The sequence below is a fragment of the Hordeum vulgare genome, chromosome 5H (genome assembly GCF_904849725.1).
Source record: "Hordeum vulgare subsp. vulgare chromosome 5H, MorexV3_pseudomolecules_assembly, whole genome shotgun sequence".
Taxonomy (NCBI): Eukaryota; Viridiplantae; Streptophyta; class Magnoliopsida; order Poales; family Poaceae; genus Hordeum; species Hordeum vulgare.
This window is the reverse complement of record NC_058522.1, coordinates 584787750-584859838: the sequence shown is the minus strand read 5'-3', so window position 1 is coordinate 584859838 and position 72089 is coordinate 584787750. Positions and strand designations below refer to the sequence as shown.

General features: G+C 44.8%; 4 protein-coding genes across 4 annotated transcripts in view; all 4 read left to right on the top strand.

Annotated features, from left to right (window-relative positions):
• The first annotated feature begins 32360 nt into the window (after nucleotides 1–32360).
• On the top strand, nucleotides 32361–35603 carry LOC123399671 (fatty acyl-CoA reductase 1-like). Its single transcript, XM_045094065.1, has 10 exons — nucleotides 32361–32503; nucleotides 32628–32731; nucleotides 33440–33639; nucleotides 33716–33816; nucleotides 33913–34105; nucleotides 34237–34398; nucleotides 34477–34558; nucleotides 34673–34945; nucleotides 35045–35172; nucleotides 35265–35603. Exons 1-10 carry the CDS (start codon nucleotides 32407–32409, stop codon nucleotides 35422–35424), a joined length of 1500 nt encoding a protein of 499 aa, XP_044950000.1. The 5' UTR covers nucleotides 32361–32406; the 3' UTR covers nucleotides 35425–35603.
• Nucleotides 35604–41734: 6131 nt separating this feature from the next.
• LOC123399669 lies at nucleotides 41735–42523 on the top strand. The gene has a single exon (XM_045094062.1). It carries the CDS (start codon nucleotides 41850–41852, stop codon nucleotides 42288–42290), a length of 441 nt encoding a protein of 146 aa, XP_044949997.1. The 5' UTR covers nucleotides 41735–41849; the 3' UTR covers nucleotides 42291–42523.
• An 11730-nt stretch (nucleotides 42524–54253) lies between these two features.
• LOC123399666 (G-type lectin S-receptor-like serine/threonine-protein kinase LECRK2) lies at nucleotides 54254–56935 on the top strand. The gene has a single exon (XM_045094059.1). The coding sequence runs from the start codon at nucleotides 54314–54316 to the stop codon at nucleotides 56741–56743; it is 2430 nt and encodes an 809-aa protein (XP_044949994.1). The 5' UTR covers nucleotides 54254–54313; the 3' UTR covers nucleotides 56744–56935.
• Nucleotides 56936–69787: 12852 nt separating this feature from the next.
• LOC123399665 (cysteine-rich receptor-like protein kinase 10) overlaps nucleotides 69788–72089 on the top strand; it is a 5535-nt gene continuing 3233 nt past the window's right edge. The window contains exon 1 of the mRNA XM_045094058.1: nucleotides 69788–70576. Within this exon, the coding sequence (XP_044949993.1) occupies nucleotides 69811–70576 (766 nt within the window). The 5' untranslated portion in view covers nucleotides 69788–69810. The remainder of the gene's footprint in view (nucleotides 70577–72089) is intronic.

The window sequence follows — 72089 nt, the reverse complement described above, 5'->3', positions numbered from 1 at the left end:
GCTCAACATCTTCCACCTCTGGCTCAGCTTCTTCATCAACATCATAGTCAATGTTGTCTTCATACAAATCATCATCTCCATCATGAATGTCAAAATCACTATCACTGATATCTGATTCTTCCAACAACACAACATCAGTCAGCAAGTTAGGCTGGGCAGCATCATTCAAAAAGTTTGACTCTGCACCATCAGTAAGCACATTTGAGTCTGCAGCAGCATCATTCTGCAAGTTTGAGTCTGCAGCACCATGATTCAGCAAATTTGGCTCTACACCATCAGTAAGCACATGTGTGTGTACAACATCAGTACAAATATTTGCAGCATCAGTAAGCAAATTGTCTGGTTCAGTGCTATCTTCTGCAACCTCTGAAGTTGGTTTCTCAACATTCAAGCAGATGATCTGGCATGAATTGCTTGCATCAACAGAACAGTTGGCCTCTCTAACAGGGCTTTGAAATGATGTCTCCTTCATTATCAAATCTCCCCTAAAATTACTCATGAAGTCTGAATGGTCAACCATTATTAGAAGCACTTTATGATTAACACTAGCTCTGATCACTTGCTGCAGATCCCCATCATCTTTAATTCTCAACAGGCCATCTAATATTGTCTTGTCAGACAAACACCAGTAGATGATGTGCTGATTCTTAGGATATCCCAACCAGTTAAGGTGCTGTTCTAATACTTCGTAACTAAATGTGGCAGGATCTAAATAGTCCAGCACCTCCACAGAAGAGTTGTAATACTCCAGCTCACTGGCTGCTCCTAGGAAAATGCCACCATGCTCAATTTCCAGTGTGAAAAAGGAGTGCACACACTTTTTCCCATTAATGAATCACACACTGCATCAAACAGTGCAAAATTCAGTTAAAACTACATGATTTGTTCAGTTACAACTAAGCACCAGATGCAAAATCTCTTCTTCTCACAAGATATAACAAGAAAATGTAACTTGCACACACACAAAAACACACTAAATAGAAAAACCTAAATCCATAGCTTAAGCATTTAAAACTACATCAACCGTAAATCATCACCAACTCTTCTTCTCTCTTCTTCTCACCAGAGCAAGAGCAAACCATTAAATCAGAAGCAGCAGCATATGTAATACTTAAATCAGAAGCAGCAACAACTCTTATTCTCACAACAGCAAATCATGGATAAGCAAACCAGAGAGGAGATCACGGGGGACAAGAGAGAGCAACGACAACTACCGTAGTCTGGTGGGTAAACAGAGTGCGGCCGGACGAGGTGTATCGACACAGGCGGTTCCCGGTCGCCGTAGAACTCCGGCGACGCCATCAGGAGAAGACAAGCTGACGCGCACGAGGGAGAAGAAGAAAAAAGAAAGAGGAAAAGCGGCGCACGAGGGAGAAGCAGAGAACCGAACAAAAGCTTTTGTCGTCGTGGAGTTTTTAGGGTTATTAAATGCAGCTGTTTTGTGTGCTGCCGACAGCACTCGGTTAATAAGTCCTAAACGCAAGGGCCTGGGCGCAAAATGACCAAACCTGACCCACCTGTCCACTTGGCACGCTGTGACTGGCTGTGGACTAAATCTGCACCACACATGCAAGTTCTAGGACCAAATAGGTGCACTTTGCAAGTTCTAGGACCAAACCATCACATGCCATGCAAGTTCTAGGACTTGGGGTGCTATTACCTCATTACAAAAGCATATATGACAAAAAGCACACCTTTTGATGGTCAGAAATGAAAACCCATCCTTCTCCTTGCTCATTGATATCCAGGTCTTTTATTAGAAGGCCAATGAACCACTTCCAGCTCTCAGTTGTCTCCTTCTCCACTACTGCCCAAGCAACATGATACATTTGGTTGTTGGCATCCCTTGCAATTGCAGCCAACAACTCTCCTTGGCATGCTCCTTTGAAAAAACATCCATCAAGCCCAATCACTTTTCTGCAGCCAGCTTTGAACCCTTGCTTCATTGCATTGAAACATACATAAAACTGTTGAAAAACATTATTTTCCATGTCAGTTGGATCCAAGCAAACAACAATTGTACTACCAGGGTTGCTCCTAAGCATCTCTAACTGATAGTCAAAATTTTAGTGTACTCACTCCTCATACCACACAACAACTTGTCTATTTGTGTCGCTGCCTACGCTCTCAGGGTTCAAAACAGACTTCACTCTTTAAGAATTGAAGGGGTTTGGAGGGGATTGAGAGGGATTAAATCCCCTACAAATCAAATTTCACTTCAATCCCCTCCAATCCTCTCCAATCCCCTTCTTGTTGGGATTAACCGAACAAGCCCTAAGGTGGCCCGGCCCGTAATGCTCACCACGAGTGATACGTTCTCGTAAGAAATCCGGAATTTCCTATTCGCCGCTCATTGCCTCAAACTACCGACGATTCGCACACGCGAGTGACCGTGCAGCAATGCAATGAGTCGGCCCTGTTTTGCCTAGCCATCCGGTTTTGGAAACCTTCTAGGAGGTTTCGTGAAACGGATTTTTGTTTCTTTTTTCTGTTTTCTCTTTCTGTTTCTTTTTCTTTTTTTTTCTTATTTCTCCTTTTTGTCAATGTTGTTGTTCGTGTTTGATTTTTTTCCAATTCAAAAATATTTTTGCTTCTAAAAAAATGTATTAAATTTTAAATAATTGTGGGTTTTCAAAAACTACACATAACTTCAAAAAAGTGTTCAGGATTTTCATAAGATATTCGAGATTTTCAAAAAGTGTTCTTTTTTTCATTTTTCATTTTTCGTTTTCCTATTTCTTTCATTTAACATTTTCAAATTTTTGTCCTGAATTTAAAAAAACGTTGTCATGTTCACAATTTTTACTTAAATTTTCTGGTTCGAAAAATAACCAGGAATTGCAAAAAATGTGTTAATATTTTAAAAAATTTAATAAATATTTGCTTAAAAGTTATGCTGAATGAGAGTTACGGATGTTCATTTAATAATGCGTCGAGACTCGAGACCATAGAGGACGTACTGTACTATGCTTGCAGTGAGCGGAAGTATGAGCTAAGCTAGTGTGCTACACCCTCACGTGACATGGTCCTGTTTAGCTTTCCCTCTCCACTGTGCACAAAGGTATCTATGTGCATGGCAGAGATGTGGGTACGAATGTGGGCTTTTGATGCGCGCTAGTACAACTGGGCGCACACTAGCAGACTCGAGCCAAAGGGTACGGTGGACATGCATATGAAAAAATATGATCCCCAATCCCCATGCTTTGCATGATTGGCGCGGCTGATTAAACCTACTAGTACACATTGGGACTTATAAATTGGGACTTACTTAAAAGGGCCTAAGAGCATCGTTAATAGTATAGCCAACTGCTGGCTATAAACAGTCTTATAGTTCATCTTATAGCTAGCTTGTACAATAGTTAGCTATAAAATAGTACTACTTTTATCATATATGGCCCACCTTTCATTCTCACAAAGCACCTAGGAGCACGTGCTAGAGCTGACTTTTCACGAAGAGCCCGCTTCCCTTCTCTTTCCTTTTCTCTCTCATCCAATTCAACAAAAATATACTATTTTAGTCCTTACAGCCTGCTGACTGTACCTTACTGTACTTGCTCCAAGCCAATACGGGTGGTACACATTTCTCTTCTTCTTGCTAAGCTAAGCTAAACGAAAAGCACTCCACCGCTAATCGAATCAGTCGTTGGCTAGCTAGCTGGATCGGACGGAGCTTCAGTGGCCGGTGACCGCGAACCAGACGGAGACGAGGTGCACGGAGGCGACCGGCACGGACGCCAACACCACCCACGGCCAGTAGGCGTCGACGCAGTAGAGCTCGAAGGCCAAGGCGACGATGGCGAGGACCGAGGACGCGGCGGAGAGGCCGACACCCAGGAGGTACAGCGCGCGCAGCTTCCTCCTGGTGACGCCCATGGGGTCGTCCACCTTGGTGACCAAGAAGAGGATCCCGGCGGCGAGGGGGGCGATGCGGACGAGGATGTAGCGGGCCACAACCACGCGGCCCCGCCCCCGTAGGCGGAGCTCCATCCCGACGAGGAACATGCACCATAGTAACTGCAGCGTCAGAGGCGCCAAGACCTTGACGATGGCCATGGTCCTCTTCTTCTCTACTACTATGCTCTACTCTCTCTGTGTCACTTGCTCTACAACCTCCTCCTTCCGTTCCTAAATATAAATATAAGACCTTTTAGAGATTACACTATAAACTACATACGGATGTATATAGACAAATTTTTGAATGTAAATTCACTCATTTTGCTTCGTATGTAGTCTTCTAGTGAAATCTCTAAAATGTCTTATATTTTGGAACAGAGGGAGTAGATGGCTGGCTTTGCTTTGAGAGTTGAGAAGAGTGTTGGGACGATGGGGGCTATTTATGTACGTACCCTGAGTCCAATCCACGTAGCACACTGGCTCTTCTCAGAGTACGTACTCCTGCATGGATCAGGCACGCTGGTAACCCTACAACTAGCTAGGACCTCACCTCTGTGGATGCCGTTGCATGGTGATCAATCAACGGCACAAACAAACAATGGACTGAACGCACGGCATGGACCGCTGGCAAAAGTTTTTTTTTCCTTTTGGACCAGCAGAAAACAGTGAGAAAGTCTCTCACTGTTCTGGCAAAAGGATGTGCGTTGGGTGCTCAGACTATGTCATTACCATGCGTTGGGTGCTACAGTATAGTCATGTAGTACATTATAGTTTCATAATATAAGTTTTTTTTAGAGATTCCACTAGAGGATTGCATACGGATGTATATGGACATACTTTAGTAAAATCGCTTAAAAGACTTATATTTAGAAACGGAGGGAGTACCAAAAGCAATACTATGTCATTACTATGTGTGAAAATTTTCATTACACGATATAGTGAGTTGTAGGCTACAGAAGAAAAAAGAGACACAAGTCTTGCCTCAAAACGACATGAGATATTTGACCAAGTGCTTCCTTTTCCTCAAAAAGACACAAATCCACAAGAATATATGCAGGAAGCAGGCTATAGGAGTAGATGCAAGCAAGCGTAGAGGAGTTTGACCAGAGGACGGGTTTGAATGAAATAGTAGTACGATGCATGCGTGCTACACACTCACGTGGCATGGTTGATGGTCCTGTTGAATGTTGATCTTCTCTCTCTACTGTGCTACAGCTACCGTATCTCCTTGGAGTGGAGGCACTAGCGTTTGGCTTTTCACGCATGCATGCTCCACCAGAAGCGATCGATGTCGGAAAATTGAATGTCACGAAACAGTGCAAAAGAGTGTGAAAGTTGAATGACAAACACAAATTAACTCTCTCGGTGCCCATCTACCAAGGGCATCTCCAAGGCCAATCTCAAACTTTTTATCTCATTCAACGTCCATGGATATCCCGCCCGGTGCTGGCCATCTAGCCATGTCCCTCGAACCAGGTGGAACTACAGTCCAAATTCAAACACTCAAAAGCCTCCGAATATTTGTTAGTTTTCACATCGGCATTCCTTATATACGAACCCATAAAATCATACAATTAAACACATACAACGCTACTAAAATTAATCAACATACAATTCATATGCATGTGACATTGCGTGCATGTAGCTTAGTGCTTAGTGCATGCTAGGTCAATTAGTTAGTGAATGCGTGCGTGGTTAGCGGCCAGATGCATGTGACGTCTCGGATGTGCGCCTGTGTGTTGGGCTATATAAGCCATTGTAATAGACTTTCTCGTTGAGCCAAGTAGGAATACAGGGAGAAGACAACTCCGTTCGTCGCCGGGGCGTTTGTCGCCCACCAAATCATGTATATGGTGTTCTTGTGAATGTTCGGCAATCCTTAGTTCCAACAAAAGAAGCATAGTTCATCAACAAATTCATACTACAAACTACTTGAATATACTCCCTCCGTTTCAAAATATAAGACATTTTAGGGATTTCATTAGAAGACTACATACGGAGCAAAATGAGTGAATCTATACTCTAAAATATGTCTATGTACATCCGTATGTAGTTTATAGTACAATCTTTAAAATGTCTTATATTTAGGAACGGAGGGAGTACACAAAACGAAAAAGGACAGAGGGAATTATCATTTCCTCATGGGCCCCTTCCCCTTATGATCATCGACGCGATTGTGCCCCTCCTCCATGTAGGCGACGCCGTGCGTCATCGTCGAAGCTAGATGTGGAGCCGTCCTTCGGATCGGAGCTGCACCTCATGTCCGACAGCCTGCGAAGCAGACGGTCTTGCTCCTTGCCATGGTGGGCAGCTTTCACTGCGGCCTCCTTGTTTGCCTCATGCTCGGACAACTCAATAACAAGTCGGAGCACCTTGCATTCTTCTGAGGGAGGAGGCGCTTCCGTCACAAGAATGCATGTATTGAGCTGAGTTACTGCTGGACACTCACGTGACACGGTCTTGTTTATGGCCCTGTTTGGATACTCTAACTTGGCTAGAGGTTAGAGTTAGTTTCTAACTTTAGTCTAACCATGAACTAACTCTAGCCTTTAGTGGTGTTTGGATGCAAAGGTTAGTTTGACAATAAATACACCTTTTTCAATCATGTGTCTCTTTTAACCAGGATTTGTTGTGGCAAGCTCTTGTGTAGGCCTGGTGCAGGTGTATGGAGGAGGATGTAGAGGATCTGATGCGGTTAAAATATTATTATTTTTACTTGTCCATCCTCAACTAGCTCCAATTAGCACCTCTTCTCAGGGCTAGTTTTTTTGATGGGTTAGTTTGCATCTAACCCAAACTAGCCCATGTGTTTGGAAATTTGGGAGCTAGTTCAGCTCAAACTAGCTCTAGCACTGGGATCCAAACAGGACCTATATTCTCTCTACTGTGCACAAAGGTGCTACTCATCCCCTATACTCCTAAAGCTAGCGTATCTGCATGGCATGCAGTGATGTGCGATTTCGACCCACATGGTCCAAGCAGAGGAAAAGAGCTTGGCTGGGGCACACCATGCATAGAATCCCCAACGTCAGGCTCCCCATGCATGCATGATTAGCTGATAATCTCATCGTTTTTGTTATGCCTTCATGGGCAACAAAATTGATCAATACAACAAATATTCCAATATGCATCATAATATATGACCAAAATGATGATACGATGCCGATGAGAAAAATATTGAGACTAGGGAAAAAAAAAGGTTAGCCTAACAGTACATGCCTTGGAGATTCTAAAGATAAAAATACTCAAGGATCCTTTTGAAAGAACAAAAATCAAGTTCTCTTGGATTTGTAAATCAAGTGCTATCCCTTTGATGCAAGTTTTACTAGTACAACAGTACCTGGTCCCAAGCACCCAGTGACTCATTTGCTAACATTCATTCATTAAGCCAAGGATCCAAGCATCGATCCAAGTAGAACGCAGTGAAGCAAGCCAAGGATCCAAGAAGGCAACACACAAGAGAGATAATTCTCATTAATTAAGCCAACGCCGGTGGTACAACAATTTCTCTTCTTCCTCCTAAAACAAACTAAGCGCACTACTCCCTAAGATTAAGAACGATAATACTAGAAAGTTGATTGATGTCTTTGTCCAGGCAACAGGCGCGCCAGACACATCATTTGGAGATCGAACAACACAACAACCCTAAAGAGACAACAATCCCACCGGCTCGTTGTTGGCTACCTAGCTAGGTAGCACGACGGAGCTTCAGTGCTCGGAGACGACCAAGGATTACCCAGCCGGCTACGAGATGCACGCCGACGAGCGCCGCCGCGATGCAGTAGTTGGCGACAGGCTCACAGGAGAGCTCCAAGACCAGGGCGGAGAGGGCGAGGAAGGTCGAGGTTAAGGAGAGGTTGACGCCGATGATGAACATGGCGCGCATCTCCCAGTCCCAGCCGCTGGCGCTCAGGCGGTCGGCCTTGCCGAGCCAGACGAGTATCCCGGCGCCCGCGGAGGCCGTGCCGACGAGCGTGCAGCGCACCTGGGCCGCGAGCTCCTGGAGCTCCATCCTCGTTGGCCTTCCGCAGCCGGGGAGGCCGCTCAGGTCCGCCATCCCGACGAGGAACATGACGCCCAGAAGGCAGAGCGCCACGGGAGCCATTTCCTTGACGACGCCCATGGCTACCCGCGTCTTGTTCTTTCTACTGCTACTATGCTCTGCTCTCTCTCCCTCTCGCTCTCGATGGAGATCTACTCGTAGATGGCTGGTTGGCTTCGCTGGAGAGGAGTGTTGGGAAGAAGAGAATGGGGTGGGTGTTTATGTAGGCAGAGTGCAGTCCGCGCAGCACATCACTGGCTCTTGTTGGGTGGGAGAGAAAATTGATTCATTGAAATCGTGTACTCCTGCAGCCATGCATGCTGCCGTGCCATATGATACAAAAGATATGTTGTGCTAATGCTGCAGTATTGTCATCATATGGTGACCACATGTTGTGCAACAACAGAGATTAATCAGCAGCAGCATATCTTGTGCAGCATGGGCCACAGAATTACAAACATGGTGGTAAACCATAGTCACTAGCTAGGACTCCGTGCCTCTGTGCTGTCCTGCATGGTCATCAATCAATGGCAAAATTGCCAGAACGCAGTGCATGGATCGCTGGCCAGAACGCAGTACTCAGCAGGAGCATAGGTCACAGAATTCCGAACATGCTAACACCTAGCCATTTGCTAGCTAGGACCTCATGGTTAGCTGTGCATGGTGATCAATCAGCAGCCAAATGGATTGGCAAAATGGCCTGTTTGGATTCATAGGCTAGAGTTAGTTTGAGCTAGTTGGGGCTCAAATAGCACTAAAGTATTCAAACATGAGGGTTAGATTGAAGCTATTTGCATCTAACCCACCAAAAAAAACTAGCCCACCCAAGAGGTGCTAATTGGAGCTAATTTTCATGGGGCCCACTAAAAAGTCACTTTTCTCTCTCTTTCCACCAGGTAATGAACCATTAAAAAATCACTTTCCTCTCTCCATCAAGTACAATTATTGTCAATCTAACCCTATCATCCAAACACCTCTTTTGCTAGAGTTAGTTTAAGGTTAGTCATGAGCTAGAAACTAACTCTAACTTCTAGCTAAGTTAGAATATCCAAACAGGGCCAATGAACAGATGAACACAGGTCATGAACCGTTGGGCAGAAGGATGTATAGTGTAGGGCTCTTGTTAAATACTGTATTAGTTCCAACGTGTTGGGTGCTACAGTAAAATTCTCTCAGAAGGTGTGCCAGAATCAACATCCACTTGTTCAAAATAAAACATTTATGACTTGATGTAGGAAAGCATTTCATTCAATAATACTCCTTGTGTATCAATGTTGTGCATATATATTATTGGAAAAGTCAAACCTCATAAACATTGACCGTAAGATGGATAAAAGCGTTTACATTTAGAAAGCCAAACATATATCATTAGATTCATCATTAGATGTTTCATATTTTATATGTTAGATGTTGTACATGTAAATAGTTTTCTTTAGAAATTTGGTCAAGGTTTGTAAAGTTACTAAAATAATTTGTTGGCACCAATAGAAAATGACACAATTCTTCCCCAAAACAACATAAAAGAAGCCAATTTTGAAGCATGCATTTCGCTTTGTATACACGATATATAAATACATATATGTTAGGCATAAACCACGACATGCCGTGGTGACCAGTGTGTGTCTAGGTCTAGGCGAGCTTGAGCACCGGTTTCGTGGTCGTGCCCGTGTCCGTGGTGTGCGTGTGTCCTGACGTGATTCTCGTTTAGAAGGCATATAAAATTGGAATGCTATTATGCCACTATTTAAGTACGTGGTGAATTAGAATGCTATTAAGTACAGAGGTTATATCGTCAGATATGATTCTTAAACGGATGTAGTTACTGAACATATAATTCCATATGGTCGCAGAATTCCAAACAAAATTCCGCATATAGCACGTAAAATTAGAATGCTATGATGCCACTAAAGATCGTAGCCTCGTTCTTTGTGCACAAGAACATGAAAAGGAGTACTCCAAAATTTGTAATGCTACCAAAATAAGAATGAAATATTTGGGTCAAAAAATATCATGCCATTGTAGAACCAAAATAATAATGAAATGTGAGATTTTTGTACATTTTATTTTACTCTTACAACCGATGCACAGAATTTTGTAATCCTGCCAATAGAAGAACCAGCAGTTTCTTAAAAAAACAAATGTTACACCTTTGTATAATATATCCATTAGTTATTAGTGAATAGGTTTCAGGCATGTTTGGTTCACGCGATACTTTTAGGGCGTTTGAGTAGTTCTGTGAGCTACAAACCACATTCTAAATTGATACAATTGAGATAGCCAAGCCACGTGGGTTATAAGAGCCTCCCATAGCTTGTCATTAAATATCTACAGTTTTTATAAAAAAACACAATATAATCTTAGTCATCAACATATTATTGTAAACAAGCCCCCACTAGTAGAAATAAGGGCTTTCGTCCCAGCTCGAAAAACACATTAGTTCCGGTTCCTTTACGAACCGGGACTAATGTTAGTATTAGTCCCGGTTCGAGCGGCAAAGGCGCCGGTCGGGCATTAGTCCCGGTTCAAATGAGACCTTTAGTCCCGGTTCATGTCTCGAACCGGGACTAAAGGGTTTGAAAGATTTAGTCCCGGTTCGTGTCTTGGACCTTTAGTCCCGGTTCGTGTCTCGAACCGGGACTAAAGGGTTTGGAGGATTTAGTCCCGGTTGGTGTCTTGAACCGGGACTAAAGGTGTTCATATTTTTTTTTTTCTGTTTTTAAATTCTTGTTTGTAGTTTCTGTTTTAAATTGCTTATATCTTTTAGGATATTTGATGTTTTTGATTGATGCTTTTTGCATTAGATTCAAAATTTTGTCTAGTTTCTGTTTGTGCCATTAGTTTTCAAATTTGAATGGTTTAAATTTAAATTTGTTTAAATTTGCTTCAAACCCAATTTTTGAATAACTTGAGTTTACAAATAGTTTCTAATTTAATTCTTTTTGCTCCCACTCATGTGTTAGATTGTTGTCATAGTGAGATTTATTTGGTTATTTTTAGAATATTTTAAATTAGGATTTTAGTTAAAGAAATATTGTTTTGCTTATATAGTTGTTTTAGTCAATTAATTGTTGTTTTTTATTATTTTTAGTTAGTTCTTTCTGTAGATTTTAACATGTTGTAGTATGGTGCATATTTAATGCACAAAAAAATCTACAGTTCAACTAATTTTAAAAAAATGCCTTTGTAGCAGATGGGTTTTCGTCTGAAACCTTGATACTTTGAGTTTTGTAGAAAATGAACAAAAATGATAAAATCTTCAAAAAATAAACAAAAATGATAAAATCTTCAAAAAATAAAATCCTTTGAGATGTTGTTAGGTTTTAGTGTCTAGTCGGTATAGAAATTTTGAGATATGAATTTTGACCGTTTTTTCAAAAAAAGGAAAAAAATAAACGGCCATAACTTTTGCATACAACCTAAAAAAATATTAATATATGAAAAAAAACTAGAAAAAATTGGTACTCGATTTCACCCGGGCTTGCCCGGTGAAGTTTTCTCACATGCTCAAAATTCCAAATGGAAAAAAAGTTATTTCAAAAAGAAGTTTTTTCCAAAAAAAAAGAAAAGTAATTTTATTTAAAAATATTAGGTTGTTTTCATTGAAATTCACTATTATTGTTACTTATTAAGTTTATTTTAATAATTGATTGTAATTCAAAAAATTAAATCATGTGACATGACATCAAGACCCAAGTTGTTTAGGATTGATAGCTTACTATTGTCAGGAAAACAACAAGTGCACACTTGGCAACTAGGGGTGATAGAACTAGAAAGTTAAGCGTGCTCGGGCTGAAGCAGTGAAAGGAGTGAGGATGGGTGATTAGAGATTAAATTGTCAAATAATTCAAAGATTAGAAAATTGGAATAAAAAATAAAAAATATTCAAAAATAAAATTTGTTTTTTTTTTAAAAAAAAAATCTACCTTTTTGGGTCAAAAAAACAGACGGATCCTTTAGTCCCGGTCCGTAAATAGAACCGGGACTAAAGGTACTCTCTCCGAGGCGGCCACGTGGAGCACCTTTGGTCCCGGCTTGGAACAGGGCCGGGACTAAAGGCCTAGCCTTTAGTCCCGGTTGGTGAACCGGGACTAAAGCCCCTTACGGGCCGGGACTAAAGGCCCTATCCCCACTAGTGCCCTGTGGCCACTGGTTTTAGGGTCTTGATTTTTTTAGGTGCTGTTCTAGGAAGAATCTAAAAGACCTATTTGATTTGCATGATTTTCAAAATTCCGGAATAGAAAAAACACAGGAATTTGGATGAATGGGTGTTTGGTGGAAAAAGGAAAGCAAAGTAATTCAAGCAAAAGATTTCAGTGGATGGAAAATAACCTCTAAAATGGAGTACACATGAATCTTATGTATTGTATTTTTTAATTCTGCGATATAACCAAAGTAGTGTATATATAGTACAGTGGCAGACAGCCAGCAGAGAGTAAAAAACATGCTTAGAAGAGGGAGCGGATTAGGAGCACTCGGATGCTCCCCCCCCCCCCTCCTATATTCAAAAATAATTTGGTAATTTTAAAAAGGGTAAAAATATCCCAGAACTTTTTTAGAATCCAATATGACTAGGTAAGGTACAAATATAAAAAGTTTGGCCAAGAAATTATTCTCGTTGACTTCAGGGCAAAAAGAAAAAGGACGACAATATAGCATGAATAGTACTATTTTTCTCTAGCATGTTTTGGGAACTCTTTGATCCCCGATTCAATGAAGGTCAATCCCTGTCCAATATTTTTATACGAGTGTAATTCTTGATGATGTCTATTCCATAAAATGTTTCAAGAACCTTTTTGTAGTTACTAAATTATTTTAAAATATAACGGGGCATAGCACCGGAGCGCTCCTATGCACTCTGGGCGGAGAAGAGATGTACTACTATTCTCAACGAAACGTCTTTCTCTCACATACATTTCCTTCGTCTCCATGCGTGTTTATTTTCTGCAATTTGCACAAATGAAATGTATATGAAGATCAAACACAGGAGTCCAAGGTTATTGTAAGACATTGCATCATTTGACGGTAGAAAATAACTTGTTGGAAAATAAGATTCTAGATTGAGTAGCTGGTCTCTCCGCACTGTAGCACAAGTATACCTCCCAACTACATATATATGCACCAATCACCAAATGTATAGAGCGAAAAGAAAATTAGAATGAATGCATGTATAGTGAAGTGTAAATGAAGGATCGAGCAGCCAACATACATAATTACACACACACACACACACACACACACACACACACCATAAGATGAATTATTCCAAAACACAGGATTAAACTAAGATAACAACCGGAACCGGTCCGGTGGTACAACCTGTGCTTTCTTAAACTAAAGGAAAATAAACGAAAGGCACTTTTTTCCCTAATAACAAGAATAAGTTGATTGATGTCTTCGTCCACTGCCATAGTCCACAACCCTAATCAATTGACGCAACCCAATCGACGACGGAGGTTCTGTGCCCGGAGACGACAACGGAGGTTCTGTGCCTGGAGACGACTACGGACTACCGAGGCGGCTACGAGATGCATGGAGGCGAGCCAGTAGTGGACGACGCAGTCGCAGGAGAACTCCAAGCATACGGCTCCAACGGCGAGGATCGACGAGGCGATGGTGAGGAAGAGCAGCTCGCGCAGCTTCCACCCGCTGGGCCTCAGTTCGTCGTCTGCCGTGCTGACGTAGAACAGTATGCCGGCGGCCACCGGGGCGATGCGGACGAGGAGGTAGCGCGCTCCGGTGTCCGCAGCAGGCGGCCGACGAGGAACGTGGAGAGGAGACTAGGAGGCAGAGAACCACAGGCGCCATTGCCTTGACGATGCCCATGGCTAGTTGCTCTACTACTACTGCTACTACTATCTATTCTATGCTTGTCTGGAGAGGGGAGCTGGGATTGGGAAGAAGAGAAGGGGTGTGACCGGGTGTTTATTATGTAATAGTCACGAGGAGGCAGAGCAGACAAGGGGCCGGGTGTGTTGACTTGAGCGTCTTGTCTTGTGTTTGTATGAGAGAGATGGAGTAGTACTGCCGCTGCATGCAACGGCTGCCGTGCCGCAGGATACAAAATATGTTCTGCGACAGTATATCACATGTTGTCCTCACGTGCTACAGTAAGGATGCTGCGGTATTATCTTGCACCACAAATGCTGCAGCATTTAATTTGCACGATTTAGATCAACACAAATGTCGTGCAACAATGTATGGCACTAGCCTCTGTGCCTCATAGGTCACAGAATTCCAAACCCTAGTAACCTGTCCAACAATCAATGCTAGCTAGTGCTAGGACCTGGCCTGGCAAAATTGACAAAAATGACCCCTGGGACGAAAAAACTCACGGATTGACCCCTCGGGGGAAATAATTCACCGGCCTGACCCTTTTGTGTGGCGCCCGACACCTAGACGCCACACTGTACTGTGTGACGCCTAGAGGTTAGGCGCCACACCCCCGACCACGTGGCAGGGAGGGCCCCACCCCCAGGCAGTGTGACGCCTAAGCCTCAGGCGTCACACATTGTAATGTGTGGCGCCTGACCCTTAGGCGCCACACACTGACTTACAGAGCCACGGGCCAACCCCCTCCCCACCCCCTCCCCACCCCCTCCCTCATTCAAACAGAAACTTCCATTGCGGCGGCTGGCTCTCATCCCCTCCCTAATCCCCTCCCCCATCTCCTTCAGATCTGAGGATTTCTTCCTTGGATTGATCCCCCAAGGTAATGTCCTCCCCCATCCCTTCCCTTTCCTATCCTTCTATCCAATTTTATTATGTTTTGGTTGAGTAGATTGATTTTAGTAGATTGATTTGAGTAGGTTCTTAGGATTTGACTAGTTAGGATTTGGTTGAGTATATGAGTAGTTAGTAGTTAGTAGTAGCAGTAGGTATAGGAATTGCATTAGGTTTTGGTTTTGGTTGAGTATATGAATAGTGAGTAGTAGTAGTAGTTAGTAGTAGTAGTAGTTAGTAGTAGAGGTAGGTATAGGAATTGTATTAGGTTTTGACTAGTTAGGATATGAGTTAGGATTTGACTAGTTAGTATATGAGTTAGGATTTGCATTAGGTTTTAACTAGTTAGGATATGAGTTAGGATTTGACTAGTTAGTATATGAGTTAGGATTTGCATTAGGTTTTAACTAGTTAGGATATGAGTTAGGTTTTGACTAGTTAGGATATGAGTTAGGATTGGCATTAGGTTTTAACTAGTTAGGATATGAGTTAGGTTTTGACTAGTTAGGATATGAGTTAGGATTTGACTAGTTAGTTGAGTATATGACTAGTTAGTAGTTAGTAGTAGTAGTAGTTAGTAGTAGTAGGTATAGGAATTGCATTAGGTTTTGGTTTGTAGTTAGTGGTAGTAGTTAGTATTAGTAGTAGTTCATATGAGTATATGAGTCTTATTTGAATATTAGTAAATGAGTAATTTTTTGTGATTTGTAGGATGGTGTGGCTTCTGAATGATCTTTATGACGCTGAACACCGGGCCTATTTCATGTCGGAGAAGAAGATGGTAAGTAGAAAATGATTAGTAGATTAGTAATATTTTGAAAATGTAATAAGCACTTGATATCTTCTTCTCCTATATGTTTGCAGGAGCTTACGCCCCTGAAGATCCGGTCTCATGGGGCATCCTCCGTAATGCATTACGATGAGCGGTACACCCCGTACATCGAGATGACGGGACTCCTTCCATTCGTGCAGCTTGTGAGTCGGTCAACTCCAAATCTGAACGCTGCGGCAGTCACATCACTCATTGATCGTTGGAGGCCGGAGACACATAGTTTTCACCTCCGGACCGGAGAGATGACGGTTACTCTTCAAGATGTTTCCATGATCACCGCTCTTCCCATCGAGGGGAAGCCACTATGTATGAGCACTGATTCTGAGGGATGGCGGCATCAAATGGAGGCTCTTATTGGTATGTCGCCGCAGGAGCGGGAGGTGGAAGATGGAGGGAAGAAAGATAGAGTCCCTGCCGGCGCCACTTTCACTTGGATTGCCGCCAACTTTGCTCATTGTCCTGAGGACGCAGATGACGAGGTCATCCAGAGGTATGCTCGCGTCTACATGTGGTACGTCATCTCTAGGACTATCTTTGCGGACGACACAGGCAAGAATGCTCCTTGGATGTGGCTGAAGGCGTTGACTGTTTTGGACAACAAGTTCAGCTGGGGCTCGGCCGCACTGGCTTACTTGTATCGGCAGGTAATAAATTGTTAATATTAAGTACTCTCTGTTATCTTTTTCTGCTAAACTGATGCATGTTTGTTGTTACTTGTAGTTTGACGATGCTTGTCGCAGGACGACAAAGGACGGTGGAGTTGGTGGTTGTATGCTCCTACTTTCAGTATGGAGCTGGGAACGCCTACCTGTTGGACGCCCTAAAAGCTCAAAGTGGAATACCTGGGATGACCACAACAACCCTGTACGGCAACCTACATGGGCTTACAAGTGGGACTTGGTATCGGAGGTGGCAAGCGAAGTGAACCTATTGTACAAGCAATACACCAACGAGATGGATTCGCTTACCCCCGAGCAGGTAAGATGGTTTCAGAGTTGACTTCCAGCTTCTATGTTGTGAGTGAAATGAATTGTGGTATTCATCTTGTGTTGTAGGTTGAATGGGAGCCATATGGTGTCGGGACAAACTTTGGTGATGCACACACGTTCGAGCTGAATGCACTATGCGTGCAGGAAAGACATCTTTGGCTAATGCGTTGTCCCCTAATATACAATTGGGCGGTTGAGTGGCATCTCCCGCATCGTGTGCTGCGTCAATTTGGTTACTTTCAGCCACACCCGCCGGAGTGGGTGGACACGGACACACAGCTTCACAGGTAACAAAAAATAATTAGTGATTAGTTTTGTTCTTAGTGTTGAGCGAGCTACTGATGTGTTTTGTTCAAAGAAGGTTGGATAGGAGGAGGCAGCGAAAAATCAAGGACTGGCAGAAGCATCATAAGAGCTACGTCCTTATGTTCGAGCAAAGTGTGCAGGCAACTTCGAGCATACAACGAACCCAGTACCGTCAGCATTGTGCTCTTGCGTTCAGCAACTACCTAAGATGGTTTCAGGAGAGTACTCGTGTCGAGATTTGTCCGCCGGCTTACGAGGAGGACATATTGGAAGAACCCACTGAGTACGATGAACTTGCCCAAGGCGGTTACAGCAAGTTGATTCGCGAAGGGTACCAAACTTCCTTCGCCCCTGTCCTGAACTTTGTGGTAAGTGTGCTCCCCTATGTAATTTATGAATTCTAGCGGACCTATTCACTTGCACTTATTTGTTGTCATTGTCTTGTGATCATAGCGCAAAGAGGTCAAGAAACAAGCTGACGAGTCCGAAGATATTCTAGATAACACACCTGGAGGAAAAAAGGGAGAATCTGCACTTCGTCTATTCATAAAGGTGGTGTGTCATTATTATTATTTTGCCCACGAATGCAACATTATAGGTTACCTAATATATGTCATTTATATTTGAATCTAACAGGAACAGGGCAAGAAGTTACGGCGCCTATCCAACATTTTAGGTTGCCGTGACCCTGAATATGTTTCACCTTCGAGATCCGGTTCATCCGAAAGAAATACTCTTGACGATTCATCTTCTTCGGGCGCTCGTATGGATGATGGTGACATTACCCAAAGAAATACTCAGGAGGATGATGTTGACACTCCTCAGGTATGACATAGCCATACAGTTTGCACTTTCATTAAACCTTCAGCCTTGAACCTTCAAATTTGAACTTTCAACCTTCATATGTATTAGGCTGCGGACGACATGACGTTGAAGGCTTTCCAACGCTCCGCTTACATGTTGAAGCCCAGGAAGGAATTTAAGCGCTACTCACCGGATGATTATGCGAAAGGGAAGAATCCGGTGGCCGGGAGCTCTCGTTTGTCAAGGATGAGAAGCAGGGAGGATGAGGTTGAGGATGACGATGACGATGAGTCCGATGACCTGGATCAATTTGTGGTTGCGAGAAGGAAGAAGCTAGTATCCAAGAGGGGACGAGGCCCCAAGTGATTTGGAGCTGGTGTTGCACTTGTCGAGCTGAACTATTTACTGTAGTCTTGAACTATTTCGAGTTGTGAACCATTTAGTTGTTGTTGCAGTTGTTGTGAACCATTTAGTGCTGTCAAAAGATCCTTATTGCTGGAAATATATTGCTTTATTGCTGTCAAAAGATCCTTATTGCTGTCAATATATTGATTTATTGCTGTTATAAGATCTTTATTGCTGTCAAAAATTGCTTTATTGCTGTCCAAATTCAGTTCCAGCAGGTTTTCACATGTGTGGCGCCTAAGGCTTAGGCGCCACACATGTGTAGTGTGACGCCTAAGCCTTAGGCGCCACACATGGGCTTATACAGCCTCAGCGCAGCCCCTCCCCACCCCCTCCCCCAGTATAAGTCCATGTGTGGCGCCTAAGCCTTAGGCGCCACACATGTGTAGTGTGGCGCCTAAGGCTTAGGCGCCACACATGGGCTTATACAGCCTCAGCGCAGCCCCTCCCCACCCCCCCTCCCCCAGTATAAGTCCATGTGTGGCGCCTAAGCCTTAGGCGCCACACTACACATGTGTGGCGCCTAAGTCTTAGGCGCCACACACTCTGTCATGCCTAGAACTGCATCTTAATGGAGGAGGAGTTCAAAAATAGTGGTGGAGGAGTTCAGATACATACGTTAAAACATACAACACAAAGCACATAGTAGTGGTGGTGGAGTTCAAACATACATATGGTTCTTGAAGTAACTTACGTCCAAAAGTGCATACATAGTGGAGTTTCATTGTCATAAAGCGCGGAACCAAACAAGGTTCAACAACACATAGATTACAAGCATCCGGCTCTATTGGGTCGAGCAAGGCCCCTTACCCTTCTTCTTCTTCCTCTCTTCTTCCTCTTCCTCTTCCCTTTTGCGCAGTTTTGAAGCCTCTTCCTTAACCCTCTCCGTGAAGCATTGATGCTCCCGCTCTTTCTTTGCTGCGGTCTCTGCCAACATCTTCTTAAAGTTAGCTTCATATTCTTTTTTACGTTTCTCTAGCGTCTTCCTGTCATTCTCCTTTATCCTAGCCTCATATCGCTTATGCTCAAGGAACATTTGCCACTCCTCATCCCTCTTTGCCTTATCCTCCTCATCCTTCTTCTTTCGCGCTTCCGCTGCATCCTCCTCTCTCAACTTCTTTGCAGCCCTCTCCATCAACAGCTGCTCCTCACTGGCTGCATCCTTCTCCTCCCCCCACTCCGCTTTTGCCTTGTTCGGTTGAGAAGCGGCCATACCTACAAAACAGGCATCATAGCTCATAGTTAGTAAAATAACACACAAAGGAGCATCAAAAACAACATGATAAAGATAAGTGAAATATGTGACATACGGAAATGGTCCTTGTAGGTATCCATGCATACCAATCCTAGTAAGTCCACCACCTATCCCACCACTGCCTCTAGCACCACCACGACCTATCCCACCCCTGCCTCTAGCACCACCACGACCTATCCCACCCCTGCCTCCACCACCACCACTTCCTCTAGTACCACGTCCTCTAGTAAGCCGAAGTCGGCTAGGAACACGTTGAGTAGGAACTTGTTGGCTCGTGCTTCCTTGACCCGTCCCTTGTTGGCTCGTGCTTCCTTGACCCGTCCCTTGTTGGCTTGAACTTGATTGGCTAGGACTTGGTTGGCTAGGACTTGGTTGGCTTGACCTGCAATCATTGTTTTTCGACTTCTTCTTTCGCGCCGTACACCTTCTTCTGTTGTGCCCTGTTACACCGCAATCTCCACATTGTGATCTCTCAGTAGGCTCTTGGAATTGGTTGTTCCCCATTTCTCTGCCACCACCATGGCCCCATCCATCCATGTCTCCTCTAAAACGCTTTGTCTTTCGTCTTCCCAGTTTCACAACCTTCCACTCTGGGTCGGGCCATAGTTGTACTCCATGATACTCCGGCCATTGTGATTGGTCAAAGTATGGTTCAAATCTAGGAGCCCATGTATGCTTCGTGGTCATGATCGAGAACTCGGACTCCCTCACGGTTAGTGGATGGTTGACGTCCACATTCCTACTGCGAGCTGCCGTGTACAAATGCGAGCATGCGAGATGAAGCAACCTTGGTCTCCCACAAGAGCAATCACACAAGGATAAAGAAACCTTGAACGCCCTGTTTCCGTGTTGCTGGCCATCGTTTGTCGTTCCTCCGGGCTCATTCACTTCGTATGTCCAATCCTCGTTGTTGTACAGGGTAGCCGTTTGGGAGTCAGCCTTCCGTGATTGAAATACCATCCATTTGTCAACCTTTGGTGGAAGCTGGTACTTATACTTTTTCTTGTTCTCTCCCGCAATCTGATCATCTGTTTCTTGTGAGTACTTTAGAAAGTATGCTCTCAACTTGTCGAATGTGTATTGAACTATTGCCGTCACCGGCAACGCACGGACACCCTTCAACACCCGGTTGAAGCATTCTGCCATGTTACTGGTCATTTGACCATATCTTCGGCCATCTTCGTCATAAGCTCGTGCCCACTTGGTCCGAAGTTCAATGTGGCTGTTAAGAAACTCAAGCCCACCTGCATCAAGTTTTTTGTTTACAAGCAAAGCATTGTACAATCTTGCAAATCGTTTGTCAGAAAATGCTTGACAACAATCCTGAAGATCATCCGCCAACTCCTTGCTACCACATGCCTGGTAGAAGTTTGCACAGAAATGCCTCATGCACCATCGATGATGCAAAGGAGCATGGCCGGGAATGACAATGTCAACCGCGTTAAGTATGCCTTGATGACGATCCGATATGACACATATTTCCCTCTCAAACGGTAATACTTTGGTTCTCAAAATATGCAAGAACCATTCCCAGTTAACATTGTTCTTTGCCTCAACCAAAGCAAAAGCCAAAGGCATCAACCGGTTATTGGCATCACTTGCTATTGCAACCAACAAAGTGCCCTTGAATTGTCCGGTCAAAAACGTGCCATCGATGGAGATGACAGGACGGCAGTGCTGGAAAGCCCTCACACATTGCTCAAATGCCCAAAATGCACGGCCAAATACGCGAACCCTATTTCCATTCTTAATCCTTGTTTTCTCCCCATACGGCTCGACCACATGAACCATGCCCGGGTTAGTGTGGGCAATAGCTCCCAACAACCTAGGTATGCGGTTGTATGCTTCCTCCCAATCACCATACAACATCTTGAATGCGGCTTGCTTTGCTTTCCATGCCTTACCATATTTCACCTCGTAGTGAAAGAGGGCTTTCACAAGGTCTTGTACGCTTTTTATGCTCATTGTAGGAAGAGAGGAGATGGAGTTGGAAAGCCTATAAGCGATGAACTCGGAGGTTAGTTGTCTATGGCTTTGCGACGATAGGGCACCATCAACCCTCTTGCCTTGACACATGTGAGGCATACAACTGACAATGTTCCATCCTGGCCCTCCTTTCCATGGTCTTGCACGGACAATCCAAGGACAACCTCTATCCTCACAAGCAACCGTGTAACGCAGCTTCATGTTTGAATGAACAACTTTGTGTGGCCTGTAATGCGTAACAGAATATTCATCCAACCACATCTTCAGTTCAAAGAATGTTTCGAACTTTGACCCCGGCAAAATAATATTCTTCCCATGTGTGTCCCGATGAGAAGGTGGCCTAACTCCAAACAATATGCCTTCGCCTCCGTCAACCACGGCTTCATCCGCAAGGCTAAGATCCTCGAACAATGGTGTCCGGTGATCACGCTTTAATACCTTCGTGAAAGCTTCAGCCTCCTTTGCCGTGAACCCTTCCTCATCAACTTCTTCATCGGGACCCTCATCGTCAGACTCAGAGGCATACCCACGTGAGTACGGAATGGAATGGTCCATTGTCTCTTGCAAATTATATTTGTCCAAATCACCAAGATTGTTGTCATGAAGAACATTACCATCATCATAGTGCTCATAATTAGCCTCTACCAATGGTTCATGTTCAATGTTGACCTCTTCGTTAGCCTCATACACACAAGAAAGAGGTTCAATGCTGGCCTCTTCGTTGATGGTTGCAGGAATAGCTTCAACAATCGAAGAGGAAACCCGGTTCAAATCCAACAAGTTAGGAACATTTGTTTTCATGGCAAATAACTCTAGAGCCTTGTCTAGTGATTCGGCCACCGTATCCTTGTATGCAAGCCAACGTTGCTCGGAGTTGACACGCATGGTCTTCCAACGAATGTGCATTCCGAATCCCACATTATGCCTACCAGCAAACTCAACTACATCACTAGGGTCCATCCAATTCAAATCCTTTCGGACTTGTTCCAACAATTCAGCATAGCTAGGACACAAATCGAACACCATGTCAAGCTCATCCGGGTCCGGATCAATATTGCCTTTTAAAAAGGCATCCTTGTCCACGTGATGAACATAAACACATGTTCTTCCCATACCTAAACAACAAAACATAGAACCTTTTTATGAGCAATCATACAATTACAATAACCATAGCCTAACTTCCAAATAACCCTAACCCCCTCATAACCCTAACACAACCAAACATCCCTAACCCTAGCCTAACCATAGCCTAACCCTAGCCTAACCCTAAAACAACCATAATGCACACATCCAAACAACCCTAATCCTAACCCCATCATACCCCTTATCCTAACATACAAACAAATAAAACAATATGATATACATCCCACATTTCATGAAAAACTAGGGTTTCCTCAAATTTGCAAAAAAAAGAACACAAAAGATTTTCCTTTGGATGAGAATGAGGGGAGAGGTGGGGATTACCTTAGGGGAGTGATTGGACAACAAATGCCCGCTCCAAACCTTCAGATTTGGTGATGTAGAGAAGGATTTGAGGGAGGGGGCAGTGGCTGGGAGAGGGGCTTGGGGAGGGGAATGAGGGAGGGGGTGGGGAGGGGGGTGGGGAGGGGGCTGGCCCGTGGCTCTGTAAGTCAGTGTGTGGCGCCTAAGGGTCAGGCGCCACACATTACAATGTGTGACGCCCGAGGCTTAGGCGTCACACTGCCTGGGGGTGGGGCCCTCCCTGCCACGTGGTCGGGGGTGTGGCGCCTAACCTCTAGGCGTCACACAGTACAGTGTGGCGCCTAGGTGTCGGGCGCCACACAAAAGGGTCAGGCCGGTGAATTATTTCTCCCGAGGGGTCAATCCGTGAGTTCTTTCGTCCCAGGGGTCATTTTTGTCAATTTTGCCACCTGGCCTGTGTCCTACTGTACGGTGCATGAATGCATGGTGTCATGGTGATCAATCAATTGTCATAGAGAGAATGGCCAAGTGCACAGAACGCAGGGCATGGACCGCTGGCCCAAAGGATGTAGTGCAGCGTATAGCTTTGTCATAAGGCGGTGCCACAAGATTTCTGAAGAATTTCATTAAATGATACAATATTTCCTACACTACCATAAGAAAGACACAATTCTGCCCAAACACAACCTAAACAATCTTTTGGTTTTTGCATACGCCAAATATTGGTGCTTATATAAATTCATGCACACATACTACACGTCTACATGTATACATACAATGATTTAGCAGAAATTTGCGGTTATATAAGAAATAAGTTTTCTTTTTTGTTTTTATAAGAGCTACATGGAGCCAGAGCTTTGAATCACTCTTTCGTAGCATGAACATACCTATCTTTTTTTTTACGCGTTTATAAATATAGAAATGATTAATGATGCCTCCATATCTTTCAAATACCATGTATTGTTCATTGTCCTGGTCGATAAATTGTAACATATCCTTTAATGCATACTAACCTTGCTATTTTAACAATACTATAATTGTATAATATGAATACATTTTTCATGATATGTCTATACATTTTATTTTTACACCTACAATTGGTACTCTATTTTTTTATTCTCCCAAAAGAAGAACCAAAATCTGAAAACATTTTCCATAGATCTCTACCCACTTTATTTTCAAACTTACTGTCGGTGCTCAAAATTTTGTAGTTCAGCCAAAAGAAGAACCAATATATTCTTCAAAAAAAGTTACCACACCTATGTAGAACCAAAATATAAAACATTTAGCAGTATTTATATAAACTTTATATTTACACTTCAAATCGGTGTTCAACATTTTGCAATTATGCCAAGAAGAACCGACATATTCTGAAAAACAGAATTCACTCCTTTGTAGACTAGAGCAATTAGTTACGAACCAGAAATGAATTTAAAAAATATAATGTAATAGACAAGCGAAAAGAATAATTTAGGCTCTTTTGGTTCACATGATTCTAAAAGTGTAGGGGAATGATAGGAATGCACGAGCAAACCATATGATTAGAAATCATAAGATTTTTTTCAACATGGGTGTTTTGTTCGCACGAACTTTGTCAACGCAGGAATCTAAATGAACATGACCAAATCAAAGTCAAATCATATAAAAATCTATAATTGGAATGTTATTATCCACTAAAGGTCGTACAAGTTCTTCATGCATATGACTCTAAAATAGCTAAGGATACACATGGATGTGAGAATCCCTATTTTTCTTTTCAATTGATATTAAAAGAAAATTTCCACCATTTTCATTCTGCCGCATTTCTTTCAACCAACTCATCAATAGTATCACCGTAGGGAATTTTACTATGGCTATGTCTTGCCCCACTTTTCCTTGAAGAAAAGAGGCCCTTGTGCTGTTTTGATTGGCTAGGGGGAGGCCTATATCAAAGAGGCCCTAGAATTAGTGAAGTACATGAATTTGGATGTAAGAGTGTTTGATAGCATATGTAAAATAAAGGAATCCAAGTAAGATATTTGAGAGGATGAAATTTTTCCTCCTAATGGAGTACACAACATGAATCCTATGGATAATTTCTTCAGTATTTCAATCCAGCGAAATAAACGACCACCTTAGGGGAAAATCATAAAGATTCAAATCCTGCAACAATCCCTACGAATCAAATGATCACCATATATAGGGAAAAATCCTATGGTCGGAATTCATGTGATTAACTATCTCATCAGCTAATTATTGGTTACCATACATTGCTCCCCCAAATTTTTATCAGAGTTTCAAAAGGTGTTTCCGCTTTAAAAGATTATTCTCAGATCCAAAGAATGTTCGCTTTTCCAAAAAAATAAAAATGTCCTAGTTTTCGAAATTTATCCTGAAATTTGGAAAAAAAAAGGAAAACTGGAAAGATTTTTTGGATTTGAAAAAAAAATATCATTTGTAAAAAATAGGCATTTATTTTTTATTCAAATTTACGAAATATTCACAGATCTGAAACGAATGTTCATGGATTTGAAACATTGTTCATACATCTGAAAATTTCAATAATTTAAGATATGTTGACGATTTTAAAATGTCTAAGAATTTAATAAAGGAAAAAAGCAAAATGAAAAAAAGTGAAAAAAGTGGCCGTGGAAGATGTTGCACTTTGTCGCACAACAAGAAGATGTGGTACTAAGAGCATCTTCAAGAGGCGCACAACGCGCTAAAAAACGTTTACAGCGTGGAAATAGCCAGTTTTTGCGCGTCGCGGAGCGCTGGCTCTAGCGGCGGCTGCAAAAAATTATGCGTGCACGTCGCTCGAGCAAACACCCTAAACTACAGCGCGCGCAAGTAGCCGGCGCAACAAGCGAGCTCGCCGGCGCTTCATTCTCCGCCGCATCCGTCGCACACCCTGCAAGTCTCTTCTTCGGTCGTCTAGAGGAGCCGTCCGCCGCCTTGTTCTTCTTCCTGCACACCTGGCCTGCCTTCGCCACCGCCGCATTTGGGAGCTTCAAAAGGGGGCACGTGGCTTCACGATGGGCGCCGGTGTGACGCCAACCGCCGTTGAGGTAGTCCATGGCGCCATGAAAAGGCCCGCGGATGGTATTGAAGCGTCGTTTAATGTGTCTGATCCTCTTGTGAAACATTGGTTCCTTGGCTAGAGCAATGGCACTAGTGTTGTCACAAAATAGATTTATTGGATCCAGTGCGCTCAGCACAACTCCAAGATCTGTCATGAACTGCTTCATCCAGACACCCTCCTTAGCCGCCTCTGAGGCTCCTATGTACTACGCTTCACATGTAGAATCAGCTACAAAGGTTTGCTTGGAATTGCACCAGCTTACCGCACCCCCATTCAGAATATACACGTATTCGGTTTGTGACTTAGAGTCATCCGGATCAGTGTCGAAACTTGCATCGACGTAACCCTTTACGACAAGCTCTTCGTCACCTCCATAAACGAGAACCATTTCTTTAGTCCTTTTCAGGTACTTCAGAATATTCTTGACCACTGTCTAGTGCTCCATTCCTGGATTACTTTGAAGCCTGCCTGCCATATACTTATGGCGAGGCTGACATCATGTCGCATGCACAACATTGCATACATGATAGACCCTATGGCTGAGGTATAGGGGACGACACTCATCGTTTCTCTATCTTCTGCACTTACTCGGAATTGAGTCTTGATCAACTTTATACCTTGTAACACAGGCAAGAACCCCTTCTTGGATTGTTTCATTTTGAACTTGTTCAAAATCTTATCAAGGTATGTGCTTTGTGAAAGTCCTATTAGACGCCTTGATCTATCTCTATAGATCATAATGTCCAATATGTGAGCAGATTCTCCGAGGTCCTTCAATGAAAAACTTTCATTCAAGTAATCCTTTACGTTTTTCAAAAGTTCTATATTGTTTTCAATCAGCAATATGTCATCCACATATAATATTAGAAACGCTATAGAGCACCCACTCACTTTATTGTAAATACAAGTATATCCAAAAACTTGTATAAACTCGAACGCCTTGATCACGTAATCAAAGTGCTGATTCCAACTCCGAGATGCTTGCACGAGTCCATAAATGGATTGCCGGAGTTTGCACACTTTGTTAGCATTCTCTGGATCGATAAAACCTTCGGGTTGCATCATATACAACTCTTCCTTAAGAAATCCATCTGCCAGATTTCATAATCGAAAAATGCAGCTATAGCTAACATGATTCAGACGGACTTAAGCATCACTACTGGTGAGAATGTTTCATCGTAGTCAACTCCTTGAACTTGTGAAAACCCCTTTGCCACAAGTCGAGCTTTATAGACGGTTACATTTCCGTCTGCGTTCGTCTTCTTCTTAAAGATCCATTTGTTATGAATAGCCTTACAGTCTTCGGGTAATACTTCCAAAGTCCATACTTTGTCTTCATACATAGATCATATCTCAGATTTCATGGCCTCTAACCATTTGTTGGAATCCGGGCCCACCACTGCTTCTTCATAATTCGCAGGCTCATTGCTTTCTAACAACATGATTGACAAGACAGGATTTCCGTACCACTCGGGAGCAGTACGTACTCTTGCCGACCTACGAGGTTCAATAGCAACTTGATCTGAAGTCTCATGATCATCATCATTAGCTTCCTCTTCAACCGGTGAAGCCTCGACAGAAATTTCTTTCTGCCCTGTGCCACCATCTTGTTGAAGCAAAGGTTCCACAACCTCATCAAGTTATATCTTCCACCCACTCAATTCTGTCGAGAGAAACTCTTTCTCAAGAAAAGCTCTGTTTTTAGCGACAAACACTTTGCCCTCGGATTTGAGATAGAAGGTATACCCAACTGTCTCTTTTGGGTATCCTATGAAGACGCACTTTTCTGCTTTGGGTTCCAGCTTTTTACGATGAAGCTTTTTGACATAAGCATCACATCCCCTAACTTTAATAAAGGACAACTTTGGCTTCTTGCCATACCATAGATCATATGGTGTCATCTCAACGGATTTTGATGGTGCCCTATTTAAAGTGAATGCAGCTGTCTCTAATGCATAGTCCCAAAACGGTAATGGCAAATCAGTAAGAGACATCATAGAATGCACCATATCTAATAAAGTACAATTACGACGTTCAGACACACCATTGCGATGTGGTGTTCCAGGCGATGTCAACTGTGAAACAATTCCACATTTTCTTAAGTGAGCACCAAAGTCGAAACTCAAATACTCTCCTCCTCGATTAGATCGCAGGAACTTGATCTTCTTGTTATTATGATTTTCCACTTCACTCTGAAATTATTTGAACTTTTCAAACGTTTCAGACTTGTGCTTCATCAAGTAAATATAGCCATATCTACTCAAATCATCAGTGAAGGTGAGAAAATAAAGATATCCGTCACGCGCCACTATGCTCATCGGTCCGCACACATCGGTATATATGATCTCCAACAAGTCACTTGCACGATCCATTGTTCCGGAGAACTGAGTCTTAGTCATCTTGCCTAGGTGAAAAGTCACCATTAAGAAAAGCTCGACTTGTCACAATGATGTTTCCAACAAGTTCAATGAATTGACTATGATGAGACTTTCTCAATCGTAGCGATGCTAAAAGTCTGTTGGTATTAAGTTAGTAGTTGCTGCATTATTTATGAAATATTGCACATAGGATGTCAAAACATTGTTTCGTCGACGGTTTCCTTGAGGAAAGGTTGTATGTGATACAACCAGAAGGTTTTGTCGATCCTAAGGATACTAACAAGTATGCAAGCTCCAGCGATCCTTCTATGGACTCGTGCAAGCATCTCGGAGTTGGAATATATGGGCTAATTATGTCATTTTAGTGGAAAACAAGCTAAGAATATAATATTCATGAGCTAACCAAGTTTCTTATGCCATTTTGGACTTATTATGGCATTTTGGAGCTAAATGGGCTAATTATGTCTTCTTCTCTTCTTCTTCTCTTCTTCTCCTTCTTGTTTTTTTCTTCTCCTCTTCTTCTTCTTCTTCTTCTTCTTCTCCTCCTCCTCCTCCTCCTCCTCCTCTCCTCTTCTTCTACTTCTTCCTCTTCTTTCTATTAAGCTAACTAACTAACTAACCTAACTAACCAAGCTAACTAAACCTATCGCTAAACCTATACAACACTAAACAGCAAAAAATAACAAAAACATAATCTACCACTAAGTAACTAAAAAAGAATCTAGCTACCACTAATTAACAAAACAGAATCTACCACTAAACTACCTACTAAATCTACTAATTAACTAACTAAATCTACCAACTAACTAAACTACCAACTAACTAAAGATAATCTACCAACTAACTAAATTACCACTAAATCTACTAATTAACTAACCTACCAACTAAACTATATATACCACTAAATCTATTAATTAGCAAAAAAGAAAAAAATCACCTTGGTTAGTAGTGGGCAGCCGGGGCGGTGACGGTCGGGGTGGTGGGTGACTTGGACGGAGGTGGTGGAGGAGGGGGTCGCGGGGAGGAGAGGGCACCAGGGCGAGGGGTGGCGCAATGGTGGATGGGAGGGGGTCGCGGGGAGGAGGGCACCAGGGCGATGGTGGAGCGGGGGCACGGAGAGGAGGGGGCGGTGGTGGAGCAGGGGCACGGTGGTGGAGGAGGGGGTCGCGGGGAGGAGGAGGGGGCGAGCTCTCGTGGCGGGTCACGGGGAGAAGGGCGAGCTCCAACGGCGCGTCACGGGGAGGAGGAGGTGGCGAGCTCCAGCGGCGGCGCGGGGAGAGAGAAGGGGCCGGCTGTGGTGCACCGTTATGGGGGAGAGAGAGGGGGTGGGCTGGGGGTTGACGATGTTAGGTCTAGTTGCCTCTTTGCCGTCTGCCCCCGATGGCAAAGTGGTAATAGGCTGACGGCAAAGTGTTGGACCGTTATGGGTTAGAAGGCGGTGTGGGGTGGGTTCTTTGCCGTCTGCCTGCATGTGCTTTGCCGTCAGCTGGCAGACGACAAAGAGTACACTTATGGCAAAGAGGATGTTTTCCATCAGCCTACTCTTTGCCGTCTGGTTTTGGGTTAGCTCATGGCAAAGAGTGTCTTTGCCATCAGCCAGCAGACGGCAAGGAAGCAACACATGGCAAATTCTCTGATTCCAGTAGTGCTATATATAGGAGGGAGGGGGAGGGACTAGCCTTGAGGGACAAGTCCCTCAAGGTGCGCCGGACGCCAGGAGGAGGAGGACTCCTCCAATTCGGTTTCGAAAGGAGGAGTCCTCCTCTTCCTTCGCACCTCCCTCTTTCCTTTTCCTTTTTCTTTTCTTTTGGTATTTTCTTTATGTGGTGCCATGGACTCCTTGGGGTGACTCCACCAGCCCACTAAGGACTTGTGGCGCCACCCTAGGGCCTTGGGCTCACTCCCGGGTGGGTGGGCCCCTCCTAGTGAACACCGGGAACCCATTCGTCACTTCCGGTACACTGCCGGAATTGCCCGAAACTTTCCAGTGACCAAATGAAGCCATCCTATATATCAATCTTCGTTTCCGGACCACTCTGGAAACCCTCGTGACGTTCGTGATATCATACGGGGCTCCGAACAACATTTAGTAACCACACATATAACTCAACTATACTAAAACAACATCGAACCTTAAGTGTGCAGACCCTGCGGGTTCGAGAACTATGTAGACATGCCCCGAGGCACTCCGCGGTCAATATCCAATAGCGGGACCTGGATGCCCATATTGGATCCTACATATTCTCCGAAGATCTTATCGGTTGAACCTCAGTGTCAAGGATTCATATAATCCCGTAATTATTCCCTTTGTCCTTCGGTATGTTACTTGCCCGAGATTCGATCGTCGGTATCCGCGTACCTATTTCAATCTCGTTACCGGCAAGTCTCTTTACTCGTTCGTAATACAAGATCTCGTGACTTACACTTAGTCACATTGCTTACAAGGCTTGTGTGTGATGTTGTATTACCGAGTGGGCCCTGAGATACCTCTCCGTCACACGGAGTGACAAATCCCAGTCTTGATCCATACTAACTCAACGGACACCTTCGGAGATACCTGTAGAGCACCTTTATAGTCACCCAATTATGTTGCAACGTTTGATGCACACATGGTATCCCTCCGGTGCCAGTGAGTTATATGATCTCATGGTCGTAGGAACAAATACTTGACACGCAGAAAACAATAACAATAAAACGACACGATCAATATGCTACGTTCATAGTTTGGGTTTTGTCCATCACATGATTCTCCTAATGATATGACCCCGTTATCAAGTGACAACACTTGTCTATGGTCAGGAAACCTTGACCATCTTTGATCAAGGAACTAGTCAACTAGAGCCTCACTAGGGACAGTGTGTTGTCTATGTATCCACACATGCATTTGAGTTTCCAATCAATACAATTCTAGCATGGATTATAAATGATTATTGTGAACAAATAAATATAATAATAATTAATTTATTATTAGCTCTGGGGCATATTATCAACACAATATACACACATCAAAGTTGATAATTTACTTAGCCGAGATGTGACAACCATTTACTTCTTCAGGACAAATGAATATGGGGTCTAATTTGATAGGTCTCGTCGCGACGGCTCTTTTAGGTGAAAACAACTTTTTAATCGGACCGACAGTTTGAGTTAGAAAACATATTAAAGTTTTAAAATGTGGAGAATTTAGGATGACGCCAACTTTTCCCTCTAATGCATGCACGCATGTGCATGCCAAATGAAAAGTTGAAGGAACCATTTTTTTATGTACGATAATTGCTGTGTAAATAACATGATAACTTATGTAGCACAAGCGTGGTAACTTATTAGTCGAAAAAAAGTCGTCGGAACGTATCAAGATGGGATCTGGTTTTGAAGGTTTCGTCACCACGAACCTTTTATGTTAAAACAGTTTTTCCTTTGGAGCGATGGTTTGAGCTACAAAATGTTTGGAATTTAGAAATTTGATGGAATCTTTGATGATGTCAGCAATTTTTGTCTTACTTGCATGTAGGCTCGTTTCTTCGTCCATGCGAGTAAATCGTTGGGATCTTTTGCTTAACTTGGTAACGTATCATTGTCCTTAGTTATATGCATGATATAAAGGCTTAGCTGTGTTTGGAAATGATCACTGGTGTCACTCTCTGAATTTAGTTGGCCTTCTCCATCGTACTCCTCATTGTAGTTGCAACGGTCTTTTCTCACTGTAGTTGGCACTCTCCATCTTCCAAAGGACAAGATTTGTTGTAACGGTCTTCTCTGATTTTAGTTAGCGCTCTCCATCGCATTTCTTGGGACAAGTTTAGTTGCACGTCACCGGCCTCTATTGACATGCAGTCTCGGAATCGCGGAGGATGAAAAAGGATTGGACTGGACTTTTCCAGAGTCACAGACTCACAGGAGCCAAAACAAACCACACGCAAGTGTTAAACGAAGTATCTTGAAAAAAAATGAGAGGCTAAAAGGACATTTATTTTGTACGTATTTCCCTTTGTACCTAAATACTTGTAGTTGAACACAACTAGAGATAGTATTAACTGAGAGAGTATAATTAATTTCTCTGGAGCCGCTATCACATAATGCAGGTCGACTCGGACTGCTAACCACGTGTAGGTACTCCTGCTGCCCTACTCTCTGACAGAAACTGACCTGCACCACCAGTTCTGCGTGCTGCCTCGTTCCATCTCCTTCCTGCCCTATAAATACATTGCCACACAAATAGTCTAATTCCATCAAATTTTCCAAATAAAAGTTGTCCTTGACCAAGTTGTTCTCTGGAGACAGGAAAAAGAAGATGGCAATGATCGGTGCAATGGATGCGGAGAGCGTTGCAGAATACTTCAGGGGGAAGAGCATCCTCATCACCGGTTCAACTGGGTTCCTAGGAAAAGGTATGTGTGTGTTCATGCTGTAATGCATGATCACTACTTTTCAGTTCAGGATGTGCCGTCCATGTGTGCTGATCACTGAGAGGCTTATATGTATTCTGGTGTTTCTTGCATGATTTGTGGGTAGTGCTTGTGGAGAAGATACTTAGGGTTCAGCCAGATGTGAAGAAGCTCTTCCTCTTGATTCGGGCCCCCAATGTTGAATCGGCAAAGCTTCGGATTCAGACAGAGGTGAAATATTTGTTTCTACACTTTACCCTATGAGGCTATGACTACACCTTTTGCCATGGATGCCAATATGTTTCTTGGCAATCTGTTCTCACTTGTTCACTGACCTTCCATACTGCCAAGAAATATAGAGCAAACAAGTGAATGCATTGCATCTTTTGCAGTCTATCCAGCATTGTGTGTTCATTAATAAGCACACACCAGAGGGAATGAATAGTTATAGTAGAGAGAGACTAGAGACCAAAATAAGGAAGGTGTGACATAGAGGTACACGGTATCACTGATCTAAATAGTACAGAGCTGCATCCAATGTTCTTGACAAACAATAAACTTGAAGACAACGGTTTTCCTAATCCACTAAGTTTGCAACTGGATTAGCAGCATTCCTCCCTGAGGAAGTACACTTGCTCCTTAGAGAGTAATCATGTATATACCTAAGAGATTCATCTATGTCGCCTCATCATACAATTATGAATGAGATAAGACCCACCTCAACATGCAACCATGCATGAAAACTATATTTTTTGTTCAATTATTCTAATTATTCAATATTTATATAATACATAATCAAATGAAATAAGTCATGCGTATTTTAAAGTTTGGTTCTCATGTTATCAATCCAAATTTTTATCAACCAATTTACGCAGCAACGCGCGGGGTATTCTCTAGTTTTACAATGCATAGTACAAACACTGTTTTGGTATTTTTCAGGTTACAGGGAAGGAGATCTTTCAACTGTTGAAAAAAAATCATGGTGTGGGTTTCGATAATTTCATCGAAGAAAAGATCTGTCCTTTGGCAGGAGACGTCATGCATGAGGGCTTTGGACTAAACAGTGCCAAGCTGAGCAATTTGTACAAGAACATAGACATTATCGTCAACGGAGCTGCGACTACAAATTTCACTGAAAGGTTTGTAAATGTTCCTGATCACATACTACTGGCATATTGCTGAAATAATTGGTCCTAATGTGATGCTAAATTTCAGATATGATGTGGCTTTCGACGTGAATGTCTTGGGAGCAAAGCACGTCTGTGAGTTTGCCAAGAAGTGTCCTAAGCTCAAAATGTTGCTTCATGTTTCAACTGGTGTGCAGCCATAAGACTAATTGAGTTTGTGGTTAGTCGTGTGACATGACATTCTGAATATTAACTCATTAAGTGATTGGTTATTTGATTTAACAGCCTATGTAGCTGGTGAACAAGATGGCCTAATACTAGAGAAGCCACTATTAATGGGTGAGACCCTAAGGATGGGCACACATCTAGACATTGAATACGAGCAAAATCTGATCAAAGAGACTATGAGAGAACTAAACACTAATTGTTCCACAAAGAAGGCCGAGAGGAGAACCATGAAGGAGCTTGGCCTGAAGAGGTAAGACACAAACATCTGATTAGAAAAGAAAAGAAAACATACTTGTCCATGTAAACTTCTTCCTTCCATTTGGTAGTACAAAAACCCTGATACATTGGTGACGTGTTTGTTTTATGGACAACTGAATGAAGGGCACGAAACTTTGGGTGGCCAAACACCTATGTCTTCACCAAGGCGCTGGGCGAAATGATGATCGGGCACCTGCGAAGGGATATTCCAGTAGTAATCATCCGCCCTAGCATCATAACCAGTACCCTCAAGGAGCCATTGCCTGGATGGACGGAAGGAATTAGGTGGCGGAAAATCAAAATCTGTTTCTTGATTATTTAAGACAGTGTACAGCAGTAGAGCTAAATTTTCATCTTCCACAGGACAATCGACACGGTTATCGTCGGATACGCCAAGCAGACCTTGCCATTCTTCCTAGCTAACCTTGATTTGATAATGGATGTGGTGAGTAATTTGCTGACAGACTAGCAACAAATTTCCGAATGAACCTTGATCAAGCTACCAAGTAAATAACAAGCTGTGAGGAGTGGTCCTTGTGGGTGTGTGTGTTTTCGACAGATTCCAGGGGACATGGTGGTGAATGCTATGATGGTTTCCATGTCAGCACACTCGGAGGATCACCAAGCACAGATCATCTACCATGTAACATCATCACTGCGCAACCCCGCACCCTACGCCATCCTCTCAGATTCAGGTCACCGCTACTTCTTCGACAACCCACCATGCACGGGGAGGAATGGCGAGTTTGTGCAGCTGAAGAAGATGCGCTTCTTCAGCACAGTCGCACGGTTAAGATTGTACATGACCATCAAATACAAGCTTCCCCTCGAGGTTAGCTAGCTACTATTTCAACATGGAAACATTGATTTCAAAGAGATGAGATGAGAATGAAATTAATAGTATAACTTTATACTACAATCAATTGGACAGATGCTTCATCTAGCGAACATTCTGCTCTGTGGTGTTTTCGCACGACACTACAATGTGGCCCGTAGAAAATACAGATTCGTCATGCAACTGATCGAGCTCTACGCACCATATGCCTTGTTCAAAGGGTGGTAAGTTACTTATCAAAATGTTGTTTTTTCCTTGGATATTAACATTTTATGAATGTTCTCTGATTTAGTTTTCTTCCATCAATCTTGTGAAGCTTTGATGACATGAATTCGGAGAAGCTAAGGATGGCGATAAACAAGGATGAAAATAGCAGTGTACCCTATTGCTTTGACTTTGACCCCAAGTCCATCGACTGGGATGACTATTTCTATAGTGTCCACATCCCCGGTGTGCTAAAAGTTATGCGTGCATGAGTTAAATTTAACTAGCCAAATTTCAACTGAAATTGCTAGCCTTTGAAATACAATAATTCGTAGTACTATGTTTATTTTTAACAGTGGTGAATATGTATTGTACGATATTTTTAGATGCAACTTCGTGCATTATATCAATAAAATAAAAGTAGGTATCAACTTTATGTTGTATCCAATTATACGTATTGCAACTTTAATGAATATGTTTGAGAATGCGTTGCATGGAACTCTTTTGACAAGAACATTCTGTCGTTCTTTGACTTGGTTTCATCAATCTTGTGAAGCTTTGATGACATGAATTCAGAGAAGTAAGGATGGCGATGATCGTTATTTTGATCCCAAGTCAACTGGGATGACTATTTCTACAGTGTTCACATACACGCAGTGCTAAACAATTGAGGCTTCTAAAAAATTCTACAGTGATTGAGTACCATTTAGCTACCAGATTTCAAGTACTGTTTGCTGGTCTTTGAACTTCAATTACTATATTATATTCAACTCTCGTGAAAATGTATCATACTTCTTTTTTGACAACTGAACAGTAGGGAAGCCGCTCTAAAAAAAAAAAACAGTAGGGAAGCCCCCTACAGTATAATTTCTATTAATAAGAATTTAAAGTGCCAAGAATATACAGAGGGTTTTTTAGTTTTCCTTTCTTTTCTGTTTTTGCAATGCGTGATCTTTTTAAAATTAAGAAATGCAATTCATGAACCTCAAATTTCTGAATTTTTTAAATTAGTCATACTTTTTTAGTGAATTTTTTAAAATCTGTGATTTTTCCAAATCTGTGAACATTTTTCCAAAATTGATGAATTTATTTTCAAATCCATGAACGCTTGGGTGAGTCCAACAGGTGCCCTGCACGAGTGATGCCGTCGCTTGGTTGGGCCAAGGTCTAAGCGACTTTTTTCTAATTTTTAATGTTCTTCGATTTTTGTGTTAATTCATTTTCCTTCTTTTTGAACATTATTAATCTTTTTGAATCAATTCAAAAAAATGTTTGGAATACCAGAAAATGTTCTTATTTCTAAAGAAAAATAGAATTTTTAAAAATATTCTGGAATTTCAAAAATTGGTCCTGTTTTTGAAATAAAATCAGAAATTTAAGAAATGTTTGTGTTTCACAAAAAGTGAATAAATTTTAAAAATGTTACCGGGTTTGCAATTTGTGTTCAAACTCCCATCCAATTTTGGGAATTTGTTAAGAGTTTTGGAAAAATAATCATACGCAATTTGAAATTCCAAAATTGTTGGAAAATTTCAAGAAATGGTTAGAACATAAGAAAATGTTCATGTTGATCTATAATGAGAAAATTGTAAATAACGAAAGCATTCAAATTAGGAAAAACTACATGCTCATGAGTGAGCCCTCTGGCCTAGTCTGGTACGCTATTCTCAACTTTTGCATGTAGGTAGCCTTCTGCCCATACGTGTGCCCAGTGTGCAGCCCGCACAGGGCCCAGAAATTCTAGGGGCCCCAAATCTTTATGCCAGGCGATGGCCCGCGTATGGCACTGGGCCGCTGGTGTTGGCCGTCCGCGTAACTCTGGGTGAGGCCGCTGCTCGATTAAAAACGGAAATTGGCAGGCAAGTCAACGCATTCAGACCGGATCAAAATCAATCGGATCATATTTAGAGCCGGCGGCCAATTAACTTAGTGCCAACTCTAATGAATTCCTCTTGCCATCGCCAAAATAGGTAAGTCAACAAAACTTGTTCCTCTCACCAGGCTAACCACGTGAGATCATGTGTAGGATCGAGCGTGAGCAGTTCTCCGTCTAGATTTTATACCGGCACGAGTTAAACAATTCATCAATATTTGCATGGTCCAGGCGGGGGGATTGGATGATTTACCCCCACTTTACAAGGGGTTGGATGATTTGCCCCAGTGTTTGTCTCAATGACCAGTGGCCCCGGCAGTCTGGGTGAGGGGGAGCAAATAATTAAATTGGGAAGTAAAGTGGGGCAAAAGATCTAATTTCTCGGTCCAGACGCTAATTTAAGTGTTTAACTACCATGTTCTTCTGTTTAACTTTGGCTCTTACAGTCCTACTCCTAATCTCTAAATTCGAATTAACTTTTGGCAAGGATCATCACCTCGTTAGAGACTTGGTTCTTGCCTATTTGTTTAAAGATTACAATATATCAACTCATGTGGACACGACCCAAGACTAGATCGGTTAGATGGTTCGTGTAATTCTCAAACATTGACGTATAATCTTCAACGGGTATCTGCTGAGTACTGCCATATCACTTTATTTTATTCATCTTTTGTAGTGTTTCAGTAATACAGATTCGAGTCATAATGAAGAGAAGATTTATTATGAGGACATTGAAGATTTTATTTCAAAGAATACTAAAAGAATGATGTTGTTTAAGTAAATATTGTGCAACGGGAGTTGAAGAGGTATGATTTTTTTATGTATCCAATTGTTATGTAAGATATGATATCATATACTCCCTCTGATCCTAAGTACTATAAGTCTTTTTAGAGATTTCAATAAGAACTTCATACGGATGTATATAGACACATTTTATATTATAGATACATTTATTTTGTTTCATATATACTCTATAATAAAATCTTTAAAATTACTTATATTTAAGAATGTAGGGAGTACATTATAATTGTTCATTAGTTTATTTTTTTCTAGTAAGATAGGGCTCCTTTTTTAGTTTTGCACAGGGTCCCGGATTTTGCCGGCCCGACCCTGGCCCTAACCGAACACCTTACATTCAACATTGTCTATTTTTAGACATCCTTGTAATCACCCTAAGTTTTGCAAGGGGGAGGGCATGCCCATGGTAGGCATCCATGTTAAGTTTGAACCATTTTCGATACTATATGCAAATCACGACATGTTCGGCCGTTTATCGGCCTTTATTGACATAGAAAATTTTGCAAATCAAAAAAAAAATCGAAACCCAAAACAACTTGGCATAGTGCCTTTAATTGGTCATACAAAGCCATGAAAAAATTCGTGCAGTTTCAAGGATGTTGAAAAAACAACATCCTCTTATACGGATCCTTCTAGCACCCGAACACCCTCCGCTAAATATGGTCTGTTTTTAAACATCCTTAAAATGAGTCACCATTTGCAAGCAAGTGGGCATGCCCATACTAGGAATGCAAGTTGAAACATGTCCAATCATTTATTGCCCTTTTTCAACAAAGAAAACTCCAGAAAATGCAAATCTTGTCGAGAACCCAAACAACTTGGCATGAGCCTTTTGGCCTACCAAAACACCATCAGTTCAACATGATCTATTTTTCGACATCCTTGAAATCACCGCGACTATTGCAAGAAGGTGTGCATGACCATGGTAGGCATCCATGTTAGATTTTAATGATTTTCGACACGGTATGCAAGTTGTGACATTTTTGGTCAGTTATCCGCTTTTTTTACCGAGAAAAGTCTGGAAAATGCAAAATTTATAGAAAACCAAAACAACTTAGCATGACACCTTTAATTGATCGTAAAAGTCCATGTAGGCATCCATTTTTTAATATGATCTATTTTTTAATATCCTAAACGGACACCCTTCATTCAACATGGTCTATTTTTTGGACATCCTTAAAATGACCGCCATATGCTCCTAGAAGGTCGATATTCTAATGGTAGGCATCCATGTTAGGTTTGAACAATTTCCGACACCATATGCGAAGTGCGACACGTCCTGACATGTATGGGCCTTTCTTGATCGAGAAAACTCCTTAAAATGTAAAACTTGTTGAAAACCAAAACAACTTGACATGTTGCCTTGAATTGGTCATATGTGGCCATGAAAAATTGGGGTCATTTTAAGGATGTTGAAAAACAACATGCTCTCACACGGAGTCTTCTAGCCTACTAGGACATCCTTTATTGAACATTGTCTATTTTGGAACATTCTTAAAATCATGCCATGTGGCCCATACTCGATCACCCTTCATTCAAACATGATCTATTTTTTAATATCCTTGAAAAATTCCAACTTTTTACAATAAGGTGGGCATGCATATGTAGGCATCCATGTTAGTATTATACGATTTTCGACACCATTTGCAAGTTGCAACGCGTCTAATAGTTTATCGGTCTTTTTTTCATCGCGAAAACTCCAGAAAATGCAAAATTTGTCGAAAACCAAAATAACTTCAAATGGTGTCTTTAATTGTTCATATAAGGCCATGCAAAAAAAATGTCGCCATTTCAAGGATGTCGAGAAATAACATGCACATAGACGGAGCCTTCTTGCCTAAATGGACACCCTCCATTCAACATGGTATATTTTTGAACATCCTTAAAATGACACCAACTTTGCAAGAAGGTCGGCATTCCAATGGTAGACATCCAAGTTAGGTTTGAATGATTGCCAACATCGTATCCAAACTGCGACACGTCTGGACATGTATGGGCCTTTTCTGATCGAGAAAACTCCATAAAATGTAAAACTTCTCGAAAACCAAAACAACTTGGCATGTTGCCTTGAATTCGTCATCTATGGCCATGAAAAATTGGCGTCATTTCAAGGATGTCGAAAACAACATGCTTTCAGACGGAGTCTTTCTAGCCTAGTACGATATCCTCCGTCGAACATTGTCTATTTTGGAACATTCTTAAAATTATGCCAGCCTTTGCAAGCACGTAGGCATCGATGCGAGCTTTGAACGATTCCCGACACCGTATTCATGTTATTACATGTCTAGCCATTTTATCGTCCTTTTTTTACCGTAAAAACTCCAGAAACTGCAAAATTTGCAGAAAACCAAAACACTTTAGCATGGTGTCATGACTCTTGAGTTGGTCATACAAGCCAATGAAAAAAAAAACAGGGATCATTCGATAGATGTCAAGAAACAACGTGCTCTCAAACGGAGCCTTATGGCATACTCACACACCCTATGTCAAGATATTGTTTTTTGGACATTCTTGAAATGAACCCAGCTTTTGCCATCAAGTGGACATGCCCATGGTTGGCATCCATGCAAGGTTTGAAGGAAAAAAGAATTTAAAATCATGCTTCAAACAGTTATTAAAAACCATTATTTTCGTATTCAAACAGTATTTCAATTTTTTGAACAGGTTTCAAAAAGAAAAAGAAAGTTCAAAAAGGAGAAACTAAGTTAACAAAAAAAGAAGAAAATAGAGAAAAAAAGCTTAACCTTGGCCCAACTAAACAATGACATCGCTCCTGTCGTGCGCGTCTTGGGCTGGCCGAAGCTCTCGTGATTTGGAAAAAAAAATAATCGATTCTGAAAAAATGTTAGCAGATTTGCAAATTTTAAAAAACAAATCAAGGAGAATTCACAACAAATGAGTTGCAAAAAGAAGCTAACCTGGTTTTGGGAACCTTCTAGGAGGTTCCAACTGCGTTTTTATCTTTTTCTTTGTTATCTTATCTCCTATTTTCTTTTTTATTTTTCTTTTTCTTTCCCTTTACGTTTGCTTTGCCTTTTTATTTGTTATATTTTTCATACATTCATAATTTTCATAATCTGCAAGAAAAAATCGACTCTTGGAATATTTCATGTGTTTTAAAAATATCATTTCCTAAAAAATGTTTGTTTACTAAAAAATGTTAAGAATTTATTATTATTATTAATCAAGGTTCAGAATTCCCATCTTTTGGTCAGGTTTCGATTTTTTTATATAGTACATATTACTAAATGTTCAAAAATTCAGAAAATGTTCACAGTTCAAAGAAATGTTCGCAAATTAAAACAATGTTTGCGTTCGAAATTTTGTTCAGGGTTTAAAAAGGTGTTTCCGTTTAAAACAATTATTCACAGATCCAACAAAATGTTTGCTTGTCCAAAAATGATATGTTTTGAAAAATTAGAAACATGTTGAGCTTTCCTGGTTGCTTAGTGCAGTTTGCACGCAACAGTGAGGGAGGTTGTACCGATGAGGGGCTCTTAATTTATACGTATGTTTTTGGAGGTGAAAGAAAACTATGCACACTTTTAAAATGCAACGAAGACAGCCGGTCCGATAAACTAAACGCTTGATCAGCAGCGTTGGGCTTAGAAATAATAATTTCCAAATCCAACCCAAGAAATGATTCAGAAGCTTCTTTTTTTCTCAGCGAGAAAAATGATTCAGAAGCTATAGCTCGATATATAGTGGTGAGGTGGAAGGAATTTGTCCATCTTTAATCAGTGCGCAGCGCACCACCTCTTTGATGAATTGATTCTGTCATGTAATCCTCCTTTGATGTATAGTATAGCTAAGAGCTCTTCCAACATGCAGGCAGCATATATTCCGGCGCGCCCACCTTCTACCTCCCAGCTCTCTCACCCATCACCGCCTTTCCTTTCTTCAGCCCACAAGCATTTGGCATCTGCTTCCTTCCTTCCACGCCAATAATATATACCACCACCCTGCACGCGCCCACAGCTCTGCAAAGCAGGAGCGGCAGCAGCTAAGCAAAGCTAGGCTAGCGCGATGTCGTCGTGGGCGCAGCACTCGCGGCGGGGCTGGAGGCACGGCTGGGCGGCGCGGGCGCTGTCGTCGGCGACGCTGCCGCCGTGGCGCCTGCTGGCCTTCTTCGCCATCGTCGTCTCATTCCTGGCCACCTCCTCCTACGTGGACTACAGAGCCGTGGAGCGCCGGGCCGAGATCGGCGCCCGCGTCTTCGCCGCGCCGCTCGCCGCCATGGCCGCCTTCCTCCTCTTCGCCGCGCTCGGGTACTGGCGCCGCCGCACCCGCTGGGCGCACCGGCGCCACGCCGTGAACGCCCAGCCGGCCGTGGCCTCGTCGCAGTCGTCGGGCGCGTCGCCGTGGGGCGTGGCGGCGATGGTGGCGGTGCTGCTGGTGATGGTGACGTTCCAGCCCTGCGTCCACTCCATGTGGTTCAGGCCGCTCTGGAGTTCAGACTACAGCTAGCTCCTGGCTCATCGGGTACTCTCTCCGTACGTGTGTAGTAGTAGTACTACTGTCAGTGTTCATAAAAGTAGCTACGTGCTTGAGATATGTGTTTGATCGTTGTGTAACCTCACGGTATTAGTTGAATTTCATACGCCTACATTTCCGTGTGATTATATTATGTATGTTTGCTTCAAATTATGAGGGAATATCCTCACGGTATTCTCATCTTGTATAAAATCTCACCTAAACTAGCACTAATTCTTTTTTTAGGTAGTACTTCCTCCGTTCCAAAATTCTTGTCTTAAATTTGTCTAGATATGAGTATATCTAGTCACGTTTTAGTATTTAGATACATCCGTTTTTAAACAAACTTAAGACAAGAATTTTGAGATGGAGGTAGTAAGTGGTAGGCGTTTTCGGCCGACCGTCGTGGAAATTTTAAGGGCTCCTTTAATTCAAAGAAATTGCATAGGATTTCTGAAAGATTTTTACCCTTATGATTGTTTTCTTTTATGGTCGTTTGACGCGTAGGATTGACATCCTTAAGAAAATTTTTTCATAGGATCCTTTTATACTATAATTTGAAGGAAAATTGTCATTCACTCAAACCTTTTTGTAAAATTCCTATGTTTTTTCTATGCTATCAAACATTCTTTCGAATCATGTAGGATACTATAGGACATGTCATCCTATTCTTGTATTTTTTTTCCTATTCCTTCGTTATGAGAATCCTGAGCTTTAGGGCGCGTTTGGTTGCCTGCATGAGGCCGAACCAGGCCCGTGCGGGAAGAAAACGGGTTGTTCGGATGGCTGCATACACTGTTGGGCCTGCATGACACGATGTTTAAAGCACTCTTTGGTCTGGCTGCATGGGAACGCTCGAATCGGCAGTTTCTCCAGAGCCAGACCCGATCAAGGCACGCGCGCGGGCACTCTTGATAAGCCGAGTTGCTTCCCGAAGCGCCGGCGGTTATTAGCCTCACCGTCCCTCACCGCTCCCTCTCCCCACTCTCCCCCACTCTCCCAACTCTCACCGGCGGCGGCGGATCGGAGGAGAGCAAGACGACCATCGGACTCCATCGCCGGTGAGCGGATCATCACCTGGCCCGCGGCAATGGCGGTAAGCACTTTTATGTTCGTCATGCACTACTTTTTCGCGTTCGATCCGGCGGTAGATACGATCCACGACGGAGAGGGGAATGGGGAATAGAGGTAGATAAGCATGGCACTTCATACTAGTTCATACGAGTTCATACTAGTTCATGTAGACACTGGCTAACTGCGTCGTTGAGGCGTACAGAGCGGGGGGTCGAGTGGCTGGCCTTCATCTTCTTGTCCATCGCCGTGCAGGGCGGCGAGTCATCATCGTCCTCGGTGGAGTTGAGGTCGATCTGCCAGCTACGACGGCCTGCCTCCGGCGCCCTCACTAGCAGTTGCACCGGTTCTTCCTCCTCCTTAGGCTCCCCACCGCTGACCACCGGTGGCACGATTGTCGTCTCCCACTACACTGCGGCACGGCGGTCATTAGGAGCCCAGTAGTTCTTGTACTTGGACCACCTCTTCATCTGTTTAGCGTCGTCGGAGACGGCTTGATTCATGGCCCAGCGAATGATGTCGACTGCCATCGCGCCCTTCGTTGGATTAGAAATTAGCGTCTTCAACTCTTGTGCAGTGGCCCTCATGAGCACTGTGTTAGATTCCTTCTGCATGTCAGGCATGGAGCTGAAGTTCGAGCACACCTCCATGGTGTTCTCAAACTTGGTGCGGTCACTAGTCGACCACCCGAGGAAGAAGGCCTTCCAGCCAATACCCCAAGGGAAGTGGTTGGCGTTGGAGCTGGAGCTGGAGCTCATGACGATGGAGAGGAGGAAGGTTTATAGTGAGAGAAGAGAGGGGGTGGGTAAGTAGTGGTGGTCGGGTTGAGTAAGTATAGGCACGATGGAGAGGAGGAAGAGTGACAGTCATGCCATTTTAACTACATGCTCTTCAATGAGCCATGGACTCTGTTTGTGCCTGACTCCATGAATTGTGTGCAGATCGAGGAGAGCAACGAGATGGGCACGAAGGTGCTCCCAGCCGCTGACAAGAAGGGCAAGGAGGCGGTTCATCCAATGACCGAGGTGGTGCTGCCGCCCACCGCCGAGGAAGAACCGAAGACGCCAATGGTTGGCGACGACGAGCGCATGGAGGATCCCCCAGCAGCAAGCGCCGCAACTACGGCCACTACCATGAGGAGGGTGGCCCAACTCACTTTTGCAAGGTCATCCTTGCACCGAAGCTTGAGTGCATCCCCATGCCCTTGGACTTCAACAAGCACTTCGCCGTGGTGCCAACGGAGTTCAAGCTGAAGAACAACACCGACTGCTCGTGGAGGATGACGGTCAAGCTGATGACCGGAAGGGTGACCCTGGATCAGGGTTGGGCCACGTTCGCCATCGTTCATCACATCAATATCGGCTACATGGTGACGTTCAAGCTCCTGACTCCCGACACCTTCAAGGTCATCATCTTCGACGACGATGGCATTGAGGTGGTCAACAAGTGCGGGGAGCGCGGCGAAGCCTTCGCCGCCAGGGACTAGGACCGGGCACCTCCTTCCTAAGTACTATCGAGTCTGCTTGAACTATGGTTTATGCGTTGAACTGTTTGAACTATCGTTGTGAACTATGATGTTAAGTAGCTCAAGCTCTGTTTATGCTCTCCTCTGCTTATGATGTGTGATACATAGTTGTGCTGAAATGTGCTGGTAACTTCATCAACTAGCCAAAGAGGTTACCACACACCAGGCGTTGCATACAACCAAACATCATGCCTTGGGTTGTCCACTAACATGCACGCAACCAAACAAGAGGGTGTGTGGTTCATCCCATGCACCCAAGAGGGCATGCAGGCAACCAAACAACTTGCAGATGGTGCATTTGAGTCTGTTTTTGCTCAACCAGGCTGAATTAAGAAGGCTATACAATGCACCTACTGTAGACTAAAGAACCAAACACGCCCTTAGATCCTTTTTATCCCTTTCACCACACACGCCCACACGGGAGCATTGACCTCCGCGTGCCGCATGTGGCCGCAGCCGCCAGCCGCTCACCAGGCAAACAACAAGGCCACCCCACAGCTCGCTAGCAGTCATTGCCGCCATTTCCCATTTTGCAGTTTTTATAATGCAGCTCGGGCACTCGTCAATTCCAGCTCTGGCCCCTTTGGACATTTTAAATTATCCTTATTTTTTGTTTGCTGATATATATTTTAAAATTCTTGAACACTTATAAATTTTGCAAACAATTTATTTCATTCACAAATGTTTTTGAATTTATGGATTTTTCAACTTTGTTAACCTTTAGTGAATCCATAAAAAAAATTAAATTTGTGAACATTTCCTTTTTACAGTAAAAAAAACAATTAACTAGATTTTTTTTAAGAATCCAAGAACATATATTTTTTCAATCAACTTGAAGAAAAATATGATAAAGTTGTACTAAAGCACCCACGGTAATACGGATTGGAGGGAATAATTTATTTTTTCTTAACCAGAATTAAAGAGCGAGATAACAAAGGAACGAGCCATCCTAGAGGGGACCTTCAGTTTTTTTTCTTTCTGTTTATTTATTTTTTCTTTTTTCTAAGGTTATTTTATTTTCTAAATCTATATGTTTGGAAAATTGTTTTTGAAATTCATAAAATTTACTTGCTTTAATAAAAATGTTCTAAATTCCAAATAATTGATATTTTTCAAAAAATCATAACTTCACAAAATTGGGGGATTTAAAAACTGTTTAATATTTTCAATATTGTTTGATTTTTTTTTAAATGTCCATTTTAGTAGTTTTTTTGTTTTCATTATTTACCTTTTTTTGTTTGATATTTTATAATATTTGTTTTGAATTTCAAAAAAAACTTGTGTTCAAACTTTTGTTCACACTTGATATTTAACTGTTCATGCTTCAAACAATTGCAAAAAATATTCTTGATTTCAAAATGTATTCATATTTTCTTCATGTTTAAAATTGCTCTTGTATTCAAAAAACTTCATGATATTTTAAAAAATATTTATTTTTTCAGAAACTTGTTACCATTTTTAGAATATTTTCTTGTTTTTACATTTTCATAAAAACAATGTTCTTTTTTTACGAAAAAGGCTTCTATTTTGTAAAAAATTGTTCACAAATTTAAAACATGTTCAAATTTTCTTCACCACTTCTAAAAATGTTTGAGAATTCAAAAAAAAAATCTTCATTTTCTAAAAAAAATTGCCTTTTCAAAAATGTACGTAAGTTCAAAAATATTCCTGTTTTAAAAAGTTTACATAAGTTTGAAAAAAAATTCCACTTCAAAAGTTGTTCACAAAATTCAAAAAATGTTGTTTTAAAAAAGTGTTCTAAGTGTCTACAATACTCGTGTTTTTAAATTTGTTCATAGACTAAAAATTGTTTATGTTTTCCAAAAAACATTGCGTGTTTTAAAAATTATTCAGAATTTAAACAATTTTTCCCATTTTACAAATTTGAATACTAAACTTGAAAAGCATTCGTTTTTCCAAAAAAATGATTGCATTTTAGAAAAGTATCAGAATTTTAAAAAATATACCTGTTTTCAAACAAAAATTATTGTTTCAAGGATTGGTCACATATTCAAAAAGCAAATTAAAAATTCTTCAGAACTTCAACAAGATTTCCATTTACAAATTTTGTTCGTAAATACAAAAGTTGATTAAGTTCTAGAAATTCAAAAATCAAAATTTAAACCTTTTAACAATGAGAGAAAGTGAAACACGAAACAAAATAAAGAATAGGAGAAAAAGAAAAGAAGAAAAGAGGTAAATAAAAAAGAGAAAAAATGGGGAAAAGGAAGAGGAAAAGGAGCTGGCTAACTGGTCTGGCCCAGTGGCTTTGCTAGCGCCCCTGCATGTGCGAAGCGGCAACAATTTGCTGCGACGCGCGACATGTAGGACTTCCCGCTCCTATTAGCCGCCTTTAGCGCCGTGGAGGCCAACTGGCGCTGAATGCGCCAAAACTTGTAGCAAGAAAAACCGAGACTAGAATTTGTTATCTGCGGATTTGAACTTATATTGTCAGATCCATGGCACCCAAGACAAGCGAGCCACTCACACCAACAATAATTGTTGGGTATTCAAGCACGCTGGCAAAGCAGCTGCCGAAGAGCAGAGTAGGGCCCCTCGAAGGAAAGACGACGAGGAGCCCCGCGGCGCATACACTGGGGCCAAAAGTTGTTCCCTCCCGACGTAAAAACCGTAGACATGATTTACGTGACTCATATACCCAAGAAGGAGAGGAAGCGAGCCCTTAGAGAGGTCTACGCCGTAGAGCCCGTAGCTTGTCCGATCACTTTTGACCACAGGGATCATCCGACCAGTATCCGCCACGGAGGGTCGGCCGCCCTCGTCCTAGACCCCATTATAGATGGGTATCACCTCACCAGAGTCCTTATGGACGGAGGAAGTAGCCTTAATCTGATTTATGCAGATACGGTGAAAAAGATGGGCATCTACCCATCCAGAATCAAACCAAGCAACACTACCTTTAAAGGAGTGATTCCACGCATTGAAGCCCGCTGCTCTGGCACCATAACGCTGGAAGTTGTGTTTGGATCGCTCGATAACTTCCGCAGCGAAGACTTGATCTTCGATATCGTCTCCTTTCACAACGGGTACCATGCACTGCTCGGCCACGCAGCCTTCGCTCGCTTCAATATTGTGCCTCACTATGCTTATCTAAAGCTCAAGATGCCCGGACCCCGAGGATTCATCACTGTCAACGTCAATACAGAAGGATCTCTTTGGAACGAAGAGTACACCACGGCCTTGGCGGCCAAATGAGAGAAAGACAACGAAGCACCAAGTCACAAGACGATTATCAAGACGCGACAGGTAGCCAAGCGATTCCGAGTCCAATCAGCTCCCCCGGAGTCCTCCTCGGCTCCGAGTACATAGGGTTACGCCCCCCGCAGCACGTCCTGAACACCCTCAAGGTATATCCCTCGCAGTCACAATTTCATTCTCCGGATACCATGGACGGTTGTGGGGGCCCTCAAACAAGTACCATTACCCGACTAGACCAGGTTACGGTACCAACGTCTTCCCGGACAAAAAATGGATATCATGAAGAAATCCCCAAGCGTCAATCACAACGTCATCAAGAGATTCTCAAGACCGTTCATTCAAGGTCCGTCTGCCATCTGCAACTAGCTATAAAGGATATTAATCATGCTCTAAGATATAGCACTATTGTACGTGTCCTGATATTTAGCGCAACCATTTTCACTAGTTCCGGTAGACCAATGGATGGGGTCGAGTCCTTGTGCCCCTGCCTTCACGGAAACGCCAATCGACAATGCATGGGGTCGAGTACTTGTGCCCCTGCCTTCACGGAAACGCCAATCCATCATAGATAAGGACTCGACGCGTCTGGCGATGGTCGCACTGCCCACAGCTGAGCAGTCCATCGTGGCCAATATGATGCTGGTGAAATTTTCGAGTGGTGTATAACGAAGGACAGAGAGACATTATTATCCTACTGTTCCTGTTCAACACAACGTGCTTGGCAACTGCTTGACCTGTGCTCAGTGGCGAAGCCAGCAATCTGGCAAGGTTTGACTGCTGTCATACCTAAAATATGCCATGTATACTAAGTTTATGTGGTACTTGGTTGAAGATTTGAACCAAGCTACATATACTAGTAACCTCTGCCACACTTGTAAAAAGTGTTTGCATTCGCCACTGCCTGTGCTATGCAAGTCAAGTCAACGGATAATCGATCAAAATCGTAATGTTCGGGTGTACGAAATGAGAGCCTGAATTGTGTTAACTTTTCTCCAGGATTCAGAGGTCCTGTTTGTTTTAAAAGTCCCGGAACTTTTTTTAGTCCCAACTTAAAAGTCCCTAGTCCCTATCCGTTTGTTTCCAGGGACTAAACAGGGACTAGAGGTCATTAAATGACATGTAAAAAGCCCATGTTACCCCTGATCATATTATTAAATAACACTTGTTCATAAGCAAATATTACAAAAGCAAAGAATTCTTGTTCACAACACTTGTTCATAATGAAAGATTACAGAAGCAAACAACACTTGTTCATAACACTTGTTCATAAGCAAATATTACAGAATCGAACAACACTTGCTGTTTCAACCGAAGTAATATCATTGTTGTTTCAACACAGAAGCAAACAACACAGCCCTACCACGACCAGGGCCAGCCAAAGGAGCCCTGGGATGCCGGTTGATGCGAGCGGAACGGAGAGGGGAGCTGCGTCTCGTCGTCTTCATCCATGGCGGCGGCGGCGGCCGAGGGCACTGGCTGCGGCGGCCGAGAGGACTGGCAGCGGCGGCCGAGCGCACTGGCAGCGGCAGGGGAAGGGGCGAGGGCACTGGCGGCGGCGGCTGAGGGAACTGGCGGCGGCGGCCGAGCGCACTGGCAGCGGCAGGGGAAGGGGCGAGGGCACTGGCGGCGGCGGCTGGGGGAACTGGCGACGGCGGCCGAGGGAACTGGCGGCGGCGGCGGCTGGTGGGAGACGCGAGCGCGAGCGGCTGGACGAGCGAGCGGATAAGGCCAGAGACGCGATCCGATGCGGGGCAGGGTAGGAAAAAGTCCCAAAAAGTCCCTCCCACAGGTACTTCTCCAAATAGTCCCAAGCACCCCACTTTAGTCCCTAAAAGTCCCTCCTGTTTGTTTCACATGGGACTTTTTTTAGTCCCTACACCAAAAAGTTCCTGGAAACAAACACCCCCAGAGTTCAGGCAAGCTTTTCTCTAGGATTCAGAATTCTTCCAGAGTATTAAGGTCTTGTTTGGTACAAATGGTTTTGAAGTCCCAAGGGAACGGGGATTTCAAGGGTTTTGGTGAATCCCCTCTTCCATCAAATCTCCTTGAATCCCGGTTCCACAAGTTTCATGAGCCCCCCCTCGATTCTTCAAAAACCCGTGGATCAGGAGGGGGTTGGATGGTTCAAAGGGGTTTGTCCATCGCGAACCTTGTGTGCCAAATGAACTTACGAAGAATTTGGAAGTTTTCTGTCCTCGTGGGGATAATCCCCTATTAATCCCTTCAACCTCCTTGTGTCAAACGAGGCCACGGGGATAAATAAATTTCAGTGTTTCTTTAATTCCTCTAAATACATTTTTTGTGGAACAAGATTGGCACTTTTGTTTTAAAATGCACGTTTAATTTTACTTCGGTGAAGGCAAAATAATTATTCTACAAAGCTCAGAACATTAGCAACTAGTGGTTTCAACTTTCTCGCTCAGCAGAAAAATGAAAAAATGCTAAAAAACATCAAACTTTGTATTGGCTAATAAAATACTGCAGTACTTTTTCATGTGCATATACAGGCTGCATAGGCTATGGCTATTTTTCTGGACCAAGATTTAAGAGGCCAGCAGGGGTAGAGCCGTAGTCTGTAGACGAAATAGCATTCAAAAATGTCACTAATAGCATTCAGGAATACATTTTTTCTGCTTTGTCTTGCTTCAAGTTTGACAGTCAGCAGGGAAACCTGTCTGTGCATGACAAGGACATTGACATTAATACGGACGGAGGAATAGAAGATGAAATGTACACATCTCCAGAAGATTATAACAGCAATCGGCCAATTAGATCCCAGCCTCATAGACCGTTCCACACAAAATCCAAGTTTCCCTAAAAAGAATAAAATCCGAGTAACCCCAACTTACTCAAAATTAAATCCTTTCTTCAGAAATACAGAAATATTTCAAAACCAGAACATAAACCAAAGAAACAACAAGAAAACAGTACATGAGCGAACGAAACTGTTGTAAGAGCATCTCTAGCATACCCGTATAATTGCCGGAACTGTAAAATTACAGCGACTATACGAGTTTGGCTGTTTTTTTGTGTCAGACCAGGTACTGTAAACGACGCCCTGCCCATAAAAGTTTTGCGGCGGCCTGTAAACGCGAGCGCTATATCTACGGTTTCGGCTGCTGGATGCGGGTCGAAACCCTATTCCTTCGTCGCCACGAAAACTCCCCCCACCTCACCGCCGGCGCCTCAGATCCGTCGCACGGCCTCCATTCCGTCGCGTAGCCGCTACATTCCACCACCGATGATGGCCAATTCCGGCGGTCGTAGGAACGACGACCCCGAGAGGGCTCGTCGCGTCAGATCCGACGCAGCACAGAAGCGCGCCGCTCGCCGGTACACGCAATAGGGAATGACGCCACCGTCGTCGCTCCTCTGTCGCGAGACAGAGGAGTACGACCGCGCGTGTGGCTGCCTCATCTCTGGCAGCTCCTCCGAGGCATCGAGCTCGCGCTCCTCCCTCCCCCTGGGGAAGAGGGAGCTTGAGGAGCTCTCGCCGGTGAAGATGGAGCTCGAGGAGCTCCCGCTGGTGAAGATGGAGCCGGAGGCCGAGGCGGTGCTGGAGCGACGTGCCAGGGTCATCGTCGGACCGGAGGATTCCCCCCCCCCTCGACGGAGGCGGATAGCCTTTTGCCCGCACTGCTGGCGCAGAGTGCGTGGGAGATGGAAGAGGACCAGCAGCGCAGCCGGAGGAAAGAGGAGATCGACAACGTGCTCTACGAGCAGGGTCTCGCATCGGCCCTCGCCTACGGCCACAAGGTGAAGGAGTTGCGCCGTGAAGCGACTGCACAGGAGAGCATTTACGTCGAGCTCTCCTCCAACGAGGACGACAACTGAACGCACTCCGCATCTACTACCGCACGAGCTCGACAAATTCCATTCATTTTTATGATAGTTTACATCGATTCGAACAGAATTTAAGAAAACAGCCCAAATCTACTCCTCTTCCTCATCACTCCTGGTGAGGTCGACAATCGCCGTGCCGCCCCCGTCCTTGTCGCTGCTCACGAGCAAGTCCTCCTTCTCCACCGCCGCCTCCATCTCCACGGCTTGTTCTTCGGTCAAGGCCTCCTACGCAGCCGCCAACGCGGCCTCCTCCGCCGACCTCGCGAGCGCCGCCAGCAACCCAGACGTGTCGGCTGGGTCGCCGTCCTGGTGAAGCATCGCCTGCTCCGGCGGGAGCGGGACCTCCGACGGGGCAGGTGAGGTGGGTGTGGCTGCACGAAGGCAGGAAGGGTCTGCATCCCTGGTAATATATCCGACGGGGAGACCACGGGTGCGGCGCGCTTGAACGCCCCGACGACGATGTCGAAACTCTTGCCGGTCCAGAAGCGACGGCGGCTTTTCCTGTTCTACGGGCCGCCGATGTGCTGCCGGAGCTCCTCCCTCGACTCCGGTGGGCCGAGGGTTGGGTATCCGTCGACGGAGATTCACCACGACCGTGGCAGCTTGGGCGACGGCGGCACGTACAACCCGAACCGTACCAGATCTTCGGTCTGGCCGATGGTCAGCCTGGACGGCCAGATGCCGACCGGTGCCGCACCGTCACTGTCGGAGTCGCTACACATGCTGGCTACGACGGAGAGAGGCGCGTCAAGAAAGAAGAGGAAGAGGGCGGGTGTTGACCGGGACGGGGCCGGCATCGGCTTTTATAGCCCCGCGGGGGCATGCGAGGCGCTATGCGGCCGAACCGCGGCGTTAATGCACGCTGCAGGCGAGGCACCATTGTGCCAGCGCGCGCAGCAGGCGAGGCGCTACGCGGCCGAACGCAGTGTAAGAGCAAGTACAATAGTAGAGCCGGCTGCCGGCTGTAAGCTCATGCCATGTCACATATAGTCCATCTTATAGCTAGCATGTACAATAGTTGGTTAGAAGAGTGTACTACTTATTTATTATATGACTCACCTTTCATTCTCACAAAGTGACTAGGAGCACGTGCTAGAGCTGGCTCTTAACTAAGAGCCCGCTTACCTTCTCTCTCCTCGAACTAAGCAAAAATATACTATTTTATTTCTTATAGCCAGCTGACTCAGCTTTATTGTACTTGCTCTAATGCACGCGGCATGCGAGGCGCCGTGATGCCAGTGCGTGCGGCGGGCGAGGAGGCTGACCGGTAAGCGCGCACGGTAGCCGAGGAAGAAGGCGGCGGAGCAGCGGTGCGACATGCGAGGAAGAAGGCGGCGGAGCAGCGGTGCGACATGCGAGGAAGAAGGCGGCGGAGCAGCGGTGCGACATGCGAGGAAGAAGGCGGCGGAGCAGCGGTGCGACATGCGAGGAAGAAGGCGGCGGAGCAGCGGTGCGACATGCGAGGAAGAAGGCGGCGGAGCAGCGGTGCGACATGCGAGGAAGAAGGCGGCGGAGCAGCGGTGCGACATGCGAGGAAGAAGGCGGCGGAGCAGCGGTGCGACATGCGAGGAAGAAGGCGGCGGAGCAGCGGTGCGACATGCGAGGAAGAAGGCGGCGGAGCAGCGGTGCGACATGCGAGGAAGAAGGCGGCGGAGCAGCGGTGCGACATGCGAGGAAGAAGGCGGCGGACAGGCGAGGAATGTGCGATCAACCGCCGTAATGCGCGCACGACGTGGGACTTTGCTTGTACTTTGTTTTTAATAAAACCCGCTGTATCCGTGTACATACACGTCCTCGGAAGCTCGGTGGACGGACAGGCACTTCTTAAAAATATGCCCATCGTGCCCCCGGTTATGAAGAGGCATCTGGCAATCTGGGTTTAGAGTTCAGACTAACCGAAGACGCCTTCTGTATTAAGGGACAGTTACATATTGCAGTATTTTCTCAGTTCCTCCAAACAAATTTCTTTGGAACTTCTCATTTAACACGTATGTTGTTCGTAATTTGCCAACGAGAAAACAATCATTCTTGAAATCTCAGGACAGTAGCAGTAGAGGAAATGGCATTCAGGAATACATTTTTTCTGCTTTGCCTTGCTTCAAGTTTAACAGTCAGCAGGGGTAGCTTTCGGTGCATGGCAACGAAATGTCACTAACAGGGAGAGGAATCGACCAATTCAATCCCAGCCTCATAGACTGTTCCACACAAAATCCAAATCATGTACATGATTTTCCACCGTGCAGTACAGACGCAAACTGTTCCACAAAGAAGCCTCATGATGACTGGCCACTGTTAAGTGCCATTCTGCAAGGGGCATAAGCTTGTTCTCATCAGCAGAGGCAGCAAACAAGCAAAAGCAATGGAACCTTACCTCCCATGGCTCTTCCTCCAATTCCTGCTACTTCTGGGAATATCATCTGCTGCTCAAGCACAAGTGAACATCCCCCTGGGCTCCTCCTTGAAGCCCGAGGGGCCAAACAGCCACTGGCTCTCGTCTTACGGCGACTTTGCGTTCGGTTTTCGCCAACTGGAAGGTAACACCTCCTCATACCTCCTCGCCGTCTGGATCGACACGATCCCTGAAAAGACTGTCGTTTGGTATGCCAAGAGCATCTCAAATGGTGAAGGGTCACCTGTGCAAGTGCCATCCAGCTCTGTGCTGAAACTCACCACTGACGGGTTGCTGTCGCTTCGCAACCCAGCTGGCGATGAGGTTTGGAGTCCGCGGATCCCGCATGTGGCATACGCCAGAATGCTCGACACGGGCAACTTCATGCTTGTTGACGCAGATGGCACGGCAAAGTGGGAGACCTTTGATTTCCCGGCTGATACCCTCCTGCCCACACAAGTGCTTGCTGTGGGTCAGGAAGACAAGGTACTCAGAAGCCGTCTCATCGCCACAGACTACGAGAATGGCCGGTTTCTCTTAGCTGTGCAACCTGATGGTAATCTTGTGTTCTATCCAGTTGCCGAGCCTTCTACAAATCGGTACCTTCCATACTGGGCATCTAATACAGTTGGCAACGGCTTGCAGTTGGTGTTCAATGAAACCGGCAGAATATACTTCACCTTGAAAAATGGGACACAAATCAATATCACTTGGGCAGGTGGAAGCACAATGGATGATTTCTTCAATCGTGCCACGCTTGATCCAGACGGTGTATTTCGGCAATATGTGTACCCAAAGAGCAGAAAGGTCAGAAACCTATGGATCTCGCAATGGACGGTGGTGAGCTCTATTCCCCAGGACATCTGCCTGGCAATAGAGGCAAATGCAGGCAGTGGTACATGTGGCTTCAACAGCTACTGCTCCTTTGACGGCATCAAGAATCAGAGAAGCTGCCTATGCCCACAACGTTACAAATTCTTCGACGACGAGAGGAAGTACAAAGGGTGCAGGCCTGACTTTGTGCCACAAAGCTGTGACCTTAATGAGGCAGCAGCACTGGCACAGTTTGAGATGACTCTGGTAAATAGTGTTGATTGGCCTCTATCTGACTATGAGGAATACAGCGACATAGACGAGACAGTGTGCCGGAGGTTGTGTGTGATTGATTGCTTCTGTGCCACAGCCGTCTTTCAGGCAAGCACAAATACCTGCTGGAAGAAAAGGCTCCCTTTATCGAATGGCTATATGGCGGAAAGCATAGACAGGGTGGTTCTTATAAAGGTGCCTAGGGGCAACAACACACAGTCCCAGCTCAGCAGTGCCTCTAGCAAATGGAAGGAGGACAAGAAGTATTGGATTCTTGGGAGTTCTGTATTGCTAAACGTTCTACTTATCTCTATTCTGCTCGTTGGCACTTATTGCGGTATCTCCATCACCTCCAAGAAGAAACTCCAGTCATCGCAATCGTCAGGTAGTTCCATACTGCCCCTGAAGATTTTCACTTACAATGAATTGGACAAGGCAACCAGTGGCTTCCGTGATGTGCTAGGCAGTGGTGCCTCTGGTACTGTGTACAAAGGACAGCTGCAAGATGAACATGCGACCAGCATTGCGGTCAAGAAAATAGAAAAACTCCAGCAAGAGACTGAGGAGTTCATGGTGGAGGTGCAAACCATCGGGCGGACGTTTCACAGGAACTTGGTCAGGTTGCTTGGTTTGTGCAATGAGGGGACTCACAAAATGCTAGTTTATGAGTTCATGACCAATGGCTCGCTGAGCGAGTTCCTCTTTGGTGATGCTCGCCCATATTGGAGCCTCCGTGTGCAAGTCGCACTTGGAGTGGCACGAGGGCTGCTCTACTTGCATGAGGAGTGCAACACACAGATTATCCACTGCGACATAAAACCACAGAACATCCTTCTTGATGACAACTTTATGGCAAAGATTGCAGACTTTGGTCTGGCGAAGCTTCTTCGAGCCAATCAGACGCAAACAAACACCGGCATCCGGGGTACTCGAGGTTACGTTGCTCCAGAGTGGTTCAAGAACATAGGGATCACTTCCAAAGTCGATGTTTACAGCTTTGGGGTGATCCTGCTGGAGCTCGTATGCTGCAGGAGGAATGTGGAGCTAGAGATCGCCGATGAAGAACGCTCAATACTAACTTACTGGGCAAACGATTGCTACAGGTGTGGGAGGATCGGCTTGTTAGTGGAAGGCGACGATGAGGCAAACTTCAACATAAAAAAGGCAGAGCGCTTCGTGGCTGTATCTCTTTGGTGCCTCCAGGAGGAGCCGACTATGCGGCCAACCATGCTTAAAGTGATACAAATGCTTGATGGAGCAGTGGAGATCCCCACGCCTCCGGATCCCTCTTCCTTCATCAGTTCACTTCAGTAATGCCTGCTTGTTACCAAATATAGTAAGTTGTACCGTTTTCTATTGAAGCTTCAAAATTAATGGTATGCAGTATTTCAGGAACTTATGTTTAGCTGAACATATAGCATCACTATTGCATTATCTAGTTTTTAAAAAATATATGTATCTTCTTTTCATAATGCATCTTCATATCAATTTAAATGCCTATTTATATCTTTGAGCCCGTTTTTTTCATACATTCACTACAATACCTCGCAAACAAAAGAGGTCTCTACACTAGAAAATGGGTAGAGGTCACTACATAACACATATGGTTAGTAAATAATAGAAGTTAGTTTCCGACTGATTACCAGCAACCAGCATAGTACTTGCACTCGCTCACTCAACTTGGCCAAAATTAGGACCGCCCAAATCGACGGGCTCTCCACTCACTGAGCGGGATTCAGCCACAAGCTTCATCCACAAAACACTTGCAAAAAAGTCGAATTTAAAACAAACTAATCGCAAGATCTCGGAATTCAGAAAGAGAGCTGTGGGATTGGGGGCGTATGGATCTAGAGAAGAGACGTAACCAGGAAACGGAAAGGGGAGCGAGCGAGCGAACGAGAAGCCGCGGCCAATGGGAGAGACATTTTATTGGCGGGGATAATGTTTTTCCTTTCCGACGCTAGGCGCCGGCTGACCGAACCAAATTTCGGCAGGTCGACTATCAGTCACGCGATTAACCCCCTATTTTTAGTCAACGCATGCAGCCTCTGTTATCCCATCTCTGCATAAACCCAGCTCGGGAAAAGCAGCGGCTCCGCTCGACCGTCTCCACCGCGGACTTGCCGGCGGAAGCAAAACTAGGACGTGGTTCTAGTAAAATCTGAAAAAGGTTTTGCCAACTATCAATAGTATCCGGTAGAAACGTACACCCAAAACACACATCCAAGACAATATATATAGACGCTGAGCACAGCAACACCAACTCTACAACTATAGAAGGCAAAAATATAAAATCACATATAACGAATCATGTGCTCCAAAATGATACCTTCTAAAGAAGGGCGACATCAAATCACCGCCACCACCCGATCCAAGGCTTAAAGTTTCTCTGGAACAACATGACAAGCAATGAGAACTAATTTTAGGGTTTCCATCACATCATTCCTCAATGATGTGATCCTGTTATCAACGACATCTAATGTCCATGATCAGGAAACCATGATCATCTATCGATCAACGAGCAGGTTCACTTGGGACACATTGTGATCTATATATTCACACATGTATTACGGTTTTCGGTTAATACAAGTATAGCATGAATAATAGACAATTATTATGAACTGGAAATATAATAATAACAACTTTATTATTGCCTCTAGGGCATATTTCCAACACTTTCCACCTTTCCCAACTGCATGTGCCTTGAGGGATTTGTACGCTTGGACCAATAAGGCCACAATTTCTCCCCTCAGCCCATGCAAACCCTTGGGACATGGAGGAACCCTTGGTTGACTTCCGAACTCCTTTGGAAGTTTTCAGAACCTTCTAGAAGCTTCCCTCTACAATACCAGAAAAACTCGAAACTTTTCCGATAGCCAAAATATGACTTCACATATATAAATCTTTATCTCCGGACCATTTCGGAGCTCCTCGTGCCGTCAGGGATCTCATCCGGGACTACCAACAACTTTCGGTTACTACCACACATAACTCAACTATACTGAAAGGTCACCGAACCTTAAGTGTGCAGACCCTGCGGGTTCGAGAACTATGTAGACATGACCTGAGAAATGAGACATTCTTCGGTCAATAACCAATAGCGGGACCTGGATGCCCATATTGGCTCCTACATATTCTACGAAGATCTTTATCGGTTGAACCTCTATGTCAAGGATTTAGTTAATCCCATATGTTGTTCCCTTTGTCCTTCGGTATGTTACTTGCTCGAGATTCGGTCGTTGGTATCTCCATACCTAGTTCAATCTCGTTACCTGTAAGTCTCTTTACTCATTTCGTAATACCAGATCACCACGGAAGACCCCGTCCAGAGCGTCTACCGGCTAGACCTAAACCCTACGCACCCAGCGCACCGCATGGACAGACCCGTGCTCGCACGCTCACGCACGCACGCACACACGCCAGCACGCCCGACGCGCCATAACTGCACTCACACACGCTCCCGATGCGCCCGCTATGGCTTATGCCCAACACACACACCCCTAAGCCACAGCCTAGAGGAGTCTGTCGTCCTCGACGTTGCCATCGACGAGGAGAGCCTGCTCCGCTGCCTCCACCTTCCTAGGCTTCGTGCACTCACGACAGAAGTGTTGGGGAACGTCGCAAGGGAAACAAAAAATTTCCTACGCGCACGAAGACCTATCATGGTGATGTCCATCTACGAGAGGGGATGAGTGATCTACGTACCCTTGTAGATCGTACAACAGAAGCGATTAGAGATCGCGGTTGATGTAGTGGAACGTCCTCACGTCCCTCGATCCGCCCTGCGAACAATCCCGCGATCAGTCCCACGATCTAGTACCGAACGGACGGCACCTCCGCGTTCAGCACACGTACAGCTCGACGATGATCTCGGCCTTCTTGATCCAGCAAGAGAGACGGAGAGGTAGAAGAGTTCTCCGGCAGCGTGACGGCGCTCCGGAGGTTGGTGATGATCTCGTCTCAGCAGGGCTCCGTCCGAGCTCTGCAGAAACGCGATCTAGAGGAAAAACTATGGAGGTATGTGGTCGGGCAGCCGTGAGAAAGTCGTCTCAAATCTGCCCTAAAAGGCCCATATATATAGGAGGAGGGAGGGGGACCTTGCCTTGGGGTCCAAGGGAACCCCAAGGGGTCGGCCGAGCCAGGGGGGAGGACTCTCCCCCCCCCCCAAACCGAGTCCTACTTGGTTTGGTGGGAGGGAGTCCTTCCCCTTTCCCACTTCTTCCTCCTTTTTTTTTCTTCCTTTGATTTTTCTTCCTTGGCGCATAGGATTTGGTGGGCTGTCCCACCAGCCCACTAAGGGCTGGTGTGACCCCCACAAATACCTATGGGCTTCCCCGGAGTGGGTTGCCCCCCTCCGGTGAACTCCCGGAACCCATTCGTCATTCCCGGCACATTCCCGGTAACTCCGAAAACCTTCCGGTAATCAAATGAGGTCATCCTATATATCAATCTTCGTTTCCGGACCATTCCGGAAACCCTCGTGACGTCCGTGATCTCATCCGGGACTCCGAACAACATTCGATAACCAACCATATAACTCAAATACGCATAAAACAACGTCGAACCTTAAGTGTGCAGACCCTGCGGGTTCGAGAACTATGTAGACATGACCCGAGAGACTCCTCGGTCAATATCCAATAGCGGGACCTGGATGCCCATATTGGATCCTACATATTCTACGAAGATCTTATCGTTTGAACCTCAGTGCCAAGGATTCGTATAATCCCGTATGTCATTCCCTTTGTCCTTCGGTATGTTACTTGCCCGAGATTCGATCGTCAGTATCCGCATACCTATTTCAATCTCGTTTACCGGCAAGTCTCTTTACTCGTTCCGTAATACAAGATCCCGCAACTTACACTAAGTTACATTGCTTGCAAGGCTTGTGTGTGATGTTGTATTACCGAGTGGGCCCCGAGATACCTCTCCGTCATACGGAGTGACAAATCCCAGTCTTGATCCATACTAACTCAACTAACACCTTCGGAGATACCTGTAGAGCATCTTTATAGTCACCCAGTTACGTTGCGACGTTTGATACACACAAAGCATTCCTCCGGTGTCAGTGAGTTATATGATCTCATGGTCATAGGAATAAATACTTGACACGCAGAAAACAGTAGCAACAAAATGACACGATCAACATGCTATGTCTATTAGTTTGGGTCTAGTCCATCACGTGATTCTCCCAATGACATGATCCAGTTATCAAGCAACAACACCTTGTTCATAATCAGAAGACACTGACTATCATCGATCAACTGGCTAGCCAACTAGAGGCATGCTAGGGACGGTGTTTTGTCTATGTATCCACACATGTAAATGAGTCTTCATTCAATACAATTATAGCATGGATAATAAACTATTATCTTGATACAGGAATTATAATAATAACTATACATTTATTATTGCCTCTAGGGCACAATTCCAACAGTCTCCCACTTGCACTAGAGTCAATAATCTAGCCCTCACATCACCATGTGAATTACATTGTAATAAATCTAACACCCATACAGTTCTGGTGTCGATCATGTTTTGGCCGTGGAAGAGGTTTAGTCAGCGGGTCTGCTACATTCAGATCCGTGTGCACTTTGCATATATTTACGTCCTCCTCCTCGACGTAGTCGCGGATGAGGTTGAAGCGTCGTTTGATGTGTCTGGTCTTCTTGTGAAACCTTGGTTCCTTTGCTAAGGCAATGGCACCAGTGTTGTCACAGAACAAGGTTATTGGATCCAGTGCACTTGGCACCACTCCAAGATCCGTCATGAACTGCTTCATCCAGACACCCTCCTTAGCCGCCTCCGAGGCAGCCATGTACTCCGCTTCACATGTAGAATCTGCTACGACGCTTTGCTTGGAACTGCACCAGCTTACTGCACCCCCATTAAGAATAAATACGTATCCGGTTTGCGACTTAGAGTCGTCCGGATCTGTGTCAAAGCTTGCATCGACGTAACCTTTTACGGCGAGCTCTTCGTCACCTCCATACACGAGAAACATCTCCTTAGTCCTTTTCAGGTACTTTAGGATATTCTTGACCGCTGTCCAGTGATCCACTCCTGGATTACTCTGGAACCTGCCTGCCATACTTATGGCCAGGCTAACATCCGGTCTAGTGCACAGCATTGCATACATGATAGAGCCTATGGCTGAAGCATAGGGGACGGAGCGCATATGCTCTCTATCTTCATCAGTTGCTGGGCACTGAGTCTTACTCAATCTCGTACCTTGTAACACTGGCAAGAACCCCTTCTTGGATTGTTCCATTTTGAATCTTTTCAAAACTTTATCAAGGTATGTGCTTTGTGAAAGTCCTATCAGGCGTTTTGATCTATCCCTATAGATCTTAATGCCTAGAATGTAAGCAGCTTCTCCTAGGTCCTTCATAGAGAAACTTTTATTCAAGTAACCTTTTATGCTCTCCAAAAGCTCTACGTTGTTTCCAATCAGCAATATGTCATCCACATATAATATTAGAAACGCCACAGAGCTCCCACTCACTTTCTTGTAAATACAAGATTCTCCAACCACTTGTATAAACCCAAATGCTTTGATCACCTCATCAAAGCGTTTGTTCCAACTCCGAGATGCTTGCACCAGTCCATAAATGGATCGCTGGAGCTTGCACACCTTGTCAGCATTTTTAGGATCGACAAAACCTTCGGGTTGCATCATATACAACTCTTCCTTAAGGAAACCGTTAAGGAACGCCGTTTTGACATCCATCTGCCAAATTTCATAATCGAAAAATGCAGCTATTGCTAACATGATTCTGACGGACTTAAGCATCGCTACGGGAGAGAAAGTCTCATCGTAGTCAATTCCTGGAACTTGTGAAAAACCCTTTGCCACAAGTCGAGCTTTATAAACGGTCACATTACCGTCAGCGTCCGTCTTCTTCTTAAAGATCCATTTGTTCTGAATAGCCTTGCGGCCCTCAGGTAGTATCTCCAAAGTCCATACTTTGTTCTCATACATGGATCCTATCTCGGATTTCATGGCTTCTAGCCATTTGTTGGAATCTGGGCCCACCATTGCTTCTTCATAATTTGCAGGTTCATTGTTGTCTAACAACATGATTGTCAAGACGGGATTACCGTACCACTCTGGAGCAGCGCGTGATCTCGTCGACCTGCGTGGTTCAACAGAAACTTGAACTGGAGTTTCATGATCACCATCATTAACTTCCTCCTCAACCGGCGTCGCAATCACAGGGGTTTCCCCCTGCCCTGCGCCACCATCCAGAGGGATGAGAGGTTCGACAACCTCGTCAAGTTCTATCTTCCTCCCACTCAATTCTCTCGAGAGAAACTCTTTCTCGAGAAAAGTTCCGTTTTTAGCAACAAACACTTTGCCCTCGGATTTGAGATAGAAGGTGTACCCAACTGTCTCTTTTGGGTAACCTATGAAGACGCATTTTTCCGCTTTGGGTTCCAGCTTTTCAGGCTGAAGCTTTTTGACATAAGCATCACATCCCCAAACTTTAAGAAACGACAACTTTGGCCTTTTGCCATACCACAGTTCGTATGGTGTCGTCTCAACGGATTTCGATGGTGCCCTATTTAAAGTGAATGCAGCTGTTTCTAATGCATAACCCCAAAACGATAACGGCAAATCAGTAAGAGACATCATAGATCGCACCATTTCTAATAAAGTACGATTACGACGTTCGGACACACCATTACGCTGTGGTGTTCCAGGCGGTGTTAACTGCGAAACAATTCCACATTGTCTTAAGTGAGTACCAAACTCGAAACTCAGATATTCACCCCCACGATCAGACCGTAGGAACTTGATCTTCTTGTTACGATGATTTTCTACTTCACTCTGAAATTGCTTGAACTTTTCAAATGTTACAGACTTGTGCTTCATTAAGTAGACATAACCATATCTGCTCAAATCGTCAGTGAAGGTGAGAATATAACAATATCCGCCGCGTGCCTCCACGCTCATTGGACCACACACATCGGTATGTATGATTTCCAATAAGTCACTTGCACGCTCCATTGTTCCGGAGAACGGAGTTTTGGTCATCTTGCCCATGAGGCATGGTTCGCACGTGTCAAGTGAATCAAAGTCAAGTGACTCCAAAAGTCCATCGGCATGGAGTTTCTTCATGCGCTTTACACCAATATGACCCAAGCGGCAGTGCCACAAAAATATGGCGCTATCATTGTTTACTCTAACTCTTTTGGTCTCAGTGTTATGTATATGCGTATCACTATCGAGATTCAATATGAACAATCCTCTCACATTCGGTGCATGACCATAAAAGATGTTACTCATAGAAATTGAACAACCATTATTCTCAGACTTAAAAGAGTAACCGTCTCGCAATAAACAAGATCCAGATATAATGTTCATGCTCAGGGCAGGCACTAAATAACAATGATTTAAGTTCATCACTAATCCCGATGGTAGTTGAAGTGACACGGTGCCGACGGCGATTGCATCAACCTTGGAACCGTTTCCTACGCGCATCGTCACTTCGTCTTTCGCCAGCCTCCGTCTATTCCGCAGTTCCTGTTTCGAGTTGCAAATGTGAGCAACAGAACCGGTATCGAATACCCAGGCACTACTACGAGAGTCGGTTAAGTACACATCAATAACATGTATATCAAATATACCTGATTTTTCTTTGCCCGCCTTCTTATCTGCCAGATACTTGGGGCAGTTGCGCTTCCAGTGACCCATACCCTTGCAATAGAAGCACTCTGTTTCAAGCTTAGGTCCAGCCTTGGGTTTCTTCGGCGGATTGGCAACAGGCTTGCCGCTCTTCTTCGAATTGCCCTTCTTGCCTTTGCCGTTTCTCTTGAAACTAGTGGTCTTGCTCACCATCAACACTTGATGCTCTTTACGGAGTTCAGACTCTGCGACTTTTAGCATCGCAAACAACTCGCCGGGAGACTTGTTCATCCCTTGCATGTTGTAGTTCAACACAAAGCCTTTATAGCTTGGCGGCAGTGATTGGAGGATTCTGTCAGTGATAGCTTCTTGCGGGAGTTCAATCCCTAGTTCAGCTAGACGGTTTGAGTACCCAGACATCTTGAGCACATGTTCACTGACAGACGAGCTTTCCTCCATCTTGCAGGCATAGAATTTATCGGAGGTCTCACACCTCTCGATCCGGGCGTTCTTCTGAAAGATAAACTTCAACTTGGAACATCTCAAATGCTCCATGACGCTCAAAGCGACGTTGAAGTCCCGGCTCTAAGCCATACAAGACTTCACATTGAACTATTGAGTAGTCCTCCTTACGTGCTAGCCAAGCGTTCTTAACATCCTGATCAGCCGTAGCGGGTGGTTCATCTCCTAGCGCAGCATTAAGGACATAATCCTTCTTTCCAGCTTGTAAGATTAGCCTAAGATTACGAGCCCAGTCTACAAAGTTGCTTCCATCATCTTTCAACTTAGCTTTCTCTAGGAACGTATTAAAATTGAGGATGACACTTGCGTGAGCCATGATCTACAACACAAATATATTCAAAGTGGACTTTAGACTATGTTCAAGATAATTAGAGTTCAACTTAATCAAATTATATGCTAAACTCCCACTCAAAAAGTACATCTCTCTAGTCATTTGAGTGGTTCATGATCCACTTACACTATCCCAAGTCCGATCATCACGTGAGTCGAGAGTAGTTTCAGTGGTAAGCATCCCTATGCTAATCATATCAACTATATGATTCATGATCGACCTTTCGGTCTCATGTGTTCCGAGGCCATGTCTGCACATGCTAGGCTCGTCAAGCTTAACCCGAGTGTTCCGCGTGCGCAACTGTTTTGCACCCGTTGTATGTGAACGTTGAGTCTATCACACCCGATCATCACGTGGTGTCTCGAAACGACGAACTGTAGCAACGGTGCACAGTCGGGGAGAACACAATTTCGTCTTGAAATTTTAGTGAGAGATCACCTCATAATGCTACCGTCGTTCTAAGCAAAACAAGGTGCATAAAAGGATTAACATCACATGCAATTCATAAGTGACATGATATGGCCATCATTACGTGCTTCTTGATCTCCATCAGCAAAGCACCGGCATGATCTTCTTGTCACCGGCGCCACACCATGATCTCCATCATCATGATCTCCATCAACGTGTCGCCATCGGGGTTGTCGTGCTACTTATGCTATCACTACTAAAGCTACATCCTAGCAAAATAGTAAACGCATCTGCAAGCACATATGTTAGTATAAAGACAACCCTATGGCTCCTGCCGGTTGTCGTACCATCGACATGCAAGTTGATATTTCTATTACAACATGATCATCTCATACATCCAATATATCACATCACATCGTTTGGCCATATCACATCACAATCATACCCTGCAAAAACAAGTTAGACGTCCTCTAATTTTGTTGTTGCATGTTTTACGTGGTGACCAAGGGTATCTAGTAGGATCGCATCTTACTTACGCAAACAACACAACGGAGATATATGAGTTGCTATTTAACCTCATCCAAGGACCTCCTCGGTCAAATCCGATTCAACTAAAGTTGGAGAAACCGTCACTTGCCAGTCATCTTTGAGCAAAGGGGGTTACTCGTAACGATGAAACCAGTCTCTCGTAAGCGTACGAGTAATGTCGGTCCAAGCCGCTTCAATCCAACAATACCGCGGAATCAAGAAAAGACTAAGGAGGGCAGCAAGACGCACATCACCGCCCACAAAACCTTTTGTGTTCTACTCGAGAAGACATCTACGCATGAACCTAGCTCTGATACCACTGTTGGGGAACGTCGCAAGGGAAACAAAAAATTTCCTACGCGCACGAAGACCTATCATGGTGATGTCCATCTACGAGAGGGGATGAGTGATCTACGTACCCTTGTAGATCGTACAGCAGAAGCGATTAGAGATCGCGGTTGATGTAGTGGAACGTCCTCACGTCCCTCGATCCGCCCCGCGAACAATCCCGCGATCAGTCCCACGATCTAGTACCGAACGGACGGCACCTCCGCGTTCAGCACACGTACAGCTCGACGATGATCTCGGCCTTCTTGATCCAGCAAGAGAGACGGAGAGGTAGAAGAGTTCTCCGGCAGCGTGACGGCGCTCCGGAGGTTGGTGATGATCTCGTCTCAGCAGGGCTCCGTCCGAGCTCCGCAGAAACGCGATCTAGAGGAAAAACTATGGAGGTATGTGGTCGGGCAGCCGTAAGAAAGTCGTCTCAAATCTACCCTAAAAGCCCCATATATATAGGAGGAGGGAGGGGGACCTTGCCTTGGGGTCCAAGGAAACCCCAAGGGGTCGGCCGAGCCAGGGGGGAGGACTCTCCCCCCCCAAACCGAGTCCTACTTGGTTTGGTGGGAGGGAGTCCTTCCCCTTTCCCACTTCTTCCTCCTTTTTTTTCTTCCTTTGATTTTTCTTCCTTGGCGCATAGGATTTGGTGGGCTGTCCCACCAGCCCACTAAGGGATGGTGTGACCCCCACAAATACCTATGGGCTTCCCCGGAGTGGGTTGCCCCCCTCCGGTGAACTCCCGGAACCCATTCGTCATTCCCGGCACATTCCCGGTAACTCCGAAAACCTTCCGGTAATCAAATGAGGTCATCCTATATATCAATCTTCGTTTCCGGACCATTCCGGAAACCCTCGTGACGTCCGTGATCTCATCCGGGACTCCGAACAACATTCGGTAACCAACCATATAACTCAAATACGCATAAAACAACGTCGAACCTTAAGTGTGCAGACCCTGCGGGTTCGAGAACTATGTAGACATGACCCGAGAGACTCCTCGGTCAATATCCAATAGCGGGACCTGGATGCCCATATTGGATCCTACATATTCTACGAAGATCTTATCGTTTGAACCTCAGTGCCAAGGATTCGTATAATCCCGTATGTCATTCCCTTTGTCCTTCGGTATGTTACTTGCCCGAGATTCGATCGTCAGTATCCGCATACCTATTTCAATCTCGTTTACGGCAAGTCTCTTTACTCGTTCCGTAATACAAGATCCCGCAACTTACACTAAGTTAAATTGCTTGCAAGGCTTGTGTGTGATGTTGTATTACCGAGTGGGCCCCGAGATACCTCTCCGTCATACGGAGTGACAAATCCCAGTCTTGATCCATACTAACTCAACTAACACCTTCGGAGATACCTGTAGAGCATCTTTATAGTCACCCAGTTACGTTGCGACGTTTGATACACACAAAGCATTCCTCCGGTGTCAGTGAGTTATATGATCTCATGGTCATAGGAATAAATACTTGACACGCAGAAAACAGTAGCAACAAAATGACACGATCAACATGCTATGTCTATTAGTTTGGGTCTAGTCCATCACGTGATTCTCCCAATGACGTGATCCAGTTATCAAGCAACAACACCTTGTTCATAATCAGAAGACACTGACTATCATCGATCAACTGGCTAGCCAACTAGAGGCATGCTAGGGACGGTGTTTTGTCTATGTATCCACACATGTAAATGAGTCTTCATTCAATACAATTATAGCATGGATAATAAACTATTATCTTGATACAGGAATTATAATAATAACTATACATTTATTATTGCCTCTAGGGCACAATTCCAACAGGAAGTGCCCGCGGACCCAGCAGTTGTAGCACCGTCCGCACCGCTTCCCACCACTGCTGGCGCCGCTATGAGCATCAGCTCCTCCTCCAGTCTCCCGCCGCCCTAACCTCCTCGCCGTGTGCGCTCCTCGAAGGCCTTGAGTCGCCCCAGCGCTTCTTCGAACGGCATGCCGTCGACGTCAAAGAACTGCTCGATACCCACCACCGTCGCGTACACGCGGTCCGGCACCGTGTCGACCAGCTTTTTGACCATCGCTACGTCATCGAGGGTGGTTCCAAGCCCTGCGTACCTCGCCGCCATCCCGTAGACCTTGCTGGCATACACGTCCAAGTCGTCGCTGTCATCCATCCGCAGGTGGTCGAACTCGCCGCGCAGCGTCGTCAGCTGCACGGCCTTCATGCGATCGGCGCCGACGAAGCGCACCTTAGGGAGTCCCATACCTCCCTTCCAGTGAGCTTCGGCGCCACCTGCATCAGGAGGTCCTCCTCCAGCGCTATCAGAAGCATAGCCTGCGCCGTCTTGCACCTCCCGGCGTCCGTGGCTACTCCTGCCGTCGGCGCCACCACCCCCCACGGCCCCTGGGCATCAAGGATGGCCTCCACCTTGATCGCCTAGGAGTTGTAGCCGGTCGCTGTCAATAGTGGGATCTGCATCACCCCCGACACGCTACCTCTCCCGAACGGAACCATCGCCATGGCCGCCGGCGATCGCCTCCCACGAGGCTCTGATATCAATTGTTGGCGCCAAAAAATGGAACCTGCGCAGCGTTGCCGACCCCGCAGACACTGCCGGAGAGGAGGAAGAAAGGGATGGGCACGGTGGTTGGTTTTTCCGACGTACTCCGCCGCCGCCGCGACAAAGGCTTGTATTCTCGAGCAAAAACTCGGCACCACACCGATTACAGACGCGCCCCACTCGGGTTTTATACCCAGGGTAGCGTGCCGGGCACGACCCGCGCGCTCCCCCACCTCCCGAGTCCACGATCGTGCCCGCTCCCGCCGCGGCCACCGCACCCACGAAGGCGCCCGGCTCGCGCGCTGAGCCCACACCAGATAGCCACGGAAGACCCGATCCAGAGCGTCTACCGGCTAGACCTAAACCCTACGCACCCAGCGCACCGCACGGACAGACCCGTGCTCGCACGCTCACGCACGCACACACACACGTCACCCCGCCCGACGCGTCCCAGCTGTGCTCCCGACGTTCATTACCTGTAATTTACAAGTAGGTAGATATGTGTGGTTGGACAATCCTGATGACCCAACTCTTGTACTTCCTCCGTCCCTAAATATAAGTCTTTAAAAAGGTTTCACTAAAAGACATGCTTTAGAATGTACATTCATTCATTTTATTACGTATGCAGTCACTTAATGAAATCTCTAAAAAGACTTACATTTAGGAACGGATGGAGTACATATGAATATTGCTTTGGATGAATATATAGAGAGCATGAATATTGCTTTGGATGAATATATAGAGAGAGCGAGGTTGTTCCTAAAAAAAAAAAAAATAAAAAAAAAAAAAAACTGTCTTGTGGTCTCGCCCCTTCACCGGGTGGGAAGTTTCTCCGCGGTAGTCCGGCATGTACGATTTTTCTCCACGGAAAGCCAAAAAGTAAGTCACGGTCGTTGTTATTCCAGTCTCTGTAGGAATTTTTCTCCAAAATTTGCAGAGGAAGTCACGCTTGGTAGTGACACGCGGGCTGTAGGCCAACAACACGTTCGTTGGAGTGTTCCACATTGACGGCCCATCAGACTGGCTAAAAGTATCTCGACCCGCCATTCATGCGCTCCTCAGACCATAGCCATTACTAGTCATTTTGCCATGCCGACCATCATCATGATGGCTTCCCCAACGCCGGCCCTCGTGCTCCTCCTCCTTGCGGCAAGCATAGCAGTTTCCCGGGCGGGGGTACAGTGCGGCCAATCCCTTTATTTGGGCAACAGCAGCAGCTCGTTCCGCGCCAACGTCCTCACGCTCCTGAAAGCCCTCCCCCAGGCCGCAGCGCCCACCGGCTTCGCCTCCCTCTCCGATGCCGGCGCCTTCGTCCGCGGCCTCTGCCATGCCGACTCCACACCTTCCGACTGCCTCGCGAACCTGCAAGACGCAGTCCGCTACTTCGGCGACGTGTGCCCGCTCAGCCAAAGCGCGGCAGCGTGGTACGACAAGTGCTGGATCACCTACGCCAACACCAACGCCTCGATCAGCTACGAGGTGCTCTTGTCCGAGGTGGTGTGCGACAGCAACAGTATGAGCAATGGCTCGGCGACGGCGATGTTCCACGAGCTGGATAGCTACGACCGGACGTTGAACGAGCTGATGAAGCGCCTGGTGGCGCAGGCGACCAATGGCTCGACGATGTTCGCCGCAGGGGAGGCTGTGTACGCACCGAGCGATCAGAATGGTACTCTTTACAGTGCCGTCCAATGCATGAGGGACCTCAGCGCCGGGCAGTGCTACCAGTGCCTGGAGTTGTTGGTACCAGTGCTGCAAACGTACCCCAGTTGTCGGCATGACGAATATAAGATGGCACAAAACTTCAACTGCCGACTTCGGGTTCAAGTACATACCTACCATGACCTGGCGCTCGGTGAGTAACAACTGACACCTTTTACCGTACATCAAATATATTTGGACCGTTCATTTTATGTGATTGGAGGGTCCAGATAGACGAGTCGATACTACATCAGATTTTCTAAGGCTGCTCGTAATGAAAGTATCATAGGTAGTATCATCCATTCCAACTAAGCAATTTCAATGAGGTGACATCAAATTAAATGAAGAAAGAGAGGGTTGAGTATCATACCATCATACTGTATCATATTAAATGATGTGCTATTATGTGTCTTGCATGGCAATAATGAACCATCCTATGATACTATGGGTAGTAACACATTATACTATACATTACGGTTGTGGTATCATATACTAGTATCATATGCATGATACTAATATATGATAGTACCCATTACAACCAGCCCAAGTAGTTATAAGGGCATTGTTTAATGCCTGTTTGGAAGTCCATCAGCTCTGAGAAATATGAGAATCCGCGGAGCGTCACTTTCTCCGCTCTGTTATTGCCAACTGCAGCTCCGCCCGCTTCCGGAGCGAAGTCGTGGGGCGGAGTGCCTCTAAACAGGCAATTATTATTAATCAATCAAGCTTCACTCAGGCGGGTCCCCTAATGACCACCCAATTTTAGATTGAGTGCGAGGCTCTTCGCCGGAGAAACTGAACGTCTACGCTGGCACACCGCCACCGCTGATTGTCGTGTTCTTGTCGTAGTCGAAGCCTATGTCAAGTATATCGCCGGACACCTCGGGCAACGGCTGGAGGCCGCACACTTCCACGGGTTTGATCTCCAGCTTTGACTCGCACGCCGTCTACATCCATCGTCTCGATAAGGCACAACGCTTTCATGCAAAACGACTCCTCCTCGTTGCGTTGCCGTTGCCCGGGCGACCAAGAAGGGCCTCCATCTCGCCGGCGAACTCCATGAAGCCGAGGTGGTGAACCGCTGAACGGGCGACCGGAGAAGCCATCGTAGAATATTTCAAGTTGACGGGTTCATCATCGCATGACGCGATGACCTTGGTCGCTTCCTCTAGAGGCGGCGTCGGGCAGAGCTCCACGGGGGTGGATATGAAGATGGAAACACTGGTACAATAGGTTCTCCTCCAACGTTGTTCTCCTCATCACACTTCTGCTCCTCCGACCAGTCCCTGCCGGACGGCTCGGGACAACAAGCCACCTCGACGGGAGCTGCCCGATGCCCCTGGCCAGCGAGCGCCTTGCTCGCCATCATACTGTCCTCGGTCTTCCCAAAGCTGCTCATGAACAGAAATAAAAGTGGCTAGCCGGATCGCGCACGGGAGTAGTTGCTATTTTGTGGGACCGGAACTTTTGGAAACTGGGTGTGTATACAGCCTATATGTAAAAAAATAACAATTCAACAAAATATCAAAAAATTCTAAAAATATTTTTGAAATAAACTTGGCCTTCCATTGTACAGTACTTGTGAAAAAAAATCATAAAAAAAATACACTTTAACTTAGTAAATTCTCGATCAAAATAGTGTGAATGGTGGCTTTGGCCAAATGTTC

Coding starts and splice junctions, on each gene's coding strand:
- LOC123399666 (XM_045094059.1), top strand. CDS start 54,314: ATGGAACCTTACCTCCCATGGCTCTTCCTCCAATTCCTGCTACTTCTG.
- LOC123399669 (XM_045094062.1), top strand. CDS start 41,850: ATGTCGTCGTGGGCGCAGCACTCGCGGCGGGGCTGGAGGCACGGCTGG.
- LOC123399671 (XM_045094065.1), top strand. CDS start 32,407: ATGGCAATGATCGGTGCAATGGATGCGGAGAGCGTTGCAGAATACTTC. Junction 32,732..33,439: donor AGCTTCGGATTCAGACAGAG/GTGAAATATTTG, acceptor GGTATTTTTCAG/GTTACAGGGAAGGAGATCTT. Junction 34,106..34,236: donor AAGGAGCTTGGCCTGAAGAG/GTAAGACACAAA, acceptor AACTGAATGAAG/GGCACGAAACTTTGGGTGGC.